This window comes from Anomaloglossus baeobatrachus, chromosome 2 (genome assembly GCF_048569485.1).
Source record: "Anomaloglossus baeobatrachus isolate aAnoBae1 chromosome 2, aAnoBae1.hap1, whole genome shotgun sequence".
Lineage (NCBI taxonomy): Eukaryota > Metazoa > Chordata > Amphibia > Anura > Aromobatidae > Anomaloglossus > Anomaloglossus baeobatrachus.
The window spans coordinates 762,760,913-762,833,001 of NC_134354.1; the positions used below are offsets into that span (position 1 = coordinate 762,760,913).

Sequence of the window (72,089 nt, forward strand, 5' to 3'; positions counted from 1 at the left end):
GACAATGCCGTTTTTGATGTTGCATTTTTTCATTGCGTTTTTAACACAGGTGCTTTTTATTGCGTTTTTGAAGCTGCAATTTTTTCATTGCGTACTTGATGCTGTTTTTTCCAGCTGCTTTTTTTATAGCATTTTTTTACGCTAAATTTTGTCATTGCGTTTTTGAGGCAGCGTTTTTTCATTGCATTCTTTATGCTGTTTATATTGCATTTTTAACATTGTTTTTCAAGAAGCACTTTTATTGGGTTTTTGACGCTGTATTTATTTGGCTCTGTCTGGTGTCTCATGCTTTATATAAAGCTCCTTTGCTTTTAAATGTCCAGATATTGACATTCTAAGGCGCAAATTACCTGAGCGTGTGATAAGTTTACGCAGCAGAAACGCACTAAAAACACGTGCATTTCTTTCTACCTGTGGCTTTTTTTAATCTAATCTAAGTCTATGGGGAAATTTTGTACAGAAGATTCAGCATCTCCACAAGAGAAATTGGCATGCTGCGGCTTGAAAAAACGCTCCGCAGGTCATTTTACGCAGCGTAAAAAAAGCACAGTGGCCAGGAAATTTCTATAAATCCCATCCACTTTGCTTGTACTGCATTTTTGAAGCAGTAATGTGACTATAATATAATGAGCAGGTAACGAGTGCGCACAAGGCACAAAAAAAACTAACAGCGCTGGTCCCTCACTATCATCTCATGTTCTTTACTAATATTGCTTTTTTGTGGTTTGTTTCTTTTCGGCTGAATGTGGTGAATCAGCCGCACGTCTGTATAAATTCTAACATGACATTTTCTGGGGCCGCTATATTTTCGCAGCAGGGCCCATCTTGCTGGATGTATTTACATACAGGGACACTAATTAATCCCCTTTTCACACGTTTCTCAGCTTCAGACCCAGTCCCTTTACAGCCATTATTTATTTCTTATATTTCCTTTCTAAGGTGTCTGTATTTAATGCTCCGAAACCAAAACGGGGCAAAATTAGTTCACGATTTGTGCAAAAACGTGGAAAAAAAAGAGGAATAAGCGTATTTAGCGGCAGATAAGATGGACTCCCGGCCGGTGAGCTCCGGGGCAGAGACTCTCTGCACATTATTCCTCTGTGCTCAGTCTCTCTACAGAAGTCATCTATTTACTGGCTTTTTTCATGTGTTTAACAAAAAAAAATTAAAAAAAAAAGCCTAAAATCACTTTCTGGTTCAGTGCAAGAGCCTGAGATAAAATGTTTCTACCCTGAGTTAAAAAAAATAGCTATCAAAAGGAAAATAGTGTGAACTGAGGTGACCAAGTCTGAGAGGAAAATGGCGGGAGATGAGACTGAATGCCTGATGGCAGCCTTTCCCTGACAAGCGCCGCAGAGCCGGAGTCTAGGGAATATTCAGTGATTATTAGTGGTGGGTCTGTACAGCGTTATGTTTTCGTGACTTTTCTCCCCTCTTCCTATTATTCCCGCACCCTCATCCCTCCCGTCCCACCCGCTCGCTGCCCGTGCCCTGAGAATGGCGTCTGTCTCTGCGCACGCAGGGCTATATATAGACTACAGACATCACGTGGTGCGGTGGAGGTCACGTGGTGCCGCGCGTCACTCCGTGCCGGTCACGTGCTGCCGCGCGTCACTCCCTACCGGTCACGTGGTGCTGAGCGTCACTCAGCGCCGGTCAGTTGGCCTCGCGTCATCAGCCCGCGCCCTCGATTGATCACAACAGGGAATAGACTGCGGCCGGGGCTCTGAAGAAGTGAAAACCCGAGATGGACTCCTCCCCCGGAAGGTGAGTGCCTGGACATCGGCCGATGTCATCGCAGACGATCCCTCCACCACTGTACCGGTTTGTGTTGATCTGTATTAGTCGCTCCCCGGATGCAGTTAACCCCTTCCTGACACAGGCGCTTCACTTTACTTCTCTTCCCGGTGGACTGTCTAGAATGTATGGGCTCCTCTCAGGTCCTGCCTGCAGCCCGTACATTCTATCTGGTTCATTACTGTGGACAGCAGACTGTATGGGCTCCTCTCAGGTCCTGACTGCAGCCTGTACATTCTATCTGGTTCACTACTGAGAACAGCAGAATGTATGGGCTCCTCTCAGGTCCTGCCTGCAGCCCGTACATTCTATCTGGTTCATTACTGTGGACAGCAGACTGTATGGGCTCCTGGTGATATATATTAGTGAGGACAGCAGAATGTATGGGCTCCTGGTGATATATATTAGTGAGGACAGGAGAATGTATGGGCTCCTGGTGGTATATATCAGTGAGGACAGCAGAATGTATGGGCTCCTGGTGGTATATATCAGTGAGGACAGCAGAATGTATGGGCTCCTGGTGGTATATATCAGTGAGGACAGCAGAATGTATGGGCTCCTGGTGGTATATATCAGTGTGGACAGCAGAATGTATGGGCTACTGGTGGTATATATCAGTGAGAACAGCAGAATGTATGGGCTCCTGGTGGTATATATCAGTGATGACCGTAGAATGTATGGGCTCCTGGTGGTATATATCAGTGATGACCGTAGAATGTATGGGCTCCTGGTGGTATATATTAGTGAGGACAGTAGAATGTATGAGCTCCTGGTGGTGTATATCAGTGAGAACAGCAGAATGTATGGGCTCCTGGTGGTATATATCAGTGAGGACAGCAGAATGTATGGGCTCCTGGTGGTATATATCAGTGTGGACAGCAGAATGTATGGGCTCCTGGTGGTATATATCAGTGAGGACAGCAGAATGTATGGGCTCCTGGTGGTATATATCAGTGTGGACAGCAGAATGTATGGGCTCCTGGTGGTATATATTAGTGAGGACAGCAGAATGTATGGGCTCATGGTGGTATATATCAGTGAGAACAGCAGAATGTATGGGCTACTGGTGGTATATATCAGTGAGAACAGCAGAATGTATGGGCTCCTGGTGGTATATATTAGTGAGGACAGCAGAATGTATGAGCTCCTGGTGGTATATATCAGTGAGGACAGCAGAATGTATGGGCTCCTGGTGGTATATATCAGTGAGGACAGCAGAATGTATGGGCTCCTGGTGGTATATATCAGTGATGACCGTAGAATGTATGGGCTCCTGGTGGTATATATCAGTGATGACCGTAGAATGTATGGGCTCCTGGTGGTATATATCAGTGTGGACAGCAGAATGTATGGGCTCCTGGTGGTATATATCAGTGAGGACAGCAGAATGTATGGGCTCCTGGTGGTATATATCAGTGAGAACAGCAGAATGTATGGGCTCCTGGTGGTATATATCAGTGATGACCGTAGAATGTATGGGCTCCTGGTGGTATATATTAGTGAGGACAGCAGAATGTATGGACTCCTGGTGGTATATATCAGTGTGGACAGCAGAATGTATGGGCTCCTGGTGGTATATATCAGTGAGAACAGCAGAATGTATGGGCTCCTGGTGGTATATATCAGTGATGACCGTAGAATGTATGGGCTCCTGGTGGTATATATTAGTGAGGACAGCAGAATGTATGGGCTCCTGGTGGTATATACACAGTGAGGACAGCAGAATGTATGGGCTCCTGGTGGTATATATCAGTGAGGACAGCAGAATGTATGGGCTCCTGGTGGTATATATCAGTGAGGGCAGCAGAATGTATGGGCTCCTGGTGGTATATATCAGTGTGGACAGCAGAATGTATGGGCTCCTGGTGGTATATATCAGTGAGGACAGCAGAATGTATGGGCTCCTGGTGGTATATATCAGTGATGACCGTAGAATGTATGGGCTCCTGGTGGTATATATCAGTGCGGACAGTAGAATGTATGAGCTCCTGGTGGTATATATCAGTGAGGACAGCAGAATGTATGGGCTCCTGGTGGTATATATCAGTGATGACCGTAGAATGTATGGGCTCCTGGTGGTATATATCAGTGCGGACAGTAGAATGTATGAGCTCCTGGTGGTATATATTAGTGAGGACAGCAGAATGTATGGGCTCCTGGTGGTATATATCAGTGCGGACAGTAGAATGTATGAGCTCCTGGTGGTATATATCAGTGAGGACAGTAGAATGTATGGGCTCCTGGTGGTATATATCAGTGATGACCGTAGAATGTATGGGCTCCTGGTGGTATATATTAGTGCGGACAGTAGAATGTATGAGCTCCTGGTGGTATATATCAGTGAGGACAGTAGAATGTATGGGCTCCTGGTGGTATATATCAGTGAGGACAGCAGAATGTATGGGCTCCTGGTGGTATATATCAGTGAGGGCAGCAGAATGTATGGGCTCCTGGTGGTATATATCAGTGAGGACAGCAGAATGTATGGGCTCCTGGTGGTATATATCAGTGAGGACAGCAGAATGTATGGGCTCCTGGTGGTATATATCAGTGAGGACAGCAGAATGTATGGGCTCCTGGTGGTATATATCAGTGAGGACAGCAGAATGTATGGGCTCCTGGTGGTATATATCAGTGAGGACAGTAGAATGTATGGGCTCCTGGTGGTATATATCAGTGTGGACAGCAGAATGTATGGGCTCCTGGTGGTATATATCAGTGAGGACAGCAGAATGTATGGGCTCCTGGTGGTATATATCAGTGAGGACAGCAGAATGTATGGGCTCCTGGTGGTATATATTGGTGAGGACAGCAGAATGTATGGACTCCTGGTGGTATATATCAGTGTGGACAGCAGATTTTATGGACTCCTGGTGGTATATATCAGTGAGGACAGCAGAATGTATGGGCTCCTGGTGGTATATATCAGTGATGACCGTAGAATGTATGGGCTCCTGGTGGTATATATTAGTGAGGACAGCAGAATGTATGGGCTCCTGGTGGTATATATCAGTGAGAACAGCAGAATGTATGGGCTCCTGGTGGTATATATCAGTGAAAACAGCAGAATGTATGGGCTCCTGGTGGTATATATCAGTGAGGACAGCAGAATGTATGGGCTCCTGGTGGTATATATCAGTGATGACTGTAGAATGTATGGGCTCCTGGTGGTATATATTAGTGAGGACAGCAGAATGTATGGGCTCCTGGTGGTATATATCAGTGTGGACAGCAGAATGTATGGGCTCCTGGTGGTATATATCAGTGAGGACAGTAGAATGTATGGGCTCCTGGTGGTATATATCAGTGAGGACAGCAGAATGTATGGGCTCCTGGTGGTATATATCAGTGATGACCGTAGAATGTATGGGCTCCTGGTGGTATATATCAGTGAGGTCAGCAGAATGTATGGGCTCCTGGTGGTATATATCAGTGAGAACAGCAGAATGTATGGGCTCCTGGTGGTATATATCAGTGATGACCGTAGAATGTATGGGCTCCTGGTGGTATAAATCAGTGAGGACAGCAGAATGTATTTTTTTCACGGTCACAGTGGCTATGTTGTATAGGTATGGCCATTCTTTTATATCGGTAGAAAAAGTAGAAAGTACCCAGCTCCATGCACTCAGTAAAATTTCCAAGGCTTTTTTACAAAAATCAGTAAAATCCAAAAAGGCAGGCTTACAAAGGTAATATAAAAAAACCTCAAGGCGGGCAAATAATCATAGAAACCAGCAACGCGTTTCAGATAGTTCTTTGTCCTTTATCGAAGCTGTATTCTTCTATATCTTCTGCGCCTCTGCCTGGATCTTCTCCTCTCTCCTGCTTCGGACAACAGAGGAGCAAGTTACCAGCGCACTCCTATTAGGTCTTACGCCCAAATTCACATTCTGTTTGATCCCCACCTCAGTGGCTCTATCACGCCGTATCGTCTGCTTTATTGGACATCATTTTTGGGGGTATTCCCCTATTTGAAATAGGCACGAAGACCTGATCAACAGCATTTTAGTGCCTGACTGGAATAAGTAGATATGGCCGAATATGACACCCAAAAAGAGCGCAGTGACTCGGTCTCCATCATTGCGCTCAGTGGCTCATCTGCACTTGTGCCCAAATTAAAGTTTTCCAGGGCTTCAGACGTTCCCCGACTGAGCCACTGACGTGGAGATCAAATACAGTGTGACCCCGGCCTTATACACAGGACTTTGGGGTCTTTCTTCAGTATTTGATGAACCAATTTTCCTAATTCTAGGTTTTGTCTGCGGAGACCGCGCTCCTAATTGTGACATACATACAGATTTACAAATACTTTCACTGCACATTGGGAACGCCCGGCACCAATTTATTGCTAAACGTGCAGATGTGAACAGCTCACCAGACTGCTGAATGAGGGTGCGGTGCCCAGAAGCCTGACCGGCAGTCAGGTGGTACTTGAGAAAAAAAGTGAAGGAAAATCCAGCATCTGCATATAAAATTAAAACATGGCTTTTTTGAAAAAATTAAAAAACTAGAAAAAAGCATGACAATATTCCAAGTAGACTAGATAATCTGTCTACGCGTTTCGAACAGTTAACCTGTTCTTAATCATGACAACTTTGTCTACTTGGAATATTGTCATGGGTTTTTCTAGTTTTTAATTTTTTCAAAAAAGCCATCTTTTAATTTTATATGCAGATGCTGGATTTTCCTTCACTTTTTTTCTCACCAATTCATTGCTTACTTTTTTGCACAAATTTAAAGGGGCTCTCCACTACTTTGACAACCCCCTTCTCATTCCCAATGTTTCTCTCCATTAAAATAATAAAGCCTATACGGTCCAGCAGTGTCGGCGCTCGATCTCCCTCCCCGGGCTCATGGGAGGTTGATATGTCACGTGATCCCTGTACCCAATTATCGACGGCCTTCCTGTCCCCGCCTTCAGACGCTCACCTCCTCCTGATTACTTCTGTCTGAAGGCGGGGACCGTTAATCTGGCGCTGATCGGATGCACGGCTGGCGGGACATAACCTCACGGGAGTTGCAGGAGCGCGAGAGACAGCACAGATGGAATCATAGCGGCAGCGGAGGTGACTGTAAGGTTTATAATAATGGGGGAAAACATGGGGAATGAAAAGGAGTTGTACCAAGTAGTGGAGAAACCCTTTAAAAAAAATGTGGTTTGACCACAAAGGTGTACAGCAGGTTGTTTCAAGACCCTAGTGGCTGGAGCGGGGGGTGGGGCACAATATTTTTTTGATCCAATGACCACATTGTCATTATGAAATTTCCCCCACAGACATCCCCTCAGCATGGTACACCCCGCCCCCCTCACCCAAATCCAAGCATCATACAGGACCCAAATGCCACCACTGGCATCAATCTCAGCATTTCACAGCCCCCTAAAACACCCAGCATCATACACCACTACAAATCCAACCACATGTTCTCCTCCAGGCATCATACAAACTCCCCCCCCCCCCCCCATCCTCCCAACATCGTACTCTGTCCAAATGCCAACACAGGCCTCGCCCTCAACATGGTACACCCCACCCCCCTAATCTCCCCAGCATCGTACACCACTACAAATCCCACCACAGGTTCCCCCCCCCCCTCATCACCATGCATCACCCCCCCCAATGTCACCACAGGTATACCCCAGCATCATGCACTCTCCTTTCCAAATCCCACCACAGGCATCCCTCCTCGGCATTGTACACCTCCCCAAATGCCACCACAGGCATCACCCCCAGCATCATACACCACTATAAATCCTACTAAAGGTGTCCCCCAGCATCATATACCCCCAAATGCCACCAAACCCCCCCCCCCCCCCCCCAAGTATCGTACAATGCACCACAGAGCTATACACACTCGGAGGCCACCGCCTGTCGCCCCTTTTCACCTGCAGAGTCTCAGTGAGGCAGAGGAACGAGCGTAAAAAATGAAGAACAATAAGTCACAAAAAATCATCTCAGACTCTCCGGGGTCTGTTGTAGCTCCAGAGTTATCACCTCATACTGGTCAGAATAGTACAAATTGGCCGGGTTAGGAATGTGAAAACAGGCTCAGGGATGAAGGGGTTAAACTGCTTGTTTTACAGTGGCGCAGGATAAAACGTTCGTTCATCTGGTTCTTTTCTGTATTTAAGGTCAATGTCTGGAGAAAGGAAAGCGAGAAAAAAAAGCAAAAAGAAAGAGAAGAGGCACAAATCATCCTCCGAGGATGAGAGCAGTAGGGCACGAAAACCTCACCGGAAATCAAGGTACAGGTCCAGGTCTCCTGTCTCCCCGTCCTCTCCAGCAAGATCACAGAGCCCCAGCGATTCCTCAGACTCCGGCCTGACCCTGCAAGAACAACGAAAACTAAGAGAGGAGAAGAAGGCAAAAAGAGAGATGATGAAAGCAATGGAGGCTCCAGAGGAGAAGAGAGCCAGACGGCTGGCCAAGAAGGAAGCCAAAGAGCGCAAGAAGCGAGAGAAGATGGGCTGGGGCGAGGAGTACATGGGGTACACCAATACTGACAACCCATTTGGAGATAATAACCTACTGGGCACTTTCATCTGGAGCAAGGTTAGATGACTCCATTATTAATGTGTGTCTGATATAACAACATGTTGTCTGGTCTCAGCCACGTTCTTGTATTTTCACAGGCGCTGGAGAAGAAGGGAATTGGACATCTGAATGAAAAAGATTTGAAAGATCGAAACAAACTAATCCAGGAAGATAATCGCCTAGAGCTGCAAAAGGTGAGGTTAAAGTGGTGGAAACTAACAATGATATAATCCGAAGTGTCTTGTCTATTAACCCTTTCACAACATGCGGCATACGCGTATTGTGCTGCGGGGAGTGCGTTTCCGCAAACTCATACAGACACAGTGTGGTGGTGATTGCGCTGTCTCATCAGTCGCCGGGACAGATCCGGGTGTCAACTAAGAAAGGTAGCTGACTCCCTGCAGTAATACCCACGATCGGTGTTGTCACTAATCGCAGTCTAATGCCCATGTCAATAACAGCAGCATCGATCTATTTACCAGATGGAGGGAGCGCTCTCTTTTCCGATCTTCACAGTGCGATTGTATCGTGCCTATGGTCTCAATCATACTGAAAAGGCCAAAAATGTACAAGGGAAAATATGGCACTGCATTACTGCAAAAGAGAGATATTTAGTTTATGTATTGGCCAATATATGTAGGCCCGGGAACCAACGGCAAGGTGATCTCTGTAATCCGGGAACCTAACTTAAATGCCACTATCTAGGTTAAAAACATCCATATCTGGGCAAAATGCCACTATTTGGACTGCAAACCTCCATGTATGGGCAGCTAGGCTCCTGCTATAATGGTTATGAACACAGCCAGGTCTTAGGGCAGAGTGCCCAGTCAGAAAGAGACTCACTACAAATATCAAAAAACTGACCCACACATCCAACAAATGTGAACAGGTGCTAACTGAAAAAACATAGTAACTATAAATGCAAACAGTTGCACACTGAAAAAAGACAAAAATGTACAAGGGAAAATATGGCACTGCATTACTGCAAAAGAGAGATATTTAGTTTATGTATTGGCCAATGCATGTAAGCCTGGAAACCAACGCCAAGGTAATCTCTGTAATCCGGGAACCTAACTAAAAAGGAGACTTTCTTTGTCGCTCCTAATTGGGAGACCCAGACAATTGGGTGTATAGCTATGCCTCCGGAGGCCACACAAAGTATTACACTAAAAGTGTAAAGCCCCTCCCCTTCAGCCTATACACCCCCCGTACTGCTACGGGCTCATCAGTTTTTATGCTTTGTGCGAAGGAGGTCAGACATCCACGCATAGCTCCACAGCTTAGTCAGCAGCAGCTGCTGACTATGTCGGATGGAAGAAAAGAGGGCCCATAACAGGGCCCCCAGCATGCTCCCTTCTCACCCCACTCTTGTCGGCGGTGTTGTTAAGGTTGAGGTATCCATTGCGGGTACGGAGGCTGGAGCCCACATGCTGCTTTCCTTCCCCATCCCTCAATTAGGGCTCTGGGTGAAGTGGGATCCCATCGGTCTCCAGGCACAGGAGACCGTGCTCCATCCACAGCTCCTGAGGACCCTGCTGGATAGGAGCCGAGTATCGTTCAGGGACATGGCCCTGCTACTTGGAGGTACTCTGTGTCCCCGTGGGGACCGCGCACAGCAACACTCCAGCATTGCTGGGTGTGCTAGTGCACCGGGGACAGCAGCGCTGGCTGCATTTGTGCCACTATACACTTCAGCGTCGCTGAGTGTGTTTGTGTCTTTCTTCCCGCCCCCAGCCCTGCCAGTCAGGGGAAGGGCGGGACGCTGTACAGGTCGGCAGCACTGAGGGCTGGAGCATGCTTTGCATACTCCACCCCCCTCACTCTGCACAGTGGGGCACGAGTTCCCGCACTTTTCTGGGTCACGCCCACGGCTCCCTCCTCTCCTCAGGACGCTGGCAGCCATTCCTCTCAGCTCTGCTAACGCTGGAGAGGAGAGACAAGCTCAAAGAGACCCAGGCAGGAATTCTGGTGCCCACACAAACGCTTTGCGCAGGCGGTAAGCAGCACCTGTGGTGCTGGCCCCCACTAGTGCAGAAGTGTATTTATAGTTTATATGATTATAGTCTATACTTTACACTGTAGGGTGCACTGTTGATTTGTGGCTATATACCCTCCTGTATTGCTCAGAGGAGACAACAGCATGTCGTCCACAAATAGCAAGGGTGCCAAGGCACTGACTTACTATGCTGCCTGTGCAGCATGTACGGCTATACTGCCGGCAGGTTCCACTGACCCTCATTGTGTGCAATGCTCGGCCCCTGTGGCACTTTCTCAGCCGGAGCCTCTGCTAGGGGTGGCCCAGGGAGAACCACCTGTTAACACTGTCCAGGTGACAGGGACGGAGTTTGCAGTTTTTACTGAAAGACTTCTGAGACTATGGCTAAGATATTAGAAGCCTTGCAGTCCAGGCCGGCATCTCAAGCCAGGGGCACTGTGTTATCATTGTCCCCTGGTCCCCCTCAGTTGGAACAGCAATGTCTTCCTGGGGTGTCTCATGGATCCCAGGGTGAGGTCTCTGACACGGACCGCAGCCCCAGACCGACTAAGCGAGCTCGCTATGAAATTCCCTCGACATCATCACAATGTTCAGGGTCTCAGCGAGAGGACTCTCTGTATGATGAAGCGGAGGTAGCTGATCAGGATTCTGATCCTGAAGCCGCTCTCAACCTTGATACTCCTGATGGGGACGCCATAGTGAATGATCTTATTGCGTCCATCAATGAAATGTTGAATATTTCTCCCTCAGCTCCTCCTGTGGAGGAGTCAGCTTCTCAGCAGGAGAAATTCCGTTTCAGGTTTCCCAAGCGTACAAAGAGTATGTTTCTGGACCACTCTGACTTCAGAGAGGCAGTCCAGAAACACCGAGCTTATCCAGATAAGCGTTTTTCCAAGCGCCTTAAGGATACACGTTACCCTTTTCCCCCTGACGTGGTCAAGGGCTGGACTCAGTGTCCCAAGGTGGATCCTCCAATCTCCAGACTGGCGGCTAGATCCATAGTTGCAGTGGAAGATGGAGCTTCACTCAAGGATGCCACTGACAGACAGATGGAGCTCTGGTTGAAATCCATCTATGAAGCTATCGGCGCGTCTTTTGCTCCAGCATTCGCAGCCGTATGGGCACTCCAAGCTATCTCAGCTGGTCAGGCGCAAATTGACGCACTCACACGTACGTCTGCGCCGCAGGTGGCGTCCATAACCTCTCAAACGTCGGCATTTGCGTCCTACGCTATTAATGCTGTCCTGGACTCTGCGACCCGTACGGCGGTTGCAGCCGTCAATTCGGTGGCAATACGCAGGGCCTTGTGGCTGCGGGAATGGAAGGCAGATTCGGCTTCCAAAAAAGTGCTTAACTGGATTGCCATTTTCTGGCGACCGTTTGTTTGGTGAGAGATTGGATGAAATCATCAAACAATCCAAGGGAAAGGAAACATCCTTACCCCAGGCCAAACCAAAAACACCCCAACAGAGGAGGGGACAGTCGAGGTTTCGGTCCTTTCGGGGGTACGGGCAGGTCCCAATTCTCCTCGTCCAAAAGGCCTCAGAAAGATCAGAGGAACTCCGACGCATGGCGGTCTAAATCACGCCCTAAAAAGACCGCCGGAGGTGCCGCTACCAAGGCGGCTTCCTCATGACTTACGGCCTCCTCACACCGCATCCTCGGTCGGTGGCAGGCTCTCCCGCTTTTGCGACACCTGGCTGCCACAAGTAAAAGACCGTTGGGTGAGAGACATTTTGTCTCACGGTTACAGGATAGAGTTCAGCTCTCGTCCTCCGACTCGATTCTTCAGAACATCTCCGCCTCCCGAGCGAGCCGAGGCTCTTCTGCAGGCGGTGGGCATTCTGAAGGCAGAAGGAGTGGTGGTCCCGGTTACTCTTCAGCAACAGGGTCACGGTTTCTACTCCAACCTGTATGTGGTTCCAAAGAAGGACGGGTCCTTCCGTCCTGTTTTGGACCCAAAACTGCTCAACAAACACGTAAGGACCAGGCGGTTCCGGATGGAATCCCTCCGCTCCGTCATCGCCTCAATGTCCCAAGGAGATTTCCTAGCATCGATCGATATCAAGGATGCTTATCTCCACGTACCAATTGCTCCAGAGCATCAGCGCTTCTTGCGCTTCGCCATAGGAGACGAACACCTTCAGTTCGCGGCACTGCCGTTCGGCCTGGCGACAGCCCCAAGGGTTTTCACCAAGGTCATGGCTACAGTAGTTGCGGTCCTCCACTCTCAGGGTCACTCAGTGATACCTTACTTAGACGATCTGCTGGTCAAGGCACCCTCTCAAGAGGCATGCCAACACAGCCTCAACGTTACTCTGGAGATTCTCCAGAGTTTCGGGTGGATCATCAATTTTCCAAAGTCAAATCTGACACCGGTCCAATCACTGACATATCTTGGCATGGAATTTCATACTCTTCCAGCGATAGTGAAGCTTCCGCTGGACAAACAGCGTTCACTACAGACAGGGGTACAATCTCTCCTTCAAGGTCGGTCACACCCCTTGAGGCGCCTCATGCACTTCCTGGAGAAGATGGTGGCAGCAATGGAAGCAGTCCCTTTCGCGCAGTTTCACCTGCGTCCTCTTCAATGGGACATCCTACGCAAGTGGGACAGGAGGCCGACGTCCCTAGACAGGAACGTCTCCCTCTCTCAAGCAACCAAAGCTTCCCTTCGGTGGTGGCTTCTTCCCACCTCATTATCGAAATGAAAATCCTTCCTACCCCCATCCTGGGCGGTGGTCACGACGGACGCGAGCCTGTCAGGGTGGGGAGCAGTTTTTCTCCACCACAGGGCTCAGGGTACGTGGACTCAGCAAGAGTCCTCACTTCAGATCAATGTTCTGAAGATCAGGGCAGTGTATCTTGCCCTAAAAGCGTTTCAGCAGTGGCTGGAAGGCAAGCAGATCCGAATTCAGTCAGACAACTCCACAGCGGTGGCTTACATCAACCACCAAGGTGGGACACGCAGTCGGCAAGCCTTCCAGGAAGTCCGGCGGATTCTGCTGTGGGTGGAAGCCACAGCATCCACCATATCCGCAGTTCACATCCCGGGCGTAGAAAACTGGGAAGCAGACTTTCTCAGTCGCCAGGGCATGGACGCAGGGGAATGGTCCCTTCACCCGGACGTGTTTCAGGAGATCTATTGCCGCTGAGGGATGCCGGACGTCGACCTAATGGCGTCACGGCACAACAACAAGGTCCCAACATTCATGGCTCGATCTCAAGATCACAGAGCTCTGGCGGCAGACGCCTTAGTTCAGGATTGGTCGCAGTTTCAGCTTCCTTATGTGTTTCCTCCTCTGGCTCTGTTGCCCAGAGTGTTACGCAAGATAAGGGCCGACTGCCGCCGCGCCATCCTCGTCGCTCCAGACTGGCCGAGGAGGTCGTGGTACCCGGATCTGTGGCATCTCACGGTCGGCCAACCGTGGGCACTGCCAGACCGACCAGATTTGCTATCTCAAGGGCCGTTTTTCCATCTGAATTCTGCGGCCCTCAACCTGACTGTGTGGCCATTGAGTCCTGGATCCTAGCGTCTTCAGGATTATCTCAAGAGGTCATTGCCACTATGAGACAGGCTAGGAAACCAACGTCCGCCAAGATTTCCTCCCTAAGGTGGTATCCCCTTTTCATCTCAATCAGGACATCTCCTTACCCTCGTTTTGTCCTCATCCAGTTCACCAATGTGAAAAGGATTTGCACTTGTTAGATCTGGTGAGAGCACTCAGACTCTACATTTCTCGTACGGCGCCCCTGCGCCGCTCCGATGCACTCTTTGTCCTTGTCGCTGGCCAGCGTAAAGGGACACAAGCTTCCAAATCAACCCTGGCTCGGTGGATCAAGGAACCAATTCTCGAAGCTTACCGTTCCTCGGGGCTTCCGGTTCCCTCAGGACTGAAGGCCCATTCTACCAGGGCCGTGGGAGTGTCCTGGGCCTTGCGACACCAGGCTACGGCTCAGCAGGTGTGTCAGGCAGCTACCTGGTCGAGCCTGCACACTTTCACGAAACACTATCAGGTGCATACCTATGCTTCGGCAGATGCCAGCCTAGGTAGGCGAGTCCTTCAGGCGGCAGTTGCCCACCTGTAGGACGGAGCCGTTACGGCTCTATTATGAGGTATTATTTACCCACCCAGGGACTGCTTTTGGACGTCCCAATTGTCTGGGTCTCCCAATTAGGAGCGACAAAGAAGAAGGGAATTTTGTTTACTTACCGTAAATTCCTTTTCTTCTAGCTCCAATTGGGAGACCCAGCACCCGCCCCTGTTTTTGTATACACATGTTGTTCATGTTAAATGGTTTCAGTTCTCCGATATTCCTTCGGATTGAATTTACTTTAAACCAGTTTATAATTTTTTCCTCCTTCTGGCTTTTGCACCAAAACTGATGAGCCCGTAGCAGTACGGGGGGTGTATAGGCTGAAGGGGAGGGGCTTTACACTTTTAGTGTAATACTTTGTGTGGCCTCCGGAGGCATAGCTATACACCCAATTGTCTGGGTCTCCCAATTGGAGCTAGAAGAAAAGGAATTTACGGTAAGTAAACAAAATTCCCTTCATCTAGGCTGTGTTCATAACCATTGTAGCAGGAGCCTAGCTGCCCATACATGGAGGTTTGTAGTCCAAACAGTGGCATTTTGCCCAGATACGGATGTTTTTAACCTAGATAGTGGCATTTAAGTTAGGTTCCCGGATTACAGACATATACCTTGCTGTTGGTTTCTGGGCTTACATGCATTGGCCAATACATAAACTAAATATCTCTCTTTTGCAGTAATGCAGTGCCATATTTTCCATTGTACATTTTTGGCTTTTTCACTGTGCGACTGTTTGCATTTATTTTATTTTTTTTTTAACTTCGTTTTATTAACAATTTCAACATGGTACAACTGACATTTGCCATATAAAGATAGCTCAGTATATAGAATGTAATATGTAAATATAACAATAAACAGTCATATAAAGTCCATAATATCTTTAGCACTTAAGATAGAACAATGTTATTATCCATACTTCTTATCGTTTGCATATATATCTAATTTTATATTGAGCATAAGAACAGCTGTAACTATCAGCATGACCATATTTTGAAAACAAGATAGAAAGAGGAATAGAAAAAGGAAGAAAGAAAGAACAACAACAGCCACATTGCATTATTATACCTCAATATACCATTGGACAGTGTTTCATATCCCAACATCTAACGGGAACCACCATTATCCGCATAATCTCCCTCAAACCTCCGCAAGTGTGTCTGGAGAAGAATTCCACAAACCCCAGATTTTGTTAATTTTCCCGGGCACCCCCTATTATAATATACCACCCACTCATAGACTTTGGTTGCATTGACTAGTTTAACCCAGGACCGCACAGTTGGATTCGAATCTCCCATCCACCTCAGAGCTATTAATTTCCTAGCCAGAAACAATGCCTCTCTGAGGAATATTGTCATGTAATGATCCAGGACTCTTCCTCCATTACCCAAACAGGCATATCAAAGGGTCACACAAAACAGGAATCGACACAATCGATGTCAGCAGAGATGTCACTCCCCGCCAGTACGAGGATATATTAGGACAGCTCCAAATCATATGTATGAAATTTGCCCCTGAGAGATGACACCTCGGGCACTCCGATGTACGAGAACGGCCCATACTAAATAATCGAGTTGGAATAAGGTATGCCTGGTGGATAATGTAGCATTGAATCAACTTATTATTAACCGAAGGGGATACCGCAGTCGGAGATTCCAATATCTCTTCCCATTCCTCTCCCTGTAGAGTGGGAATTAGAGATCTCCATCTATCCTGGGCTGGCAAGGGGTCAGACTCCACCCCCACCGACAACAGGTAAGTATATATAGCTGAGATGAGGCCTCGAGGTCCTTGTGATTTTAGAATACCTATCATAGGAAGTGATGATATCAATTTCCTCACTCCAATTTTCTGTATGTGGGATTGAATCGCTGTGCGAATCTGCAGGTATCTAAAAAACTGTGATCTTGGAACATTATATTCAATCTGGACTTGTTCAAAGGACTTGAAGGTTGTGGTTCCCGGGACAGAAAGATCACCTAATGCACTGACGCTGTGAGTGGCCCAGAATTGCGCCGAGGGGTGATCTCTCAGAGTATGGAAGTGGCTATTCCCCCATAATGGGAGTTCCGCCACCACCCCTTTGAAGTGTACTACCCTTTTGGCTTGTCGCCAGACTAATCTTGCCAACCTGAGGAGGGGTAATTGCCGTGATGTTCTCAGTCCATCTGATTCCAGAAAACCCACTAAACAATCAGTCCCAGCCGCGTGTGCCAAGTGACTCTCAGAGTTTGGCAGCTGACATCCAGGCATCCAAGTCTCTAGTGCCCTAAGCTGTCCCGCGAGGTAGTAGAGGAAGAACTCCGGTAAAGCCATCCCTCCCAGGCTTTTTGATCTCTGTAAAATGGATAACCGAAGTTTGGGTCTGGATTTCCCCCATATGAAAGAAGTAGTAAGCGAGTTCAACATTGAGAAGAAGGATTTGGTAACTGATACTGTTATAGTGTATAACTAAGCTTTGGAAGTAATATCATTTTGATTAAATTTATTCTGCCAACCACTGACAGGGGTAGCTTGCTCCACAAGTTATATTTAAGTTTAACGTGCTCCAGAAGTGGGGTTATACTCGTCTGCAGGTCTAGTGTATGGTCTTTCTGTATGTGTATTCCCAGGTATTTAAAGCTAGTTACCACTTGCAAAGGTGACCTACCCTCCATTGAAATTCCAGACCCATGCATTAATGGCATCAAAGCCGACTTATCCCAGTTGATGCGTAGTCCCGAAAACTCCCCAAATGTATCTATAGTATCTATAACCACCGGTAGAGTCTCTTGCACTCGATCTAAGAAGACAACCATGTCATCCGCATACAATCCTATTTGATCTGTGCGGTCGGCTATAGTGATTCCAGTGATCTGTGGATGAGAGCGGATTCTAATTGCCAAAGCTTCAATAACTAGTGCAAACAATGCTGGAGACAGAGGGCATCCCTGTCTTGTGCCCCGATTCAATGCGAAGGGTGTAGACATAGCACCATTGACTAGTATCCTGGCTGTCGGGGACCTATACAACATATGAATCCAGTTACTGAATTTAGGCCCAAAAGTGAATCTCTGGAGGCAGGCAAATAAAAATGGCCATTCTACCGAGTCAAATGCCTTGGCCGCGTCCAGCGAGGCCAAGGCCCACTCGTTCTCTTGGACCAGTGTGCTATATTGCACTATGGACTGGACCCGTCTTATATTTATAGAGGTGTTTTTCCCAGGCATAAATCCGGTTTGATCTGGGTGAACTATACTCAATATGACTGAATTAAGCCTGGACGCCAGTATTTTGGTAAAGATCTTGTAATCCACGTTAACTAGGGATATAGGACGGTATGAACCGCAGTCTAGTGGGTCTTTACCCTCCTTCCTCAGCACAACTATATGTGCTTCGTACAAGGAAGCAGGTAGAGAGTCGCCGGCTGAAAAATGTGAGAAAACCTCTAAAAGAATCGGGGCCAATACGTCACAATATTTACTATAGAATTCTATGGGAAGGCCATCTGGACCCGGAGATTTCCCCCTAGCCATATCCGAGATGGCAGTAATCACTTCATCCAGTGTGATGTCTGCCTCCAGAGACTCCCGTTGTGATTCACTCAAAGTGGGAAACTCCAAATCCGACAAATATGTCACGCAACTTTGAACTCCATGAGGATTTCTAGAAGTGTATAGGGTTTTATAGTATTCACAAAAGCACTCTAAAATATCCTCAGGGGATGTAGCTATTGAGCCATCCATCCTCCGTATACCCAATATTGTATTTGAAGTGTTGTGTTGCCTAACCATATATGCCAATAATTTACTGGATTGATTTCCAAGCTCAAAATATGATTGTCGGGTAAAGAACAATTTGCGTTTGGACTTGGTCTCAGAGTGCGGCATATATAACCTATATGATTGCATCCAGGCCGCCCTATTTCCATCGGTTGGGGCCGATATATATATTGCCTCTGAGTCCCTAAGTCTCCCCTCTACTATATCATCCTCAGTTTTAGTCACTCTTTTAAGATATGTTATGGTTGAAGACAAACACCCTCTAAGGTAGGCTTTAAGAGTGTCCCACACCAAGTTAATATTCCAGGGTTTAGGGTGGGCTTCCAGGAAATCCTCTATTTGGGTCAGAGTTCTATCACTTTGATCTATTAGTTTCAGCCAAAAGGGGTTTAACCTCCAAAAGGGTTTACCAACACCTTGGTTAGTCTTCATAGTAAGAATCACTGGGCTGTGATCTGATATGCCCCTGACCCCGTGTACCACGTCATCCACCCAGGTTGCGATATTGCTCGACCCAAAAATATAATCTAGTCGGGACAGCGTGCGTCTAGTTGAAGAATGACATGTATATTCTCGGGTGTTAGTATGCCGGAGTCGCCAAAGGTCAATCCACCCACCTCCCTCCGCGCATTGCTGCAAATCAGTCAAGTGTGTGGCCGAATGTTGTCCCCCTCCATCCATCCGAAACCTGTCCTGCTCCTCATTCATCACAAGATTAAAATCCCCCATACATAACACATACGCATCTGGATAATTGAGGGTAAAGCTCATTGCTTGTTTAAGAATGGAGATGCGAGCTGGCGGGGGGTTGTAAATACATAACAGCACATAATCTCTAGAGTTTATAGACGCATATATAAACACAAATCGCCCCTCCGGGTCACGCCTCACCACCTTCACTTCCCAACGGCTATGTCTATGGACCAATAGAGAGACACCCCTGGAGTAGCTGGTGTGGAACGCATGTGCCGACCATTGTACCCACGGTTTGTTTACTAGTCTGGCTGTGTCCCGTGTGAGGTGAGTCTCTACCAGTACCACCAGTTGGGCCTTGACTTGCTTAATTTGGGAGAATACCTTAATACGTTTTTTGGGCGATTTAAGGCCTCTGACATTCCAGGTCATAAATATTAGCTCTGACCCCATATCACATAGATCTTTTTATAGAACCAGGATCCCAGGTATAAGACGCTTTCTGCCCTGCAATTAAGTGTGGTTAACCCTCCAACAGTAATAAGCCTGTCCCTGCAAAGAAATAAAGTTAATGCAATTGCAGCTGTAAACATATAGAACCAATATCGAACTTCAGGACCTTTCCGATAAGTCCTGTAAAACATTTCAAACATCAATGGGGATACCACCACTGAATACAGTGTCCTGGTATAGGTGGTATAAGGGTGCACAAGATAGGGCTCCCATTTCACAAGAACCAATTCCTGGCCAATTCCTCCATCACTCGAGGCACGGGGAAGTCCCATCTGTCTCCAAAGGGGGCTTCAAGCAACCATGGAAGAAGAGGGTCGACAGGGGGCACAGAAAATGTCACTTAGGAAAGTAATCTCATGGCTTCTGCCCCTTAGGTTTCGGGTGTACCTGTAGCCAGTCCTCAGCCTCAGCAGGTGTAGTAAAAAACAGAGGCGACCCTTCATGCACTATGCGGAGCCGGGCAGGGTACAGCATAGAGTAGATGATGTTCCGCTCCCTTAATTTCTTCTTCACCTCCATGAAGTGGGCCCTCTGTTTCTGGAGGTCCACCGAAAAGTCCGGAAAGACCGAGAGCGCAGCATTATTGAACTTGAGTGGGCTCTTCTGTCGGGCCAGACGGAGTGCTGTGTCTCTATCTCTGTAGTTGAGCATCTTTGCTAAAAAGGGACGTGGTGGCGCGCCTGGAATAGGAGGCCTCGTTGGAACTCTGTGCGCCCTCTCCACCGCAAATGTCGAGGAGAACTCCTCTCCGAGATTAGATTTCAGCCACTCCTCCAGGAATTGTTCCGGATGCTGACCTTCCGAGCGCTCTGGCAGTCCTATGATTCGTATATTGTTTCGACGCATGCGGTTCTCCAGGTCGTCTGCTTTCTGGCGCCATGCATTTGCCGATCCGGCCATTGTGGTCATTTTTGTTTTGAGTGTTACAGTTTGATCCTCAAGTTCAGACACTCGCGTCTCGACTTCCGCTGTTCGGGCCCTCAAGGATTGCATGTCCTGACGCAGGAGGCCCACCTCTGAATGTACCTGCTCAATTTTCCCTGTGAGGTAGCTGTTGCTTGTAGAAATTGCTTGTAGAAGCTGTTCATACACCTGCCTCAGGGTTAAATCATCTTTATCCTCTGACCCGTCATCCAATAGTGCCTGACCTTTTGGGGTGGCATATCTCTTGGCTTTAGGGGCATCTGCCTGACCACCACTTGCAAACTCCTTAAGTTTGTCAATAGCTCCACTTTGTTTAGGGGGACTCATATTGATACACTGGGGATTTGCTGATTCTGCACCACTCTCTTATCGTGCCCCCGTGCGTCTGAATCTGTGCCTTTATAATGTATATTTAGTAATATGTCTGTCTCCACTTCCTCACCACGTCCAGAGAGCCGGAAAACAGCCACTTATATGGTGGATAATAAGAATGAAGGGAGTCCCAGGGCAGCACAGCACTCAGGGTGTATTTATCAGGATGATGCAGGCCTGCGCAGCGTGGGGACTTCAATATGTGTCACTTATTTGTTTTCATGTGTCAGGAAAAATCTGCAGGGCCCGTTTTTCAAGGCACACACTCCAGACCCTCCAGCACTCTATGGGTTAAAGTCTTCCACACTGCAGCCGGCCCCCTAATGTGCTGCACACTGACTGCCAGTTACACAGCTAAGGGAGAATTAACTTCCCTGTGCTCACCACTCCTGGGTCTTCACCTCTGGCCATAAATCTGTCACTCCTCACTGCTCTCCGGAGTCATGCTCTGCTGCTCACTGTGGAAATGCAGGCTGTAGGGAAGATGGCTGCTGCTCCACACTCTCCAGCTTCAGGAGATCCAGCAGTGCCGTGCAAGAGTCAGGGAATAGCTCCAGTGGGAATCTGCAGCCTCCAGATGGTGTCTCCTGTCACAGCAGCAGGTCAGTGAGTAAATGGATCAGGTAACCGGGTGTAAATGGCCAGGATAAGATCAGGATTATAGGAGCTCTCTTCCCATGCGTCCTCTCTGGTCGGCTACATCGCCCCGCCCCCCGACTGTTTGCATTTATAGTTACTGTTTTTTTCAGTTTGCACCTGTTCATATTTGTTGGATGTGCGGGTCAGTTTTTTGATAGTCCTATGGTCTCTATCTTGACTCTGGGTGAAATAATGGCCCATTGTCATAATGGAGACCATCGGCACTCCTTCCGGTGTGTGTGATTCAATTATATAATACCCTGCAGTGCAAAAGCATTGTAGAGTATTGGATCAGAAATCCTACTATGGAAAGCTGATGTCTCATCCTGGGACTAAGTAAAGTAAATTTAAAAAATCACTAAATAAATAAGGAAAAAAAGAAATTATACCAATAAATACATATATTACACACACAATTTGGTATTGTCACACCGAGAATAACCCGATCTATGAAATGGTCACCAAAGTTAACCACTTCAGTAAATACCTTTTAAAAAAAAAATAAGTGGCAAAAAAAACTATAATTTTTCATCACACCACCGAAAAAGAAAGTGAAATAAAGCGCGATCAAAAAGTAGAGTATGAATAAAAATGGTATCGCTGGAACGTTTTCTTATTCCGTAAAAAACTCAGCTCTGTGAGTGGAAAAATAAAAAAAATCTACAGCTTTCAGTATAGATTGTTAGTGGAAATATAGGGGGTTTCCTAGAACTGGAAACACAAAGTCTTTGGAAAAGAGAAATGACTCTTTCCCCACCCTACCTCCCAAAAGTAATCCAGCGGATTCTGCACTCTCAATTATAAATGCCCTCCTCTATCTGAGCCCCACAGTGTTCCTAATCTATATTTAGCGTTCACATTTAGCATTACTCTAGTGAGGTCAGCCCGCTTAATTTACAGGGTTCATGTCTCCAGGAGCACAAGCTGGGCATAATTTAGGGGCATCACAATGTACTGGGCACTACAATGGCAGACTTGCAATTTTCACTCAATCCATTGCTGCTTGTTTCTGGAAAATGCTCATGGGGTCAAAATCGTCACTGCACCTGAAGATCAATTCCCAGAGGGGTGTAATTTCCAAAATGCTGATTATTTTGAGGGGATATGGAATCCGCAAACTATTTCCGCCAAATCTGCCTTGTTTCTAAGCAGTACTGTGCAGGCACAAATTGTGTGATTTTAAAGGGAACCTGTCACCAGGTTTGGGGCCTATAAGCTGCGGCCACCACCAGTGGGCTCTTATATACTGCATTCTAACATGCTGTATATAAGAGCCCAGGCCGCTGTGTAGAACGTAAAAATCACTTTCTAATACTTCACTAACGGTCGCTGCGATGGAGTTGAGTCAGATGGGCATCTATGTTCTCCGGTGCCGGAGACTCCACTTTCGCCGATCTTTGTCCTCCTTCTGAAGCCTGTGTGCATGACGCATCCTACATCATACACACTCACCGTTCCCACGCAGGCGCACTACAATACTTTGATCTGCCCTGTTCAGGGAAGATCAAAGTGCAGCTGCTCAGGACCTCAGAGTCGTCAAGTGTGGATGATGTAGGATGGGTCATGCACCCCGGCTACAGAAGAAGAAGCACAAAGATGGCCGAAAGAGCCGGTACCGGAGAACGGCGCCACCCATTTGACCAGTCTACAGCGGAGCAAACTCCTAGGTGAGTATTATAAAGTGATTTTTATGTTCTACACTGCGGCCTGGGCTCTTATATACAGCATGTTAGAATGCAATATATAAGAGCCAACTGGTGGTGGCCGCAGCTTATAGGCCCCAAAACTGGTGACAGGTTCCCTTTAATGTTGGTGCCAATTTCCCCATGTGAAAATGTAAAATATGTTGTTAAAGGGAACCTCTCATGTAATTTTTCGATATTTAACTACCCCAATGTGTTTTAATGATACAATAATCATCACTAACATGTTTTTAAAAACAAAATATTTCATGTATATATCTTAAAAAAAAATATTTTATATGTTTAGGTGATTAAAATACATACATTAGTATCAGGCATGGGGGTGGCGCTCTTGCTGAGTTCAGTCACAGTCAAGTTCAGGCACAATTATTTTTTGAACTTAATCATGCCCCGCTCCCACTTATTCTTTGCTGAGCTCCGCCCATTATGGTCACATGTTCATGACATCAAAGCAGGTCCTTGACCACCACTTTTCTGCTGAGGCTGTGGTCACTGACCCTGATATGAAGGGTCATCAGTGACGACCGTTTCAGTAGTCGCAGCTCTGCTGAGCCTGTGTTGGTTGTCAATGCTGACGAATGCTCAGTATGAGCTCTCTCTTCACTGTGTGATATTCTTTTCTATGCACAGTGATAGTGCACTCCTTCGCTGGGTATGACGAGAATTGAGGAGGTGGCAAGAGAGCGTACTGTCATTGCACATAGTAAGGAGAGAATACAGCCAGCAGAAAAAAGCGCAGAGACCAGCCTCTCCCCCAAAAGAGAGATAAGGTATGCACACCAGTGACTATGGAAGGGGAATACATGTAATAGCAGAAACTGCTGTGTGAATACTGACATGAAAAATTCAATAGCTATATGTAAGAATGAAATGTGAAAAATGGAACCTGCATTACTGCCATGAATATATGAATAAAGAGAAATTTAGCTACTGAATTGATCAATGCAATAGAGCCCCAACACTACGCCAAAGTATTTCTCTACGTTGGGGTCCCTAGCTTGTGTGTGTCCTCTCATGCAGTTAAAAAACTTACCGTGTATGGGAAGCTGAGACCCAGGCTATATATACGATGTCAGTATTCACACAGCAGTTTCTGCTATTACATGTATTCCCCTTCCATAGTCACTGGTGTGCATACCTTATCTCCCCATAGTGATGTTTTTTAGGTTTTTTGCACCCAGTTCAGACATAGAATGGAGTTCCAAACGTTATTCCTTAATCTCCCCCAAAAGAGACATCTGTTTCAGCATTAGAATATATATGCAAATGAGGCTGTAGACCTGACGCCTCCGTCACTCCAGCTCTGTGCTCCCCCCAGCCCCGCCACCTCATGCTTTGCCTGAAACCACACAGCATAGAGGCTGTCAGTCTGGTAGGAGATGACTGCACTGGGCTGGGAATAGAGCTGGAGTGACAGAAGCTTCCGATCTACCAATAGCTCTTCAGCCTTACAGACAAATTTAAGCGCTGATTCCTCAGTGACTGAGGAACTGACCTAACGTAAAGGTGTTTGTGGACTTTTCTATGAAGGAGCTATAAGTAGTTTGGGGTGAAATCCTGCTGACTGATTCCGTTTTGATTTTCACTTTTTTACCCTGAGTTAGGGACGCCTCTGTGTCTGATTCTTGGACTGTTTAGCACTAAAAAAAATATTCCTTTTATGCAGGTTAAGCAGCTGAGGTTAGAAAGGGAGCGAGAAAAAGCCATGCGAGAGCAGGAACTGGAGATGCTGCAGCGAGAAAAGGAGGCCGAACACTTCAAGACCTGGGAGGAACAAGAAGACAACTTCCATCTTCATCAGGCAAAACTGCGGTGGGTACCGGCCGGGATAACGAGACAGTCGCATTTCTCAGCTTTATTATGTTTATCCTTATTAACCTGATCTGAGGCATTTGTCAGTAAATAGCCGGAGTTACTGGATTTCATTTTTTTCTGTCCAATATAGATCCAAAATCCGCATTAGGGACGGGCGCGCAAAACCCATAGATCTGCTGGCCAAGTACATCAGTGCTGAAGACGATGATCTGGCTGTGGAGATGCACGAGCCGTATACGTTCCTGACCGGACTCACAGTCTCTGATCTCGAGGACTTGCTGGAAGACATTCAGGTGAGTTGTCTTTCCCCTCGATACAGGGACGGCTCGGAGAATTTATATTTAGGCAGGAAAACCTATTAATTACTTGTTACGTTTACTTCTTAGATCTACATGGAGTTGGAGCAAGGGAAGAATGTGGACTTCTGGAGGGACATGACCACCATCACCGAGGATGAAATATCTAAACTGCGCAAACTAGAGTCATCCGGAAAGGGACCAGGTAAGGAAGATGTGTTGTCCGCTTATTGGAGTCGGAAAATGTGTATAGGGCCGGTTTCAGACGTTCGTGTTTAATCAAGTACCAGTCACACACATGGTTATGGTCATACGTGTGACAATTATGTGACATCCATGTTTGCATACGTGTGACAGGTACCGGAGAAAACACAAGTCTGTGAAATATAAAGATTTTCTATATCTACCTGCTGTCTTCGGCTCTGCTGCCTCCCGCTCCTGACCCCCGCTCATTACATTCATCAATTATTCACCGCACTCAGGACGTGGAAGCCGGAGCAGCGCGGGGACAGCGCTGGGTACAGCACCGCCGAGGATAGCACCGCGGGGACAGGTGAGTATTCTGCAAGCGCAGTAACATCCAGGAGGTCATCGGAGTTTCCAATGAACTCTGATGACATCCTGATGACCCCCCGCGACACTCGCGCTACAGCTTCACGGGTTCATCAGAGTTCACTGGGAACAGTGATGAGTCCTCGATGCTGTCCCTGCGATAATCCGGACACACACGCAGATTCACACACACGCAGATTCACACACACGCAGATTCACACACACGCAGATTCACACACACGCAGATTCACACACACGCAGATTCACACACGCACAGATTCACACACGCGCAGATTCACACACACGCAGATTCACACACACACACAGATTCACACACACACACAGATTCACACACACACACAGATTCACACACACACACAGATTCACACACAGATTCACACACACACATTCACACACACACACATTCACACACACACACATTCACACACACACATTCACACACACACATTCACACACACACATTCACACACACACATTCACACACACACATTCACACACACACATTCACACACACACATTCACACACACACATTCACACACACACATTCACACACATTCACACACACTCGCACACATTCACACACACACACACACATTCACACACACATTCACACACACACTCACACACACTTATTCACACACTTATTCACACACACATTCACACACACATTCACACACACATTCACACACACATTCACACACACACACACATTCACAATCACACACACATTCACACACACAGACACATTCACACACACAGACACATTCACACACACAGACACATTCACACACACAGACACATTCACACACACAGACACATTCACACACACAGACACATTCACACACACAGACACATTCACACACACAGACACATTCACACACACACATTCACACACACACATTCACACACACACATTCACACACACACATTCACACACACACACTCACATACACACTTTCACACACACACACACACACATTCACACACACATTCACACTCACATTCACACACAGACACATTCACACACACAGACACATTCACACACACAGACACATTCACACACACAGACACATTCACACACACAGACACATTCACACACACAGACACATTCACACACACAGACACATTCACACACACAGACACATTCACACACACACAGACACATTCACACACACACAGACACATTCACACACACAGACACATTCACACACACAGACACATTCACACACACAGACACATTCACACACACAGACACATTCACACACACAGACACACACACAGACACATTCACACACACAGACACATTCACACACACACACAGACACATTCACACACACGCACACAGACACATTCACACACACGCACACAGACACACACACACACTGTACACATATACACACATAGCAGACACACATGGATACACCGAGCGCATACACACACATAGTACACATGAATGTATACACTGAACACACACACACACACTCTGCTGTATATTCACCCAGCGATGCGGTCCCCAGCACTGATGTCTCCAGCGATGCTCCGGCTTCCAGCTCCTAGTGCAGTCAATATTCAGTGAGTATAATGAGCGGCGGTCAGGAGCGGGAGGCAGCAGCGCTGGATACAGGTGAATATAGAAAATATTTTTATTAAAAAGACCCGTGTTTTCTCCGGTATGTGTCACACTGATGTCACATGGATCACATCAGTGTGCGATCCGTGTGACACCCGTGCTGCCGGAGAAAAAAACGGACATGCCTGCGTGTGTGCATGTAGAGCCACAAGGGGTCACACGGTCCGTGTGAGTAACAGCAAATAATAACATGGGTACGTATGGCATCCGTGTTAAAAATGGATGTCACACGTACCTGAAACACGGACGTCTGAAACCGGCCTAATAATGATCTGGTCACAATCCTCACTGCCTTATACTTGTGCACACAGTGTATGGAATAGAAACAAAAAAAGAGTAAAGCCGGGTTGAATCTATAATAATGGTTTAATGAAGAAAAAAAATTCAAACTTCATTATTTTTTTTATTTTTATAAAATAAGGAGAGAGACGAGAAGGAGTAAACTCCTCGGTCAGCACTGATGTGCAGGCTGTGTTTAAAGGAAAGACCTACAGCCAACTCCAGGTGATATCGCAAGGGATCGAGAGCAAGATAAAAGCCGGTGGGCCCAATCTGGACATCGGATACTGGGAGAGCCTCCTCCAGCAGCTCCGAGCTTACATGGCGAGGGCAAGGTAAGGAAAGATTGTCTGCATATTGTCATAGAATCCTGCACATCTATATAGAAACAGCAGCTCGCCCTTTACCATCGGCCGTCCGCGTGCCCGGAGCAAGGCAGGAACTGTGCGACTCCATGTAGAATAACAGGAAAAGATGAAGAAAAAACTTCCACCTCTTGTTACAAATATATTCTTGTATTTTATTCCAATATGTAGAAAAGGGAAAAGTTTGCAAACAAAATATTAAAAAGGGACGCGTATCGGCTACAGAACAAAGCTTTTGAAAGTCTGGCTGTGTGCAGCTGAAACGCGTCACTTTTTAATCAGTTTTGTTTGTGAACTTTTCACTTTTCTACATGTTCGAATAAAATAGAAGAATATATTTAGAACGAGAGCTGGAAGTTTTTTTTTCTTCAACTTTTCGTGTAGAATCCTGAAACCTATTATGAGCAAAACTGAGCATCTCAACTTTAGTCCATCACAATCTACATAACCCCTTCCTGTAAATTAGGGGTGCACAACATTTTTTGGCCACATTGTCATACTTAACCAATCCGAAGGGCCGCAAAAATTTATTAAAGGAATACTTAAGCAGAACTACTAGCAGTACATTAATAAATCATCGGAAACAAGTTTTGCTTATTTGATAAGGATTTAGAGAGTTTCTTCTTAAAAAAAAAAAAAAAAGCGTGACACACGTTACCTTACACTGTGTTTTTAGAGCAGAACCTCAACCAAATCCTCATGATCTCAAAACTAATTTTTGAGGATTTTATCAGTTTTGACCTGAAGCACATTATAGATTGCTATATATTCAGAACCGCCGGCAGTACATGAATGCAGTGCCAGAACCAGTGTCAGTACAGGAATACATCACCAGAGCCACAGTCAGTACAGTTATACATCACCAGAACCACAGTCAGTACAGGACCACATAACCAGAACCACAGTTAGCACAAGAACACATCACCAGAACCACAGTCAATACAGGTATACATCACAAGCACCACAGTCAATACAGGAACACATCACCAGAACCACAGTTAGTAGAGATATATATCACCAGAACCACAGTCAGTACAATTATACATGACTAGAACCACAATCAGTACAGGTATACATCACTAGAACCACAATCAGTACAGGTATACATCACCAGAACCACAGTTAGTACAGGTATACATCACCAGAACCACAGTTAGTACAGGTATACATCACCAGAACCACAGTTAGTACAGGTATACATCACCAGAACCACAGTTAGTACAGGAACACATCACCAAGCATAGTACAGTGATCTATTGCAGTTACAGGTCGGCCCTATAGGCACTTATCTCATGAAACCTGCAGCTCTCAGTATGTTCTTAACAATGGTTAGGAGATACTGGTAGTTTTTGTTACCAGCCATCACCAGACAATACAGGAACCACTGTACCGATGAGATGCAGGCACTATGACACATAAACATTAATATTCAGGTACCTTATAGGTGGTTTCTATCTCTTATGTTTCTTTTGCCTATTACAGACACCATGATGAGATTTCACGCCCACAGCCCATCTCTCCAGACTTCCCTCTTCTCTGCGTTCAGCAGCACTGCCCGACAAGGAGTCCTTAAAAATTAAAGTATCATCCCACACTGTCCCTCTCTGTAATGTTCCCCCTCTACACGCTTTAATATCCCCCCCAGAAGTCATCTCTGTAGTATTCCCCCACACATACACACACTGTCCCTTTCCGAAATGTCACCCACACTGCCCCACTCCGTAACATCTCCCCCACACAACTCATTATTATAATAATCCCCGACTCATACCCTGCCCCTCTGCATAATGTCACCCAGACACACTGCCCTTCGGCATATACATCCCTATAAGCTGCCCGCATAAGTACACTAAGCCCCACTCCTCCTTCAATAGGATGTTTAATCTTCGGCTCCTCCATGGAGCGCTTACTGTTTCTGGCTGTGTCCTTGCTGCCTCTGTTCTGCGTTGCCGCTTGCAGCAGCAGTGTGATGAGGTCACAAATTGATGACCTCATCACGCTGCTGCACGTCGGGTCGGGGACTGATGACTGCTCCTGTCCTCTGCCCCAGACCCGACACAGACGTGTTCAATCGCACAACATTCTTCGACCGGCTGTATGTTGTGCACGCATGCTGTAAATGGACGTAACTCAATGTCCAGATTCCAGGTGATTTCTTGCTATCGGGCATACACTTGTGTCCATGCCATCTGGGTCAGGAGCCAGCTGTTCTACACATTTAGGTTCCTGCTGCGTGTGTGGAGACCAGCCAAAGCCCTGATTCCACCACTTACAACCCTCAGATGCTTAAAAATGTAATATTCCCGTGATGGTATCAATTCATAGAATAAAGATGGTCAATTATACCAAACAGTAAATTGTAATTTAAAAAAAATAAAAAAAAGTATATATAGAATTGTTTTTATATTCTTTATCCCTCACAAAGAGTTAATAAAATGTGATCAAATAGTAATATTATAAAATGCAACAGATTATAAAATGCACCAGAAACTTAGAGGAAGTAAATAGGGAAAAAAATTATTTTTTTAAAAAAGGGGGTCCATTTTATAATCCTAGAGTCTGTTTTATAATCTGGATATAGCTCACCAGGGGGAGGTAAGGTGGAGCAGGGTCACAAGAGGCAGGGTTGCAGCTAAAGGACTACAGCAGCCGCTGAAGGGGCCCGGGTCTGGGAGGAGTGGATGTCGTGGCTACGCGATGCATGCGCCATTGATCTCTGGATAGTGGATGCAGTGGGCTTAAGGAAAAAAGCGTAATCTGTTTCCTCCCTTCACCCCCCTGGCGAGCTAATATCCGGATTATAAGACGCACCCCCCCCATTCCTCCCCCTTCAATTTTTAGGGAAAAAGTATGTCTTTTAGAATCCGAAAAATACGGTACCAAAGTTCCACAATCCATGTTCCGGCATGACCTCCACCTGGACAGTGCGGCTCCTCCTGGCTCTGACCTTCATCTCTGGCTTGTATGGTTTCCATCCCTCTCCAGCGCTTCTCGTGCGCTCTCTCCATTTCTCTATGTTCCAGTCTTTTTTGTGATTACCATAGTGTGATACGTTTCATTTTTCCCGCAGGCTTCGGGAGCGTCACCAGGATGTTTTACGTCAAAAGCTGTTCAAGCTTAAGCAAGAGCAAGGGGTGGAGAGCGAGCCGCTGTTTCCTATTGTAAAACAGGAGCCGGATTCCCCTGAGGAAAGGTAAAGACAAAGTTTTCTTCCTATTTAGATAAAGGGGCTGTTCAGGTTGTAAAAGAATAAAAAAAATTGCCACAAACTGTGATATAAAGACTGATATTTAGAGTTGAGCGAGTACCTAACTATTCTTACGTGCTATACTCATAACGAGTACTGTCTAATTCTCGTGTATGCATTCCGAATAGCGTGTGCAATGCAAGTCAATGGGGAATACTCGCGATGTAACGGGTAACCCGAATGCCGTACTATGCTACTCGCATGAATAATAACAGAATTTGGGTTACTCGTTACATTATGAGTTTTTCCCCATTGACTTGCATTGCACACACTATTCGGAATGAATACTCGAGTATTAGGCAGTAATTGTTACGAATATAGAGAGTACAAATAGTTAGGTACTCGCTCAACTCTAGTGATATTAACTTGATAAATCCTTCATTGTCCTGCACTAATGACCTGGTGACTACACTCAGACGAGAGGTCCAGCACGTCACCACTGAAGCCAATAATTGGATGTGACGGTCACGTTCTTCTCATTAGGCTGGGGCCACTCTGGGATCTACTGCGATTCTCACATGACACTCGGCTCACGCTGGCAGCACAGCAGAGCCGAGTGTCATGCGAGTGTCCCTGCAACTGAGATCCGATCATGCGATTGGACTTCAGTTGCGGGGGGCGGGCCGATGCTGAGGGGCGGGATTTATATCCCTCTCTCCTCCGTTGCCGGCTATTGCCATTCTCTCCCTGCACTCGTGGTACACCAGTGTACTGCGAGTGCAATGCGATTTTTTTCTCGCCCCATAGACTTGAATGGGTGCGAGAGATACAATGATCACATTACACCCGCAGCATGCTGCGATTGTTTTCTCGGTCCAATTAGGGCTGAGAAAATAATCGCTCATGGGTGCTGACACACAGGCTAATATTGGTCCGAGTGGAATGCGATAAAACATCACATTCCGCTCGCTCCGATTTTCATGCCGTGTGTCTTAGGCCTTAGTACGACCTCCCTGTGGGATGAGCAGAACATCATAGAAATACCAGGAAGATAACAGTTTTTTGGGGGGGTTTTATCGCATATTCTGTCTTGTGGTCTTTTTTTTAGTTTTGGACAGTCCTTTTTATATTTTTTATAAAATATTTGATAATCTAGTGCTAAAAGCAGGTCCCTATCTAATAAGATTTTACTTGGGAACTTGTGTAGGATGACTTTTGGATTTTCTTGGGGCTATAACACTAGAAGTATGAAGGCTCCCGCATATGTGATGTTTTATTAGATGATATAAATGTGAATAAATTGTTTTTATTGGTTTTATCTATTATTTAATTCATCTTACATTACAATGTTATCGTTCAGCTTCACAATTTTTATTCCATTTATTCAATGAAATGTTTAGGCAAATTAGGGAGGACTTTGTGCAAGAACAACCGGGTCCATCCACTGCAGCTGCAGCATCCGAGGAACCTAAAGAGGCCACAGAGGAAGAAGGAAAAGAAGAAGCTGGAGAGTCTGTCCTGATGGAAGAAGACCTCATACAGCAGAGCCTGAACGACTATGACGCCGGCAGATACAGCCCCAAGCTGCTCACCAACCAGGAGCTGCCATTTGATGCCCATGTAGTTGACTTTGAGGAAGACCAACAGAGACTGGTGTTGTGCAGACAGCAAATGCAGGTGACAGGTAAGGCCGAAGTGGACATGAAAGACATCAGGAAGCTTTATGTAGTCTTAAATATTAAGGGACTTACTGGATATGCATCAGGTACCATCCTGATAACGCTCATCTCACAAATGTGGCCTACATGTCTGATGGGAATACTCCCTTCAGTTACTGTGGGTTGTAGAATGTCGTCCTTCTTTCTATATGAAGCACTAATACTTTCGGTGTGTACGTCGTATGTGTAGGATGGATGGATGTGTATTGCATGTCAATTAAATATGGAATATGTTTACTATTTCCAGGAGATGCCAGTGAGAGTCCGGAGGACATCTTTATTCGAAAGGCCAAAGAAGGCATGGATGGGGATGAAGCTCAGTTTAGCGTGGAAATCCCAGTCACAAGCAAAGCTTATCTGTGGGCAGACAAATACCGGCCACGAAAACCACGCTTTTTTAACCGTGTGCACACCGGCTTTGAATGGAACAAGTATAACCAGACTCACTATGATTTTGACAATCCTCCCCCAAAAATTGTGCAGGGCTATAAGTTTAATATTTTCTACCCTGACCTGATTGACAAACGATCTACGCCTGAATACTTCCTTGAGGCTTGCCAAGACAACAAAGACTTTGCAATTCTTCGGTTTCATGCAGGACCCCCATATGAGGATATTGCCTTCAAGATTGTGAACAGGGAGTGGGAATATTCTCACCGACATGGTTTTCGTTGCCAATTTTCCAATGGTATCTTCCAGTTGTGGTTCCACTTTAAGAGATATCGCTACCGAAGATGAAAGACGGCAAAATGGATCTTCCTGTTTGTACATATTGATTGTATAATAGATTTTATATAAAAATCAGCGCATCTGCTCTTGTTCCGGCAGCCAACTTTGCTTTTGTCTTATTTAGTCTTGCAAATAAAGAAACATCCAGAAATGTATTTGATCATGTTGGTCACTAGATGATCCTTGTGACGACTTAGTGTCTGGCCACTTGTTCTGGGGAAGGGCGGTGAATTATTCTTAATTAGGCCAGACGTATGGGTCCTATTCTTTGTTACACTAATAGGTTAAACATTTTTTTCCCAGACTGGTCGGAGCCCTATTGTCTGTAGATGTGTAGTTCCCTCATCCATTCTGACTATGTAGTTCAGAGAAAAATTATGCAGTCAGATTAAACTTGTGACCAATTAAAGAGAAGTCATCTCCAACCAATCTTGTAAGACACAATACCCTGAATTGAGAACTGAGAGCTATAAAAGATCCCTGCTTCTGTCACCAGAGAGAAGGATTCTACATCATCTCAGCCGAGGAGCTTCGGTTCCTACTGAGGAAACACCAAACTGCTTCACTGCCCAACTTTGAGCCCACAAATTCGCTTGGAGAACCCAGGTTGGGTCTACTCGGTTGCCAGTCTACAAATATTGCTGTGCTCTGTCATCTCCCTAAGCTTGCTGGTATCTGCTGTCAGTGGGTGCCTGCCAAACCCGGGATGTTGCTGGACTGGGATAGTTGGCCCTGGAAGTCACGAAGACTAAATCCAGGGTGAGAATCTCTTGCTTGTACCATTTTGTCTTTCTCTCTCTTTATTTTTTTATATAGCGCTAACATATTCCGCAGCGCTTTACATACATCAGGAACGCTGTCCCCATTGGGGCTCACAATCTAAATTCCCTATCTGTATGTTTTTTGGAGTGTGGAAGGAAACCGGAGTACCCGGAGGAAACCCACGCAAACACGGGAAGAACATACAAACTCCTTGCAGATGGTGTCCTTGGTGGGATTCAAACCTAGGACCCAAGCGCTGCAAGGCTGCAGTGCTAACCACTGAGCTACCGTGCCGCCGCCCTTGTGTTTTTGTTGAGAATTTACTATATGTTTATGCCTGTTGGTGAACCAATAAAGTCTTACAATGTGTGGGCCCATCACCCTGTGTTGTCTGAGTAGTGTTTTCGGAATATAGCAATTACCTTAATGAAATCCCCCTAAATGGAGAGCAGTAGATAGCAACTGGGGGCAACAAGCCAGAGAACAAAAACTCCTAAAACATAACTTTTAATAAGTATACACTAAAAGTGGACTGCCACTATAAAAGAATAAAAAAGTGTTCTTATGGGCTGCACGTAGGATGATAACAGCCTCAAAGATGAACACTAGGCACAAAATGCAGGAAGTATGAAACCAAGTCACACAGAATAACTGCATTAAGAAACACAGCAAAAACAATGGTTGCCACGTCGGACCTGCTACAACAGTAAATCCCATAGACCGACTGCAACCATGAATAAGAAAAAGGAAAACGGTCTTACCGTGCTTCCAAGGGCATGTCAAGATAGAGCTCAAACAGAGGTGACCCTACACAGGTCCTACATAAATACCATTTGTTGGCTCAAGTGGAAAAGCGGTGGTGTGTACCTCCCGACGCGTTTCATATAGTAATCATCAGGGGAGTCTTCATAGGGTACTTAACATCCTATCAGTAATCAAATCAGGACTGATAGATAACAGACTTGCCCCAAGGATGGACTGTAAAACAATAATCATAAATTACAGCCCATACACGTGAAAATGAATAAACAGCATCCAAAGACCAGTCTGCTTACCCGATAAACGTCCAGCATGGATGAACGCCAAGCTGTGTGTGCCGCGCCGGCTAATTGAAAACCACGCTTCTTTATAGAGACCGCACGTGCGCAGTGAGTCCACCACACGTCATGACGTAATCTCCCAGCATACACCATGCCGGAAACTACATCGTCACGACGGTAAACACCGGCCGCATCAACAAGGATGTGCCGCTGACGTCATCAACAGAAGCCTGGAACGCAAGCTAGTATACAAACATACAAACCGGAAGTACCCGGTAAATGAACAGCTTTAACCAGGCTATGACCGCGTCTGATGGCAGCCTCAAGGTACAGAACCCTTGATGCCATTATAGGTAAAATAGGCCTACACCATCGCAGGAACATCCCAGATAGTTAGATACTAATCCAAACAGTCCAGCCAGGCGTCATCTTGAACCGGACTCCAACCCAAAAAGTAGAAAAAACACCCAAAAACAGTAATACAGCATGAGCGAAAGGACAAACAGCACCAGAGGGTAGGAACATTGGGAGAAAAATACCCAAATAAGCCTCAGACTACAGAGAGAGTCCCACAAAAAAAGGGACAATGGAGGCAAAGCCTCCCTATAGAGTAACAGTCATACAAAAAGACAGAAAGAAAGAAGACTAAGTGCACACTAGAAACAACCCTAGTCTAGCAGGCTGACCCTGCCTAGCCTGTGGAGGTCGGCACCCTAAACAGCCCACGGCAATGGCGCCCCCACTCAACGTAGTCTATCCCTCCTATGATGCACCCTACTCTAAGGTGCATCTAAAAAAGGAAGGAAGGACAGCTGTTCATTAAGCCCATTCGGCACTGCAGTATTCAAAATATAAATCCAAAAACACTCTTTCTGCAGCAGTAATTTATCCCAGTTTCCACCTCTGACTGGGGGCCTGATATGGTCGATGCCCATAACCCTGATGGCATCCTCCCTACCGTCATGATAGCTGTTAACATGTCTAGCTATGGGTGTGTCGTTTTTTCTCCTTATATCATTTTTGTGTTCACCCACCCTTCTGCGCAACTCACGGATTGTTTTGCCAACATATTGCTTACCACAACAGCACAGGATCCTGTAGATTACCCCCTTGGTTCTGCAGGTTATAAGGGACCTAATTTCAAAGGTCCTTTTGTTCCCCACACTGCTAAAAGCCTTTCCTTCCTCAATAACCTTACAATTAACACAGTTCTGACATTTAAAGCAGCCCTTGATGTTGCTGTTCAGCCAAGCAGATTGATTATCACAAAAATGACTGTGCACCAGTCTGTCTTTAAGTGATCTCGCTTTTCGGAAAGTAACAGATGGATAGTCAGAAAGCTGTTTATCAAGCACAGGATCCATTTTCAAAATAGGCCAAAACTTAGTCAAGGTCTGCCTCAGCTCGGTTGCACCGTTAGAAAAAGTCGTAATAAACCTCAGGGTGCCTTTTTTGTCCTCCCGCTCATGCCTGGGGTTCAGCACAGCAGCACGATCAATCCTCACCACAGAATCATACGCGTTCTTAATCACCTTCTTAGGGTAGCCTCTCTCATTGAGTCTTTCCATGAGGTCAAGGGACTGTGTCCTAAAGCCAGATTCCTCCGAACAATTGCGTCGCATTCTAACAAACTGGCTCTTGGGAATACCCTTTTTTTGAGATTTGGGATGGGCACTTTCCCACCTCAAAAGAGAATGTCAGGCAGTTTGCGTTCTAAAAGTGCTTGTCATAAGACGACCATCATCCCCCTTCTCGACCAAGATATCCAAAAAGGCCAATCTCTCACTACTAGTCTCATAGGTGAAATGAAGGCCAATCTCATTGTGGTTGAGGACATCGATGAATTCCAGGAAGCCAGCCTCAGGTCCCTTCCAGATGACGAAAATATCATCGATGTACCTCAACCACAACACAATATCCTCAGTATCCAGATTACCTCCAAAGACGACGGTTTCCTCCCACCAGCCCAGGAGCAGATTGGCGTACGATGGGGCACAACAACTCCCCATCGCAGTGCCCCTGCACTGGTGGAAGTACTTACCGTCGAAAACAAAAACGTAATGCCCTGAGTACAAAATCGCTATGTCCAGAAAGGTGGCTGCCCCTAGAGTTAAGATAATATTTGGTAGCCTCTAGGCCAGCAGCATGTGGGATTGACGAATAGAGGGCCTCGACATCCACACTGCACAAAAGCATACCCTCCTCCAAAAAAATGTCGTCAATTTTTTTCAGAAAATCTGTTGTGTCACCCAGATATGAATTCAAAGAGATGACAAATGGACGTAAGATCTTATCAACATAAATACTCAATTTCTCGGTAAGGCTACCCACCCCTGACATAATGGGGCGACCCTTCAACGGGGACAGCCCCTTGTGTATTTTGGGCAAAGTATAAAACGTCGCCATTACAGGATAGGAGGGAAAAAGGTAGTCATACTCGTTTTTATCAATAGTACCATTGCTCAGGGCTTCCACCAAGAGAATCTTCAGTTCGTCCTTAAAAGCTGGAATAGGGTTAAACATAAGGCGGGAATAGCACTCCTCATCCTTCAGAATATCCATACATAAACTCTTGTATGTCTGGGAGTCCAGTATCACCACATTACCCCCTTTATCAGAGGGCTTGATGGTGATACTGGAGTCCCGTTCCAACGCCCGAAGACTATCCATTTCTGCCTTAGTAAGATTAAACTTTGCGCCCCACGATTTACAGCCTCTTTGTATATCTTCTGTTACCAGGTTGACGAAAACGTCAACAACATCCACTAAAGAGGTATTGGGCGGCATTCTATTGCTTTTGTTTTTAAGGCTGGTGAAGGGGCCTTCACCCCAATCATTGGGATTTCTATCATCAAGATGGTATAGATGATGTACATCCTGTAACAAATCTTCAGAAATACCCAACTCACTAGCAGATTTCTCCGCTTCCCTTCCATGAAAAATCTTCCATTTAAGGAGTCTGGCAAAGAGGTGCAGGTCTTTGATAGCTCTGAATTCCTCAAAATTGGTAGTAGGTACAAAAGAGAGTCCTTTATTTAAGACCCGTAACTCAGTCTCATTCAAAATCTTAGAGGACAAATTAATTATCTGAGGGGCTTTCATGCTGGTGGATATTGATGATTCTTGCTTCTCAGAAAATACTGTCTAAAAAACCGCCCCTTCCTGTGGCCTGTGCTGCTCCTCTCCCCCCGGATCTACCTCTGCCACCGGATTTCTTAAACCGCTGCTGTGGACGAAAGTTATTACCACCCTCGTTATCAGATAGTTCAGCATCCGTGGATGAGATATCGTTATCATTAGTTCTCACCCCACGGTTGTTCGTGAAAACATAGACTCTATTATCCTTGAAATCCTGTAAATCTCTGATAAAGAATCTATGTTTTCTTTCTTTAAGTTTGTACTGGAACTTTTCAATAACCCCTTGAAAGGCTAGTTCCTTGGTCTGAAACTCTGCCTCCCCAGAAAATTTTTTGGTAATCTCAATATTTTCTTTCAGGGATTCCTCAAGACTAACCAAATTTTTCCTCTCCTCATCAAGCAATAGTTTCATAAGTTTGAGAGAGCTCTCGGTAACCTCTTTCTCCCATTTAGCAAGAAAGTCAGCGTTTTTAAATCTATACCCCGGCTGCAGGGTAATCCTCAAATGACGTGACACTATCTTCTCCTTTAAATAGTTCTCTAAAGTCTGGACCTCCCACCACGATATGATCCTTTCCTTATAGACTTTAGTGAGGTCCTTGAAGGCCCCATTCAATGTGGGTGTATACCTTTTAAGGGTTAGATTCCTGTCCGAAAAGACTTCCCTGGCCTCGTTAGCCCACTGTCTAGTATCGAGGTCAGAGGAAAGGAATCCTGCCATTTATCGGCACTAATAGGAATATAGCAATTACCTTAATGAAATCCCCCTAAATGGAGAGCAGTAGATAGCAACTGGGGGCAACAAGCCAGAGAACAAAAACTCCTAAAACATAACTTTTAATAAGTATACATTAAAAGTAGACTGCCACTATAAAAGAATAAAAAGTGTTCTTATGGGCTGCACGTAGGATGATAACAGCCTCAAAGATGAACACTAGGCACAAAATGCAGGAAGTATGAAACCAAGTCACACAGAATAACTGCATTAAGAAACACAGCAAAAACAATGGTTGCCACGTCGGACCTGCTACAACAGTAAATCCCATAGACCGACTGCAACCATGAATAAGAAAAAGGAAAACGGTCTTACCGTGCTTCCAAGGGCATGTCAAGATAGAGCTCAAACAGAGGTGACCCTACACAGGTCCTACATAAATACCATTTGTTGGCTCAAGTGGAAAAGCGGTGGTGTGTACCTCCCGACGCGTTTCATATAGTAATCATCAGGGGAGTCTTCATAGGGTACTTAACATCTTATCAGTAATCAAATCAGGACTGATAGATAACAGAATTGCCCCAAGGACGGACTGTAAAACAATAACCATAAATTACAGCCCATACACGGGAAAATGAATAAACAGCATTCAAAGACCAGTCTGCTTACCCGATAAACGTCCAGCATGGATGAACGCCAAGCTGTGTGTGCCGCGCCGGCTAATTCAAAACCGCGCTTCTTTATAGAGACCGCGCGTGCGCAGTGAGTCCACCACACGTCATGACGTAATCTCCCAGCATACACCATGCCGGAAACTACATCGTCACGACGGTAAACACCGGCCGCATCAACAAGGATGCGCCCCTGACGTCATCAACAGAAGCCTGGAATGCAAGCTAGTATACAAACATACAAACCGGAAGTACCCGGTAAATGAACAGCTTTAACCAGGCTATGACCGCGTCTGATGGCAGCCTCAAGGTACAGAACCCTTGATGCCATTATAGGTAAAATAGGCCTACACCATCGCAGGAACATCCCAGATAGTTAGATACTAATCCAAACAGTCCAGCCAGGCGTCATCTTGAACCGGACTCCAACCCAAAAAGTAGAAAAAACACCCAAAAACAGTAATACAGCATGAGCGAAAGGACAAACAGCACCAGAGGGTACAGAGAGAGTCCCACAAAAAAGGGACAATAGAGGCAAAGCCTCCCTATAGAGTAACAGTCATACAAAAAGACAGAAACAAAGAAGACTAAGTGCACACTACAAACAACCCTCACTGCGCACGCGTGGTCTCTATAAAGAAGCGCGGTTTTCAATTAGCCGGCGCGGCACACACAGCTTGGCGTTCATCCATGCTGGACGTTTATCGGGTAAGCAGACTGGTCTTTGGATGCTGTTTATTCATTTTCACGTGTATGGGCTGTAATTTATGATTATTGTTTTACAGTCCATCCTTGGGGCAATTCTGTTATCTATCAGTCCTGATTTGATTACTGATAGGATGTTAAGTACCCTATGAAGACTCCCCTGATGATTACTATATGAGTAGTGTTTTCCCCACAAGGAACGAGCTCGAGCGTTCAGTGGGCAGAGTCCTGGTCCGTGCGGTCTTTCTGAAGACAGCCAGGCCAGGAGACGAGCACCCACTGACCCTCATGTCTCCACACTGCTGAAATCGATGCTTGTGTGCACATGCACTGTAAGCTCCTGATGTATTTTTATTGCATATTATCTCTGGTGTCACTAAATTTATATCCGACTATGTTGTGTGCTGAGGACATCATCCAGATCTTTTTTTTAAAAGCTGTTATAGTATCTGCCATTACTACCTCTTGTGGTCGGCATTCCACAGTCTGACTGCTCTAACTGTAAAGAACCCTTTCCTATTTAGCTGCCAGAATCGCTTTTCTTCCACTCGCAGTGAGTGTCCCCTGGTCCTTAGTATTGTCTTTGGAAGGAATAAGGCATGTTCCAGTCCTTTGTATTGACCACACATGTATTTATACATATAAATGAGATCACCTCTGAGACGTCTTTTTTCTAAGCTAAACATATCTAACATTTTCAACCTGTCATCATACGGGAGGCCTCCTTGTAGTAGTCTAGTTGCCGCCTTTGAACTGACTCTAACTTCTTAATATTCTTTTTAAAATGTGGAGCCCAAAACTGGATCCTATATTCTAGATGTGGCCTAACAAGTGATTTATAGAGGGGTAACAATACGTTGGGATCACGGGATCTAGTCTCTCTTTTTATACACCCTAAAATCTTGTTTGCTTTAGCAGCTGCTGCCTGATATTGAGTGCTGCTGCTCAGCTTACCTGTAACTAGAATTCCCAAGTCTTTCTCCTGTTCTATCGTTCCACGGGGTGTTTTCCTATACTGTAGATCACGGGCTCCCAGCCCATGGCTCCCGATCCACGTGTCTCACATGCCCTTGCTGTGTGTCTCTCAGCAATCTGCTATCTCAGTGCATTAGCGCAGGTGACGGTCATCACTAGGCACTTTAATTCACCCCAAATCTCTGGAGCTGTGTTTTTGGCAACTTTAGTTAATTTTATTTTGTACAAGCTCAGTGCACGCACATAGGCTGCTTTTTATGGGGGCACCCATACCTATCCTCTGTCCCCATTGGGCTTCTACTAACCTGTACAGAACGGCGTATGGACAAACAATGATGGATCTAAGGAAGAAGCATTGGGACCTCCCCATCAATTATATCTGTGCTACGAGGATCTTACTAATAGAGTTGAGCAAACCTCAGGCTCAAGGCTCGAGGTTAGGGCTCAAAAAATGATGTAAAAATCCCTATGGTGAGTATCGCGTTGTGCTTGTATCTAAGTGATTACCTGCATTGTGCGCGCTGCTGGAAGTGTTTGTCGGAAATAAGGCTGTCTATTCAGTGTACTGAGCTGGTGGTGATTTGTGACATATGCGCAAACAAGTGTGACTGCTGAGACCCCACCACCGTATCGAGTGTCCCATGCCCGAACAAAACACACCAATGTAGTAAACCAAAAATGAACTTTATTGGAGAGATAACCAAATATGTACAAACTCTCATCTTTTGTTGGGTTGGGGTCGGTCACAGCTTTTGAAATAACAGGTATAATTAACCAACCAAATATACCATGTCAACGAGGCGTAATGCCAGGCCGGACTCCCGGCGCAATCAGCCTTCGCTTAACATCCACCATTTTCGACCACTGAACGCTGTGACTTAAACAATATAACATACCACAAAAGGGGAGGGGGGGTGGGCCAGCAGCGCAAGTGTGTCCGGGTATCCAGCAGCACAGCAGCGTCCGGGTCTCAGGCTGAGGAGAGACCGAAGCCAGGAAGTAGGGGGATTATATAGGGAGAAACAGTAGGAGGGGGAAAACAGTGGGATTGGACAAACGCAAGGGGGACGGATTCGGGCATGGGAGATGGATTTAACCCTTTATATACGGGGCTCAGCAGTCAGGGTGCATTCAGTGTAGCTCCACTGACATGCCCCACAGACTGCTGAGACCCCACCACCGTATCGAGTGTCCCATGCCCGAACAAAACACACCAATGTAGTAAACCAAAAATGAACTTTATTGGAGAGATAACCAAATATGTACAAACTCTCATCTTTTGTTGGGTTGGGGTCGGTCACAGCTTTTGAAATAACAGGTATAATTAACCAACCAAATATACCATGTCAACGAGGCGTAATGCCAGGCCGGACTCCCGGCGCAATCAGCCTTCGCTTAACATCCACCATTTTCGACCACTGACCGCCACGGAGGAGCAAAAGTCGCTAGACTGCGCTCCGACCCCCACCCATGATAGATAGCACAACCCCGTCCTGAGGGCCCAATAAAATTGCATACTGGAGGCCTCGTCCGTTGCACCGCTCCCTGACCAACTCAAAATATAAGAATGGCCCAACCGCCGCACTACCAAACGGGCAAACTATCAGCAATAGAATTACAAACCGAGAACATGACGGGTGCGAAAACAGATGCGAAAACAGATGTTAGGGTCAAGCATCTAAGCGCTAATGCTTTAAATGACTGAATTACCAGGGGTGAATACATAAATGTTATGGCAATAACTACGCACATGTGGGCAAGGGTGTACATGAGGCGGCAAAACTGGGCGGACAAGAGAAAATCATCCAAAAAAGGGGTTGAAAACAACTAAGAAATTGATGGCAGACAGGTGAACTTGTAAAATACGAAAAAGCGACTTGGTGTCAGGAAAAGAAAACAGGATCCCGCCAATTGCAATTCAACGTACAGCATTTGAAGGAATACGGTGAAAAATCCGAATCCGCTTATGGATTGGAGGAAACGAAGGTTCCCTAGGAAGGATAAAGGATGAAAATTAAAACAAAAGTGAAGCCAAATTACCGCTGAGCAGCTGCTCCTTTATTGGGTATCGGTCAAGCCATGTCGCCATCATAAGGCTCACTGGCATCGTTATTTGGCCTGTGAAGTGGCGTTGCTGGCAGTTTTGTAAAGGATGATCAGATGGACGCCGCTCCTTATCAATTGTATGCTGATTGGTCGAAACTAAAGACCATATATCAACATAATCGCTCGCCCAAATTTTCCGGACGGTCTCGTCAGTCAAGTGGGATCCCAAAGGAGGAACGCCACAAAAGAAAGCGTCCCTATGAATATCGGAGCGAGGCGGAGGGTTAGATTGTATAAGAGGTTGACCAGGAGATGAAGGGCCAACTAAAATATTCCCCCCCGCCGCAGGCTGCAAATTATCTAAAAATGTTTTAATAGCCGCTGCCATACCCGCACTATCCCCCCCGGCCCCCGAGTATCGATACTCACCAGCATCCGGGAGGGGAGCTCCAGAAGGCTCCTGTACAAGATCAACAAATGCCACAGGCTGCCGACGTGCTGAGGGAATAACAATCTCCCCCTGAGAAGGTTGGTAACGACGGCGGTGATGCCCATGGGGCACGACTGAGGAATCCGGTGTAGTGGAAGTAGAACGCCACCCCGATGAACGAGAATGGCGGCTCCTCCTCCAAGCGGATTGGGAACGACGGGCGGAATGGCAGCTACGTCTGCCACGTGATCCAACAGAGCGTCCGTGCCGGCGAGGGGTGCGAGGGGGTGACGGCGAGGAAAGCGAGGAGGAGCGGATACCACGCCCACGGTGGCTACGACCGAGGGCCGGTGTTCCAGCAACCACCTGCGTTGGACCAGCAAGATATGGTGGTTGACAGACTGGGGCAAGTGCACCTGGGGCAGATGGGGCTTGTGGGGTGGGGGCAGGCACTGCAGGGTGCACACCTGCAGCCTCCTGCTGTAATGGCGGCAAGGCCAGCAGTGGGGGTTGTGAAAGGGGGGTAGAAGGGCTTATTAACGCCCTAGCAGCCAGGGGTGCATCATGTTGAGGAGACTGGGGTGGGGCGTGGGGGTGCACCATGTGTGCAGACCCCTCTATAGACGAAGGGCCGCAGACGTGGCGACCCGGCATTATAAGTGGTGATGGAGGATGTAGGAATGGTGGTTCGGGTAGGCAGGGGTTAACTACTACCGGCCGAGGCTCTACACTGACAGGGAAACAGTGCCTACGTGCATCAGCCACGGCCGGAAGCTGAGAGGAGGTGAGGAGCTGGGAGGGGATGAGGGGGGAGGAATCCACATGCATTGGTGTTACAGGGGGGTTAACAGCTCCCGACTGCAGATCCACGCAGGCAGGATGGTAGTCCCGCCGGTGCACAGCCGCTTCAGTCGGGAGCTGGGTGGAAGTGGGCTGTACTGGTCGCGAGGCGCGCGCACGAGAAGCGCGCACGCCCCGCGATGCCATAGCTCCCGACCGCGGATACACGCAGCCAGGGGGGGAGTCCCGGCTCACAGCCGCCACGGCCGGGAGCCGGGCTGAAGTGTCAGGCACTAGGCGCGAGGCGCGCGCACGAGAAGTGCCCACGCCTCGCGATGCCATAACTCCCGACCGCGGATACACGCGGCCAGGGGGGGTCCCAGCTCACAGCCGCCGCGGCCGGGAGCCGGGCTGAAGTGTCAGGTAGTAGGCGCGAGGCACGCGCACAAGAAGTGCGCACGCCCCGTGATGCCATAGCTCCCGACTGCGGATACACGCGGCCAGGGGGGGAATCCCGGCTCACAGCCGCCGCGGCCGGGAGCCGGGCTGAAGTGTCAGGAACTAGGCGCGAGGCGCGCGCACGAGAAGTGCGCACGCCCAACAACTTCCCAGCTACCGACCGCAGGTCCACGCTACCAGAGGGACAGTACTGGCGTGTAGCCCCTGCGGTCGGGAACCGAGGTGGGTTTTGGGGGGCTAGTCGCCTGGCGCGCGCACGAGAAGTGCGCACGCCCCGCGACATTTTCGGTGTAGGACTCAGGCGCTCCGGCGGACGGGTACGCCGAGCGGACCGCCTACCGCCGGGAATCGCCGCCTGAGCATCAGGAGGGACGGGACCTGGCACATCTAAGAAAGTGGTAAGCCAGGCGTCACCATCCCTCCTGATTCTGTCCCTTATGGCAGCAGCCAAATTGTCGTCCATCTCTCACCAGCAGCGCAAGTGTGTACGGGTATCCAGCAGCACAGCAGCGTCCGGGTCTCAGGCTGAGGAGAGACCGAAGCCAGGAAGTAGGGGGATTATATAGGGAGAAACAGTAGGAGGGGGAAAACAGTGGGATTGGACAAACGCAAGGGGGACGGATTCGGGCATGGGAGATGGATTTAACCCTTTATATACGGGGCTCAGCAGTCAGGGTGCATTCAGTGTAGCCCCACTGACATGCCCCACAAAATGGTTTGGCACCTCTGAGGAATGAACTGTGTGTGATGTTGAGGTGCAGGAAGAGGAGGAGAGGCCACTTGATGCAGCGCTTGCCATCCACTCCAGCGCCTGCTGTTTATCAACCTCATTTCAAAGTTGAAGCGATGTGCGGCTGCCAAAGAAATCTAATGAAGTAGGCTGTTCATTCTGTATTTCTTTTTAATTTAATCTTAGCTTCATTGAAAACAAACGTGCTTTTCTTTTAAAAATAAAGATATATCTAAGTGACCCTAAACGTTTGAAATGTAATGTACAAATGGGGTTCACTGCATAATTTGGAGTAGACAAGCAAAAGTGCCAAGAACACCTTTATTAACTTGTTCAAAAGCAAATTTTCAGCAGCTATCATTAACAATACCTATAGATTTATTTCACTGCAGAATTTTGAGCAATTAGGCCATGTGCGCACGTTGTGTTCTGTACCTTGCAGAAATGAACGCATCCCGCATCCTCTGGCAGAGTTTGTCATTGTCAAATTTGGTTTTGACTACATAAACGCAGGAAATACGCATGCGTTTTTGCCGCGTTTGACCGCGTTTTACATGCATTTTCAGTGCTTAAAATGGGATGCGTTTTTAATACAAAGACACTACTAAATAAAGTTTGAACATTCAAACACTAGGAAAAAAGTAGAAAAAGAAAATAATGCTTTAAATCATACACTATAATGATAATTTTCCAAAAATTATTATTGAGATATAATAATTTTAAAAATAAATTTAACTTATTGTTTTTTTGGGGGGGTTTTTTCATTGTCGGGCTGGATGTGAGGGCAAAATGAACCCTCTTGACCTCACAATAATGCCAAAAACGCATGCTTTAATTTCGACAAAAAAGCATGTGTTTAGCATCAAAAATGCATGTAAAACGCTAGGATTTTGATTTTGGATGCGTTTTCAATACTGTCATTGACTTCAATGGTAGCTAAACACTGCCAAAACGCAAAAAAAGAATTGACATGCTGCTGTTGCCACTCAAAACGCTGCATTTAAAAAAGCATTGTGCGGACGCATTTTGCTAAAAACCCATAAACTTTGCTTAGAAATCAAAACGTATGCATTTTGGCATTGTAACGCTGCAGTTCAAAAAGCTGTGAAACGCATGAAAAAACGCAACGTGCGCACATGCCCTTAAAGTTGGCAAGACCCACTTTTTACATACTCCTCTGGCAACCTTTTTTGGCCAGGCACTAAGTAATAATACCTATAAGGCTGTGTGTGCACGTGTGCATTTTTCCTGCCCTTTTGGCTGTGCTTCAAACTGAAGCGTCTCATTGTCAAAATGTATGTGTTCTGAGAAGTCAGCAAATTCCATGCGCACGTTGCTTTTTGAAACGCAGTGTTTTGGATACCAAATATTTGACAAAATCGATGCATTTCAAAAAGCAATATGTAACTTCTTTTGTGCGTTTTGTTTCCATTTTCCACCCACTCTCTCTCTCTGCTTGTGGGAGCACAGTGTCAAAAATGCACCCAGAATGCATCCAAAATGCAGCGTTTTGGATGCATTTGTTTAGGCACACGCAGTGTTTACTGCTGTTAAAACGCTGCATTTTATTTGTCAACCAGAACGCACACGTGCGGACATAACCTAACTGTGTTTGAGGAATTTTGAGCAGGCAATTAAAATTGTCAAGAAACACTTTTTACATATTTCCATAGCAACTTTTTTAGCTCAGGCACTAGTAAGTAATAATACCTATAACTGTTTGAAGAATTTTGAGCAGGCAATTAAAAGTACCAAGAAACACCTTTCAGATTCTTCACTAGCAACATTTTTAGGCCAGGCACTAATAAGTAACAATACTTATAAATGTTTTGGATTGCGTAATTTGGAACAGACAGCAATATGTAGCAATACCTATTTAGATGCTTCACTAGTCAATCTTTAGCAGGCACTACAAGTATCAATCCTTATTTCTATCATGAAATGTTCCGAATTGTGGCATACACACATACTGTTAGGGATGCGATTATGAGTATATAAGTATATAAGAATTATATGGAGATATCCATAAAGAACAAGACTTAAGATGCTGTTTCAGACTGTGTACCCCACCTAGTTCTGTATTTGGACATCAAACTCAGACAGTCTGGGCTATTCTTGTGACCAGTGAATCACGCTGACATTGCTTAATATAAATGAGGAACCAAGCACATTACAGTAAATTGTATATCACAGAATAAGCTGTTCTACTTTATCCAATAGGAGACGTGTTACGTATTCTTGGCATCTAGCCAATAAGATTATATATATCCGTACAACTTCCGTATTAAAATCAGTCTTACTTTCTATTCATATCTGAGCACGTCTCTGGTGTGTGTGAAAGATTGTGGTTATGCATGCTACCACGAGTGACTCATAATTTGGACTGCAGACAGTTTAAGAGGGATGCATGATTAGATTGCATCAACCTAAATTACGGCCTTATCATTTGGCGCCCAACGAACCTTAGGACGGAGCTCTGGATGGCGGACGGCCGTGCTGACACCTTCAGTCGAAAGGCAACTACGCGAGAGGTGGAGGTGCACACTCCAAACGCAGGTGAGAAAATTTGTATAATCTCACCTTGCAAACCTCATGCGTGCACTTGCATTTCGAAGGGGGGGTTGGGCTGTCCCAGTCTAGACACCTAATGACCGCCATCTCGCATGAGATAAGCCGTCCTAAGAGATCTCACACCAAGGTGGTCAGGTTCACCTTAAGCTGTCTGTAATTTATGTAATGTAATTGTAAATCACATGAAATGTAATGTGGTTTGAGGTTTTTTGTCTGCTCTAGGAGAAAAGCAGAAGTTCTGTGTTTTATTTTTCTCTGGCTTAGCTGCAAGGGAAAATGAGGAAGTTGTTATATACGCTGCATATATGAATATATATGGTTATATCTGCAGGTGAGATCAGCCACCTGGATGGTGTATATAGTGTCCTTATTGTTATGTCATTGTGTTGACCTGTGTCTACCTGTTGAGATGTCTGTCTATTTGCAGCAGGTGGAGTACTTGCTGGTATGTATCGCTCTAATCACTGTGTTTGCAGCAAGGCTGGCTGAAAAAGAGGAAGTTGTGTCACGGGAACGTACTTTGATATATTGAACCTGTCTCTTCTATGAGTGAAGGAGAAATTTGGAAAACTTAACTGTTTACGTATATGGTGTATACACTGGTGTGTGTGACGTGTCCGGTCGATAGTTGATGTTTGATAAGGCCTTGGACGGACCTGATCTTCGGGGATAGAAGATTTGGAAGGGTTTTCTATGTACAGGTGCAGTGTTGTAGAAGTTACAAAAGTGGGGGACTGACCCTGACTGTTACCTGGTACGGTGTTCCTGCTAAGCAGTGAGTTGAAGTTGTACTCATTGGTCTTGTTTTAGTGGATGTCAGTGTATTCTTACCTAGGAATTGAATATACTGGGGAAACCCTTGATTTTAGGCTTAATCATTGAGTATTGATGTTCTGGGCGGATTTGTTCAAATAAGGTGTATATAGTGTGAACAGAGGTTACTAGTACATGAAGTAAGAGATAGTGAGGGTGAATTTAGTATCTATCACCCACGTGACACTTCCTGGTAGGACAGCCCGTTTGTGTTTGTGGTTTGTGGACTGAGGTAGAAATTCTGTGTATTCTGTGGATGTGTATAGTCTATGGTCCAGAAGAGGAAGTGGATTACGGCAGACCAGACATCCAGATTGACGTGTTAGTTTTGGGTCGTATACCCTTGAAGCATGGGGTCTAATCAGTCCACACCTGTCAAGTTAACGGCAGAAGAATTAGTAAGCGAACGAGAAGGAATGGAAAGATGTTTTGTTAAACAAGCGAGGGATCTTGAAAGATAAAGATCTCCTTATGGATGCTGAGGCATGGTATAGAACGTCAAAAGATGTTAAAAGATATTTCTATATTGCATATTGCACCAGATCAGAAAATGGCACCTCAGGAAGTGGCCAAGCCCATTAGGAAACAACGCCCTCCTCCTTATAAGTCGTCCCCAGAGGGTTGGACTTGTGTAGTTGTCCCCCTGCCCACCAAACGCCCTCCCTAGCCTGCCCAGACGTCATTTCAGGTTGGGCCGCACCTAGTTCCCTTTTCCAGCCATCTTCAGTCCCAAGGCCACTGGCCTATTTGTTGCTGGAGCAGCAGAAGACACCGAGGGGTGTCAGGAAGATGACAATGATTTAACAATGATTCACCCCACCACCAGAACTGATTTGTATAGGCTCACCCAGATTAAAGCTGGGGATTCTTTCTGGCCAGTAATGAAGCCAGGTTTGCAGGTTTACAGTGAGGGTGCATGTACCTTATCACCCAAGTGACACTGGAAGATGTTTTATGTATAATGTACGCAGTTTTTGGTGTATAACACCGTAGGAAAAAAAAAAAGGAACTAAGAGAAATGTTAGTTTCTATTTCAGTCCTGTGAATGAAGTTCTGTGAAGTTTAATTGTAAATGACACACGTATGTTGAAATGGAGAATTCTCCCAAAGGGCGGAGATTAGATAGATTAGATGAGAATTGATGAGTAATTCTGAATCTAGCAACTGCACTATGTGTATTTTACCTGTCTGTGAAGCACTGTGTCCACGTAAGCCCACCCCAATATTTTCTGTTCTGAATGTAGATTTCTTTCTGTCACTCTGCCCTGGGTGGGGTATGGTATGGGGATAGTTATCAGGGTCTGACAGGAGATAGGGATACGCTGGAGGCTCGGCCCTGACCACCATCAGGTCTACCGTCGAGATGAGGGCGAGTACAGGGTCCCTAGTTACAGGGTCAGCCCAGGGGTCCCTATATAATCCATATTCCCGGTGACAGATTGAATACCTCCTGAATGTAGATGTCACAATACATGTCACTCCCTCCCAGGACTCTTCAGACGCCATTTTTGGCCAACACCTACTTCCTCTTTTAGCGGCTGTTTCTTATCGGTAATTATCTTTAGTGGACGTTTTAACTCAGACACTACATAGTTCATCTTTAGACGCCATTTTAGTCCAGCCGACACCCAGTTCCCCATTTTTGTTTTAGCAGCCAAAGTCACTGCTCTGTTTATTGCTGACATAGCAGGGACTGCAGAGGGGGGAGACAGGGACCTGGAACACACACACTGCGTTTTTGGTCATATATGCAGTTTTTCCCACTAATGAACCTTAGCAGAGGTTATTGCTGATAGTCCTGTGGAAACCTTTTCCCTTCACTTTTGCATGTTTGTTTTTGCTGTATCTAGTATACAGGTTAGTAGACCATATAGACTGCTCACTATTAGTCCTGGTGGACAGTGAATATTTTTCTGCCTATGGCAGTTGCTGCTTAGCCTAGTTTTGAGATATTTTCACTTGTATGTTATCCTGCCGGTAGCTTGCACAAGAGTTCCCTGATAGAGAGGGTGGAGGTTCATGTGGTCCCAAGGGGACATTGATTTTCAGGAGTTGGTATATATTAGGGTTTTCGTTGGCAGCACCCAGTAATCCTTTGTGTCTTAGTTTGCAGGGTCTGACAGGAGAGAGGGATACGCTGGAGGCTCGACCCTGACCACCATCAGGTCTACCGTCGGGATGAGGGAGAGTGCAGGGCCCCCAGTTACAGGGTCAGCACAGGAGAGGTAGAGTAGATACGCTCCACTGCTTTTTCCTACTTGTGTAGATGTAGTCAGGGGGTGCTGCTTGGTAGTTTCCAAACACTCATGTGCTCTTTTCTTTCTCCGGGGTTTTAGGGGATCTTAGTTTTTTAGAATTTCAGTGTTCTCCTGACCCCAAAGTTACATCCATTGCTCTTTCTTACAAACCTGGGTATAGTCCTTTGTATCAGGTCTCCGAGAGCCCACATGTAAACTACAGCTGGTAAAGACCAGGACACCCTCCTTCAAATGGCAAGACGTATGGAGATGAATCTAGCAGCTTACAAGATCACCCCACATACAGATGTGCAGTAGTCACAGTCACCTTAGTTACAGTCACAGTCACCAGAAGAGTATCATCACATCATCTCCAGCCCAGAAGTCATTCTACATGTTTGCCATGGAAGAAGATAGCAGTCCTTTGAACACTACTCAGCCAGATTGAACACCTACCTAAAGCACCAGTTGAAGATCAGTGCCCGTATGACATCACTGCTCCCTGACAAAGTCACCATCTCCCGGTGTGCGGTCCTTAATCCTGCTGAACTTCTCCCTCTTCCAAGGGGGGAGTGTCCCACCTCTGACACCTTGGTGGAAGAGGTAGTCGACTCTGGCATAGCTGAAACTCTGGATTCGATACCCTGACTTAACACCTTTGGACCCTGACTTAACACCTTTGCGGATGGATCAAGATGTGCATCAAGAAGACGGTTCCACATGGGTATGGTGCTGGTGGCAGAAGACGCTGTGCTGATAGAGCAGTCGCTACCCGCATGCCTGTCTGTGAAGAAGCAGATGTATGTGCTCTCGCTGAAGCCTGCAAGATGGCAGCCAGCATCTACTCTGTGGAGGACAAGAGACTTGATCACTGCCAATGGAACTGTACGCCGCCATGAGGCCATAGAAGAACGGATGGAAGCTTTGCTATTGCCAGACAGAGTCGCGGTGAGCAGGGTTGAGGCCTACATTGGAGGAACCAAGGGAAGCAGTATGAAGTGCCCTCACTGACAGAACAGCCAAAGAAGCCCCAAGACCACTTACCAGAGAAACAGTCAGTCAATCTGAGCTTTTTGAATGACCCGATGTGAAGAAGAAAGGAAAGATGGAAAGTCTTGAGAAAACATTGTCCTGACCCTACAAGAGCAAGTCCCAGAAGAAGAAGAGGACTGAGATAGGGTGCAGCTGTGGGCTCCCGGAGACCATAGAAAGTGGCTAGTGACCTGCTTTCACTGCCAGCCAAAGAGATATGGCAGGCCTTAGACACAGAACTGACTCTACACACCCCATTCCAGCCACAGAATAGAGGGAAGGTGGGGAGGATGGGGCAGTGTAGAAGGCAAGGGCATGAGAGTCTTCCCCTTGAATTGTTCAGTGTCAGACACACCCCAGCAGGGACCACTAGGTTGAGACCCTATGAAATCCTGTTTAGAAGTACCCCCAGATACTTCAACTAAGCTTGTTGTTTGTTTAAACATTTGCCTAATACACGTTTTTGAGTTTTCTCCTCCAGATCCAACCAGATCTAGATTTCTCTCTCTTTTCTTTTTTCTCTCTCTCTTTTTCTCTCTCTTCCTCTCTTTCCTCAAATCTTTCTCTCTCTTCCTCTCTTCTCAATCTTTCTCTCTCTCTCTTCCTCTCTCGTCTCTCACTCTTTTTCTTTCGGACGAAGATCCATGCATTCCACTACAAAGAGATGTCGGACCTGCCTGAGACCAGGAGATGGCTGTCTTCCCTCTTCTACCCGATACTTTGTGCCAGGACGATGATATCTAGGCCTGTGGACCAGAAGACGACTGTGCATCCCACCTTTGATGATGTCCCACCATTACCGCCTGAGGACTGAGGAGCATGAGACTCTGAGTGAACCCAACCCTGATAAATATTAGCCCATTAAAGGACTATTGCCACGTTCCCCCTTCCTGAATAACGTGTGCCAGCGGAACATAGCCATGAGGACAGTCTAGAGAATACGGTCAGGATCTGGCTTCCTATGCATAGTCAGCTGGGTGGGAAGATTCATCCACAAGTGATGGGTTATCTCGTATAACCATCGGCATTAGGACAGATCAATAGACCTGGAAAAGCAAGGAAAGACTTTTTGGCTATCTCCAAAGGGGGGACTGTTAGGGATGCGATTATGAGTATATAAGTATATAAGAATTATATGGAGATATCCATAAAGAACAAGACTTAAGATGCTGTTTCAGACTGTGTACCCCACCTAGTTCTGTATTTGGACATCAAACTCAGACAGTCTGGGCTATTCTTGTGACCAGTGAATCACGCTGACATTGCTTAATATAAATGAGGAACCAAGCACATTACAGTAAATTGTATATCACAGAATAAGCTGTTCTACTTTATCCAATAGGAGACGTGTTACGTATTCTTGGCATCTAGCCAATAAGATTATATATATCCGTACAACTTCCGTATTAAAATCAGTCTTACTTTCTATTCATATCTGAGCACGTCTCTGGTGTGTGTGAAAGATTGTGGTTATGCATGCTACCACGAGTGACTCATAATTTGAACTGTAGACAGTTTAAGAGGGATGCATGATTAGATTGCATCAACCTAAATTACGGCCTTATCAATACCTTTCCCTACACTGCATGTCCCTATGCTAACTATTAGGCTATGTGTCCATGGGACTATGTACCGTAGAAAATCTGCAAATTTATCTGGATTTTCTAGATAAATCCGCAGGTTTTAGCAAGTACAGACACTCCCCATGTCCCATAGGATGTTATCCTATGGGACATGGGGAGTGCTGTGTCCATGCTGCGGTATGTGCGGCTGCGGAATATGCTGCGGATGTCCCACGGCCGCACATAACTGCATGTCAATTATTCCTGCTGAAATACCTGCAGATGTCCCGCCTCTCCACTATGGAGATAGAGGCCGGGACTACCGCAGGTAAGTCGCATGAATGCCCGCAGGTTTTCTGCAGATATTTCGCTGGAATTTCCGGGGAGCTGCTGTGGGAAACCTGTGGACGTACCTGCGGATATATCCGCGGGTAAATAGTTCCATGGGCTCATAGCCTTACTCTCCTATCTACATAGCATTAAACCCCATAGCTAAACTAACTGTCTAGTGTACCGCCCCCGTGTCAGCGACCGAGCCGCTCGGATCCGGAACCGCCGTGGCTCGAGGGGTCTCCGGACCCGGGTGGGGGGGGTCGCATGGACACTCAAATTGAAAAGGGGGGAGATATGTACAGGGGGATTGGAAGTTCGTGACGCCACCCACAGTGTGTGGTAAGATGGAGTACCACCGCTGCTGTTAGGAGCGCCCGGTAGCGAAGGTATGGCAGCAAGGTGTTTAACCCCTCCGTGGGTAGGGGTTTTGCCCCGGGGCCCGGTGATGATAGGGAAGGGGTGCCGTTGGGGAGGAAAAGGTTTATCTGCGTACTCACTCAGTCCAAAATACTGACACCGACAACTTGTAAACCAGAATTCTGAGCACCGCTGCAGCAGGGAGGGAGCACGCGTGGATCCCTTCCCCATGGTGTTGTTTGTTAGCCTGTGACCTTTTCCGTGGCTCTTTCTTCACTATTTGTACCCTATAGTGTGGAACTAGTCGGGTCCCGCTCACTCGTATGGCTAATGGAGTGAGCTTGCTCTCAGGGTTCACGCTTTGGATTTTCTGGACTAGATACTGGGAAAGTCCTATCCCATCGTTGCGCTAGTACCCCAATCTTGGAGCGGGTGGAGGATGAATCTTGAAGACTTCACCCTTGTCGGGTAAATTACCGGGCTGCGTGAAGCTACTTCCCGGCCTAGGGTTCACGTACCCTGGCCCCTGCCCGGAGATGGCTCAAGGTCGCCGGCTGCCCTCCTTGGCAGATCCGTGCCCCTTGACAAGGATCCCCTGCAACCGAGGTTCCAGCTCCTACCAGGCCCAGACCAACGTCTGCCACCTAGTATTCTACAAGGAGCCCAGCTCCTGACCTCCTCTCTCTTCTCCTCTCCTCACAATTCTCCACTTCTGACACTTCTCACTTCCCCTTAGCAACCCCCCAAGTGGGTGGCCTTATTACATTCAGGCTACCCAATGGTGTGTCTGGTGGGTACGGTGCAAAGTGTCCCTAGGGTTTTGACTGGCTCTGCTCTTAGCACCACTGAAGTACAGGGATCCGTAACCAAGGAGGAGGTGGATATTGTGCTGAAGGGTAGATTGCACAATACCCTGTGACGATCTGATAGGCCAGGGCGTCACACTAGCAGCACTGGTGGCAGCACCTTCCCTAACATTTCACATTCAGAAAAATGGTGCAGATGCAACATGTCCGCAATTTATATGTAGATGGACATGTGACTTAGGCAGCCAATCACAGAAGCTCTTGTGTCTGAACCTTGTGGATGTTTGCTGCGCCGTGATTGGCTGCAGGAACAACCGCAAATAAAGTTAAGAAAAAAAAATGGCACCGCACGCCAAAAGGTTTCTTTCGGTACCCATCTCCTCCACTGATTTTACACATCCCCACATCAGACAGCACTACAATCCTATACAAAAGCAAATAATGCTATTACAGAAGCATTTTTGGAAATGTAACCAGTGTTAGAGGGGCATCAACCGAACAAAACAGAAGCTTGATGACTTTTGGGGAAAGTACTCAGTAGGATACCGAGCCCGAATGAATATGCTAAGGCTCGTACCGAATTTGAACCTTTACTCAACTGTAACATGTAGGATGAGTAAGAGATCGGAGCCGGTTTCTGTGTTTTTCGGGGCTGTGGTCCTCATTTCCTCCCCCTGTGGGGTCCCTCCTGACTCATTTTGTAGATTTCTTCCCCCAGTATGTCTGGTAATCAGTGCTTAGTTACTGGAAGCGTGACCTCAGGACCAGTCCCCTGTGACTTCCCGACCGGTCACCAGTGATTTCCTTCATGTATATGAATCAACTTCTGAACTTCATTAAGATTTTCATCTCTTTCTGCCAAATAATTTTTTTTTATTAAGCTCGTGTAGTTTTACTAGATTCTCATGGCAAAAAGTAAAACAGCTCATACATTTTGAAAAAAAAACAACAAAATAAACAGACAAACATTACTTTGTAAGGGACACATTGCTTCTGTTTTGCACTGTTTTCTGGCTACATCCTGCAGTATAAAGTATTAAAGGGGTATTCCGATCTGCCAGATCCTCTCTCAATAAATATTAGCAATTACCGCCAAAGAGAAATGTAGTCTAGTTCTCCTGATATAGCTATGTCTCTTACCTCATGTGCAGGGCATTGCAGGACCTTAGGTATCCATGGTTATCACCACTATCAAAAAACTAAGTAAGGCCCTGTGCGCATGCTGCTGTTTTTTTTTCCGTGTTTTTGTCACATTTTTGGGTGCAGTTTGTTGCCCTAAACTGATTGCATTACCTTCCCCATTAAAGTCTATGAGAATTCTGTAGTAATGTGCGCACGCGGCTTCCTTTTTCTTTGTAGTTTTGGGTACAGAAAAAAAGAAGCAGCATGTCAATTCTTTGGGCGGTTTTGACCTGTGTTTTGCCATTGAAAACAGTTAAAAAAAAAACCCACATGGGCAAAAACACACCGAAAATGTGGCAAACACGTATTGGCTTTTTTAATGCGTTTTTTCTGCGAGAGGGTGCATTCATCGCTGAAGACACAAAACTGCAGTGTATGCGCATAGTCTAACTGTAATTATATGCGTGGTCGTAACCATGGATACCTAAGGTCCTGCAATGCCCTACACATGAGGTAAGAGACATAGTGAATCAGGAGAACTATACTACATTTCTAATTGGAGGCATTTGCTAATATTATTATTGTTATTACTAGCTGTAGAACCCGGCGTTGCCCGGAATAGTAACTGTCTCTCTGTCTGTCTGTCTGTCTATGTCTATGTCTCTGTGTATGTCTCTTTCTGTCTGTCTGTCTCTGTCTGTGTCTGTCTCTGTTTGTCTCTGTCTGTTTGTATGTCTGTTTCTCTCTGTCTGTCTCTGTCTGTCTCTCTCTGTGTTCCTGTCTCTGTTTCTGTCTCTGTGTTCCTTTCTCTGTCTGTCTCTGTGTGTCTGTCTCTATCCATGTGTGTCTATGTCTCTATCCATGTCTCTCTGTCTGTCGCTGTATCAGTCTCTCTGTCTCTCTTTATCTCGGTGTCAGTCTTTCTGTCTCTCTCTATCTCTGTGTCTGTCAGTCTCTTTCCCTGGCTGTCTCTGTCTGTCTCTCTTTCCCTGTCTGTCTGTCTTTGTGTTTCTGTCTCTTACGCTGTCTGTGCCTATGTCTGTCTGTCTCTTTCTATCTCTCTCTATCCATCTCCCCACCGACATGTTATTACCACACACATAAGCTTCTTATACTATGGATGTCCTTTGTTCCTATAGCAACTAATCACAGCTCCTATTAATAACCTTTAGCTCACAGCTCCATAGACTTTAACATAGGCAGGTGTTTTGGAGAGTAACTATAAAGCGTGGGGTTAAATTTTCCCATCCAAACATAGTCTATGATGTTCCCTGAGTCACATGGAGTGTCTATGCAAAAATTCGTAAATGTAAATGCGACGGTGCGGATTCCTTTAGCGGACATACATACATACACACATACATACATACACTCAGCTTATATATTAGACTAGCTGAAGTACCTGGGCGTTGCTCGGGATAGTAACTGTCTCTCTTCGAGTTTCTGTCTGTCTCTGTGTGTCTGTCTCTGTCTGTATCAGTTTCTCTGTATCAGTCTCTCTGTCTGTCTCTCTCTTTCCCCGTCTGTCTCTTTCCCCGTCTGTCTCTTTGCCCGGCTGTCTCCTTGCCCGGCTGTCTCCTTGCCCGGCTGTCTCCTTGCCCGGCTGTCTCCTTCCATCGCTGTCTCTTTCCATCACTGTCTTTTTGCCCGTCTGTCTCTTTGCCCGTTTGTCTCTTTGGACGGCTGTCTCTTTCCCGGTCTGTCTCTTTCACGGTATGTTTCTTTCCCCGGTCTGTCTCTTTCCCCGGTCTGTCTCTTTCCCTGGCTGTCTCTTTGCCCGGCTGTCTATTTGCCTGGCTGTCTCTTTCCAGGGCTGTCTCTTTCCAGGGCTGTCACTTTCCCGGTCTGTCTCTTTCCCAGTCTGTCTCTTTCCCAGTCTGTCTCTTTCCTCAGCTGTCTCTTTCCTCAGCTGTCTCTTTGCCCGGCTGTCTCTTTGCCCATCTGTCTCTTTGCCCAGCTGTCTATTTGCCCGGACTGTCTCTTTCCAGGGCTGTCTCTTTGCCAATCTGTCTCTTTCTAGCGCTGTCTCTTTCCAGGTCTGTCTCTTTCTAGCGCTGTCTCTTTCTAGGGCTGTCTCTTTCCAGGTCTGTCTTTTTCCAGGCCTGTCTCTCTCCAGGGCTGTCTCTTTGCTCGCCTGTCTCTTTGCCCGGCTGTCTCTTTCCCCGTCTGTCTCTTTCCAGGTCTGTCTCTTTCCCTGTCGGTCTCTTTCGAGGGCTGTCTCTTTCCAGGTCTGTCTCTTTCCCCAGCTGTCTCTTTCCCCATCTATCTGTGTCTCTGTCTGTCTGTCTCTTTCTGTCTCTCTCTATCCATCTCACCATCGACATCTTATTACTTCACACATAAGCTTCTTATACTAACAGATTATTTTGTTCCTATAGCAACCACTGACAGTTGCTATTAATAGCCTGTAGTTCACACCTCCATTCAGTATAATGGAAGCAGGATTTTGAAGATTAACTGTAAAGCGCGGGGTTAAATTTTCCCATCGAAACATAGCTTATGACGTTCCCTGGGTCACATGGGGCGTCTGTGCAAAATTTCGTGATTGTAAATGCGGCGGTGCAAATTCCTTTAGCGGATATACACACACACACACACACATACACACATATACATACACACACACACATACACACAGATACATACACACACACACATACATACACTCAGCTTTATATATTAGATTACACCTACTACATATTGGGTTAGGATGCTAGAGATGGGAAAACCACTTTACGTATGGATGACTGTGATATAGCAGACTGACATACCTGCCATAACGAGAATTTTATTGTAATTCCTTGGAGAAAGCACAAAGGTGAAAGGACAAGGCTGGTGTAGCCTTTATCAAGTGACAAAGGCCACACCAGCTAGCCGAAACGCGTCGTCGTCAATATTTTTTCTCCCCTTAAGGAGTTTTTTGTCTGACCTGTCATGTAATTTTATCCTTTGCTAAATGCCATTAACATTAGGAAGGATAGTTTATTCCGGAACGCTGGATAAATTGCTTTTCTTTCTTCAATGCATAGGATTAGGTACAAATATTTACACAACAATGTATCAACAAAAACAAAACAATACACAGGGATTACTGTATGCAAAGTGCAAAACCCAAGATTCTAATGAATTGGGAAAGGATAAAAGTGTAAAGGTGTGAATAAGTCCGGTGGCTGGATATCACGGAGGTGATCAGGTCCATCACTAAATCAATACTAGTTATTGGCCCCCAGCAATTCCTTTTCTGCATCTAAACTTTTTCTATGGAGATAACACCGATGTTCTGTCTATGTATCTGGAGAGGATTGTATCAAAATCTAGAAATATCAATGGTAAATCACACAGACTTTTAGAAAAACTTTTCTGGGAAAAATGCTCAGGATTTACTGTGAGTCTGGGAAAACAGATGTGACCCTTCCTGATCTTGTCTCTAGTGACTTCATATACTCGTATGTGATGTACAGGATACATTCATCAATCTACCATACAGTGTCAGCTCTGCTGTATCCATAGTCACTGGTCACTAATGAAGGTGACTCTAATCATTACCAGGTTCTTCAATAAATAATAAAATACTATTTCTATGTACAACAATATAACTACTATAATACAGCTCCTATGTACAACAATATAACTACTATAATACTGCCCCTATGTACAAGAATATCACTACTATAATACTGCCCCTATGTACAAGAATATAACTACTATAATACTGCCCCTATGTACAAGAATATAACTACTATAATACAGCTCCTATGTACAACAATATAACTACTATAATACTGCCCCTATGTACAAGAATATTACTACTATAATACTGCCCCTATGTACAAGAATATAACTACTATAATACTGCCCCCTATGTACAAGAATATACCTGCTATAATTCTGCTCCTATGTACAAGAATATAACTACTATAATACTGCTCCTATGTACAAGAATATTACTACTATAATACTGCCCCTATGTACAAGAATATAACTACTATAATACTGCCCCCTATGTACAAGAATATACCTGCTATAATTCTGCTCCTATGTACAAGAATATAACTACTATAATACTGCTCCTATGTACAAGAATATAACTACTATAATACTGCTCCTATGTACAAGAATATAACTACTATAATTCTGCCCCTATGTACAAGAATATAATTACTATAATACTGCTCCTATGTACAACAATATACCTACTATAACACTGCTCCTATGTACAAGAATATTACTACTATAATACTGCTCCTATGTACAACAATATAACTACTATAATACTGCTCCTATGTACAAGAATATTACTACTATAATACTGCCCCTATGTACAAGAATATAACTACTATAATACTGCCCCCTATGTACAAGAATATACCTGCTATAATTCTGTTCCTATGTACAAGAATATAACTACTATAATACTGCTCCTATGTACAAGAATATTACTACTATAATACTGCCCCTATGTACAAGAATATTACTACTATAATACTGCCCCTATGTACAAGAATATAACTACTATAATACTGCCCCCTATGTACAAGAATATACCTGCTATAATTCTGCTCCTATGTACAAGAATATAACTACTATAATACTGCTCCTATGTACAAGAATATTACTACTATAATACTGCTCCTATGTACAAGAATATTACTACTATAATACTGCCCCTATGTACAAGAATATAACTACTATAATACTGCCCCCTATGTACAAGAATATACCTGCTATAATTCTGCTCCTATGTACAAGAATATAACTACTATAATACTGCTCCTATGTACAAGAATATTACTACTATAATACTGCCCCTATGTACAAGAATATAACTACTATAATACTGCCCCCTATGTACAAGAATATACCTGCTATAATTCTGCTCCTATGTACAAGAATATAACTACTATAATACTGCTCCTATGTACAAGAATATAACTACTATAATACTGCTCCTATGTACAAGAATATAACTACTATAATACTGCTCCTATGTACAAGAATATAACTACTATAATACTGTCCCCTATGTACAAGAATATAACTACTATAATACTGCCCCTATGTACAAGAATATAACTACTATAATACTGCTCCTATGTACAGGAATATAACTACTATAATACTGCCCCTATGTACAAGAATATAACTACTATAAAACTGCCCCTATGTACAAGAATATAACTACTATAATTCTGCCCCTATGTACAAGAATATAATTACTATAATACTGCTCCTATGTACAACAATATACCTACTATAACACTGCTCCTATGTACAAGAATATTACTACTATAATACTGCTCCTATGTACAACAATATAACTACTATAATACTGCTCCTATGTACAAGAATATTACTACTATAATACTGCCTCCTATGTACAAGAATATAACTACTATAATACTGCCCCTATGTACAAGAATATAACTACTATAATACTGCCCCTATATACAAGATTATAACTACTATAATACTACTCCTATGTACAAGAATATAACTACTATAATACTGCTCCTATGTACAAGAATATAACTATTATAATACTGCTCCTATGTACAAGAATATAACTACTATAATACTGCCCCCTATGTACAAGAATATAACTACTATAATACTGCCCCTATGTATAAGAATATAACTACTATAATGCTGCCCCCCATGTACAAGAATATAACTACTATAATACTGCTCCTATGTACATGTATATAACTACTATAATACTGCCCCCTTATGTACAAGAATATAACTGCTATAATACTTTTCCTATGTACAAGAATATAACTACTATAATACTGCCCCTCTATATACAAGAATATAACTACTATAATACTGCTCCTATGTACAAGAATATAACTACTATAATACTGCCCCCTATGTACAAGAATATAACTACTATAATACTGCCCCTATGTATAAGAATATAACTACTATAATGCTGCCCCCCATGTACAAGAATATAACTACTATAATACTGCTCCTATGTACATGTATATAACTACTATAATACTGCCCCCTTATGTACAAGAATATAACTGCTATAATACTTTTCCTATGTACAAGAATATAACTACTATAATACTGCCCCTCTATATACAAGAATATAACTACTATAATACTGCCTCTATGTACAAGAATATAACTACTATAATACTGCTCCTATGTACAAGAATATAACTACTATAATACTGCCCCTATGTACAAGAATATAACTACTATAATACTGCCCTCTATGTACATGTATATAACTACTATAATAGTGCTCCTATGTACAAGAATATAACTACTATAATACTGCTCCTATGTACAAGAATATAACAACTATAATACTGCCCCTATTTACAAGAATATAACAACTATAATACTGCTCCTACATATAAGAATATATTTACCATAATGTCATTCTCTCGTCAGGTTTTCTCGTTTGCATGCTCTTCATGTTTTTCCCCTGTCCTTGATTCTTCAATCACAGAATCATGTCTGATATTGATCAAAATGCTGGAACAAAATCCGCAATTCCAGTCTTTTGCCATGAAAATGTCATGTCACTTGGATGTCATCTCTGTGTTATGTGATATTAAGGAACTGATAGATATTAAAAGACAGAGAACTTTTTTATTTGTTATTTAAGAAACCCTGATGAAACTCGGACCAAATTTCTTATACGAGAATAACCCTAAATGAGCTCCTATTACTTCCTCTGCAAATTTATTCCCTCCAGGCGGCACTAGATGGCGCTCTATATCCACCATTCCGCACGTCAGTGATTTGGTTTTGCCTTTATACTGTATTTGCTGAGAGCGAGGATATATACAATATTTATATTTTGACTATCCTCATACTAATCAGTAAGCATTCCTTTAGTCTTAATGATATACTCATGAGATCAGGTGGTCAAAACTTGCATTGAGTGGGTCGGACGCTCGGACGGACTCCATTCGTGTACCAAATGTCAAGGAAGACAATGGGGAACTTAAGAATTTTTCTTGCAGACCCTACCAACAGGGCTGGGGGGGGGGGGGCAGGAAAATCACTGAGATGGATGGAAATAGCATGGGGAAGACGCCTGGATGCACGTCAGACTCCCAGGTCGCTGCTGGGAACAATATTGTCAGAATATTAAGCCTCTTTTATGAGCTCACAATAAAACATTCAAAACCAAAATAAAATTGATTTCACAGAAAAAAAAGTTAGGAAACATTCTTTCCTATATAATGACATGTATATAATGAAAATTAAAAGAGAGGGTATAAAAAATGCCTCCTCCAACCCTTAGGCTATGTTCTCACAGCATTCTTTAAAAAATGCAGCACTTTTTCAATTCAGTAGGAAAAAAAAAATCAATTTTATGCATTAAATTTATGAAATCTCCTAGCTTTGGCTGGTTCTGTAAAAATCAGCTTTTAATTTGCATAAAACTATTTAAAAACGCTTGAAAAAGGCAGCAAAAATGCAATGTGTGAACATAGTTTTAATAGTTGGGCTAACAGATGACAGGAGTCAGGTCTGGTGTCAGCACCCTGTGTACCCGGGCAAGTGCCAGGGCCCTGGACGCCAGGGGGCCCACTGGCAGTTGGCAGTGACGTACCGCCAATGGTGGCAGGCCACGCAACAGCTATGGGACTTGTGAGTTAGCGCTGGCACTGGGCCCCCCCCACCGAGGATCGCACTTTCAATTGTATCAGCATCGCAGATTGCTTCAGCCACTTTATGCTGGGTGAATGCACACCACCACATGGCTAATTTGCATGTGAGGTGCATCACATGCAAATTAGCCATGGGGTGGCGCCAGGGGGAGTGGGGCAGAGCAGTGTGTGTTATCCTCGCCTGACGTGCAGCAGCGTGATTAGGCTATCACACGGCAACCTCATCACACGGAATAGCTAAATATTATATGTTTTACCATTTACTCTGAAATTTACTCTGGAGAGGAGGGGATGGAAAGGAAGGGAAACTGTTACTGCAAGGGAACATTATAGGGCAATATGGGAAATTGTGAAATGGGGCTCAGTATTGCTAGAAGCAGTGTGTGGAGTTACATTATACAGAGGGGCAGTGTGTGTATTTTATATAGAGGGGCAGTGTATGTGGAGCTATTCAGAGGGACAGTATGTGGGGATATTATATAGAGGGGCAGTGTGGGATACATTATGGAGAGGGGTGGTGTAGGTGGTGTATTATTTTTATTAATTTTCTGGGGGAAATACTTCATTTTCTGGAACATTTTCAAGGGTGCTAACACTTTCAGCAACAACTATGTGTTTTTATATACATATATACTGTATATATATATACACACACATACAGCCAGCAGATGGTATTTGATTGGAACTGTTCATGTGTGATTGGTGAGGATGTGGTGCAGAAGTGGAGTTTTTCCAAGAGTGGCGGTGGGGCTGTGGAGAGTTTGAGGGGTGGAGTTTCAAGGGGGCCCCTAAAATTGTGCCAGTATGGGACCCTAAAGTTCCTGGTCGCAGCCCTCGTCACCATCCATTTTACCATATAATGCACTGAACAATAGGAAAAAAATCCAAGTGTGATGAAGTAATTTAAAAAAATGAGTTTATTGGTTGGTAAAAATGACCCAGTGACTTGATTCTCCAGGCAAATAGGATAATGGTGATATCTTCTTATCTAGTGCTGCGCCACCTGGTGGTTACAGTGCATAGCAGGTAATCAGAGCTTTGAAGTTACACATGCTCAGTTATTTCCCTAAAGCCAGATCACTGCAAGATATCAAATGGAAATAGCTTTCCCCGCAGCTTGCTGTTTCTATTGTCTGTAGAGGACTGATTGAGCAGATGTGACCAGCAACAATCAGCTCATTAGATGGACCTGCACGTGCAATATACTTTCACCACCAGGTGGCGTCATACCATATAAAAAATTTAAACTGTCACTGGATTCTTTTTTTTTTTCAACAAACATGTATATGGCAAATATTCTTCATTTCTTTATACAATGGATATACAGTGCCTACAAGTAGTATTCAACCCCCTGCAGATTTAGCAGGTTTACACATTCGGAATTAACTTGGCATTGTGACATTTGGACTGTAGATCAGCCTGGAAGTGTGAAATGCAGCAAAAAAGAATGTTATTTCTTTTTTTTATTATTTTTTTAAATTGTGAAAAGTTTATTCAGAGGGTCATTTATTATTCAACCCCTCAAACCACAAGAATTCTGTTTGGTTCCCCTAAAGTATTAAGAACTATTTCAGGCACAAAGAACAATGAGCTTCACATGTTTGGATTAATTATCTCTTTTTCCAGCCTTTTCTGACTAATTCAGACCCTCCCCAAACTTGTGAACAGCACTCATACTTGGTCAACATGGGAAAGACAAAGGAGCATTCCAAGGCCATCAGAGACAAGATCGTGGAGGGTCACAAGGCTGGCAAGGGGTACAAAACCCTTTCCAAGGAGTTGGGCCTACTTGTCTCCACTGTTGGGAGCATCATCCGGAAGTGGAAGTGTCACAAACCACCGGGGGGGTCACTCAGAAATCCCCCGCGCTGGCTACCAGTACGTCACAATCGGGGGGTAACAAGTGGGGGTCACCCCTACTTTATACCTCCCGACCGACAGACAGAGCACGTGACGCGCTCTCTAGCGCCCCTCTTATAGTCAGGCCAATTATGGAATTGCCCGACAATAAGCAAGGAGGCCGCTATACTACTTATGCCGATTATTGAAGGGTCCCCGGTGAGAGTAAGGTATATATTCCCCCGACCTCCGCGGGCGGAATATATAAAACCTCCCTGAATCTCACTGGCCTCCCCACAATAATCCTTGGCACAACTCGCTGCCACCAACCGCTTCACGGTAACTATTAGCCGAACACACAGACGTGGGATTCAAGATCGAGATAACAGAAGAGCCCAAGATTAATTATATAATTTAATCGCCTAAAGCACACTAGAAACTACAATATATACAATAGGGAATCTACAGAATATACATATGTCAGAGTACAGTTACAGATAAAGCATGGTTTACAAACAGATATGCAATTCAATCAGTTACCTTGTGTGTCTGGCCACAGGGGGGCGCTGTAGACCAGGTTTCTAGGATTCTTCCTCACAGGTCTTTCCCAACCAGGCCCCCGAGCAGAAGAACGCTGGAAAATGGCCGAAGTAGGGTTATCAACCTGGGCAGATCCAGGTCCCCTCCTACCTTAGTGACCTCACAGGGAAGCACTGCCACTCCCCCTGCATGGATCAGAATTATCCAGCAAAGGGGATTTTGGCTATAACTTTGCCTGGGAGCGTCGTAGGCAGACGCCAATGCTCTCATTGTGACAGTTATGAATTTAGCTACAGAACGAGGGGACTCATGACCTGTCTGCCAGTTCCCCATTGGCTGATATCACGCCTGGGGCATTTCCCAATGTCCTGTTCCCATAAAAAGGGGGTGCCGGCATCGTCCACATGCGGAGACACCATTTTTATGGTTGCCATATTTATCGGAAATATGGCTTGCGAGATATGAACCATTTTTTACTGGAGTCGTTCTGTCTGGCTATTTCCAGAGCCTTGCTAATTAGATAGCAGCTCCTACTACAGGGTGACGGCAGGGAGCCATCCTGTGTCCATTGTCCCAAAGCCACCTAATTTCCATATCACAGGACATGGCCATGGAGTTTGTTGCTAAACCAGTTGTGTGGGGGAAAGGGGGGTTGACACCAGGAGAGGGCTTCCTGACATACTTGAATATCATGATTTATCGTCACCTCTCCGGATTTACCTCACACCTCCCCCCTTTTGAGGGCGCTAGGGGGCAGCACACTCCGGTGTTCCCCCGTGCGCCCGTCCGCGACCTCTCCTTGTCGGGACAGCCCGTCTGCGTTACCGTGGTCACGGCCCCTTTTGTGGCGAATGGTGAAGTTGTATTGCTGGAGCGCAAGGCTCCATCGCAACAATCGCCCATTCGTCCCAGAGACGGTGTGCAACCAGCTGAGGGGATTGTGGTCCGTCTCCACGATGAAGTGGCGCCCGTATAGATAGGGTTGCAGACGCTGCAGGGCCCACACTATGGCCAGGCACTCCTTCTCCATCGTGGAATAGGCAACTTCCCTTGGTAACAGCTTCCTGCTCAGGTACAAGACCGGGTGCTCTTGGCTCGCAGAGTCCACCTGGCTGAGCACCGCACCGAGGCCGAAGTCACTGGCGTCGGTCTGTACTACAAACGGCCGCGTGAAGTCGGCTGCCTGTAGCACGGGCGGGCTGGACAGGGCGTCCTTTAGGGCCCGGAAGGCTGTCTCGCAGTCCATTGTCCAATCGACTGCAGAGGGCAGCTTCTTCTTGGTGAGGTCCGTCAAGGGCTTTGCCAGGCTACTATAGCATGGAACAAACCTCCTATAGTACCCAGCGGTCCCCAAGAAGGACATCACCTGCTTCTTGGTCCTGGGGGTGGGCCAGGATGCGATGGCTTCCACCTTCTCAGGCTCGGGCTTCAGGGTTCTCCCACCTACCCGGTGACCGAGGTACTGGACCTCGCTCATGGCCAGCTGACACTTTCCCGGCTTGATGGTCAAACCTGCCCGGTGGATCCGCCTGAGCACCTGTGCTAGATGCTCTAGGTGATCTTCCCAGGTGGGACTGAAGACGGCAATGTCATCCAGGTACGCGGCCGCGTACCCTTCAAGTCCCTTGAGCAGGGTGTTGACCATCCGCTGGAAAGTGGCAGGGGCATTCCTCATCCCGAATGGCATCACCGTGGACTCGTACAGTCCAAATGGGGTAATAAAGGCAGAGCGTTCCCTGGCCTTGCGAGTCAGGGGGATCTGCCAATATCCCCGGCTCAGGTCCATGATGGTCAGGTACTGAGCCCCGGCCAACTGATCGAGCAGGTCATCGATGCGTGGCATTGGGTACGCATCGGCGACCGTGACAGCATTGAGCCCCCTGTAGTCCACGCAGAACCGAGTGGTTCGGTCCTTCTTAGGGACGAGGACTACAGGCGAGGCCCAGGCGCTGTTGGATGCCTGGATCACCCCCAGCTCCAGCATCTCGTCAATCTCCTGGCGCATGTGTTGCTGCACCTCCAGGGAGACCCGATATGCTGAACGCCGGATCGGGGGATGATCCCCAGTGTCCACGTGATGGACAGCCAAGTCAGTCCTTCCGGGCTGGTTGGTAAACAACCCCCGGAAGGGGTGTAGGGTGGCCCACAGCTGGGACCGTTGGTCCTCCAAGAGCTGGTGGCCAACCTCCACATCCTCAATGGATCCGCCTGCCCTAACCTGGGCTAGCATATCCAAGAGGGTTTCCGCTTCTCCCTCCTCGGGCAGGTTGCACACGGGGAGCGCACATGCCTCCCGCTCATGATGTGCCTTCATCATGTTCACATGGAAGGGCTTCCGCCTTCCACGGGCAGGGTCCAGGGTGACCAGGTACGTTACAGGGTTGAGCTGCTGGTACACGAGGTATGGGCCTTCCCAGGCTGCCTGAAGCTTGTCCTGTGGTACGGGGACCAGTACCCACACCTCTTGACCCACTTGGTAGGTCCTCTCACAAGCGTTCTGGTCGTACCAACGCTTCTGATCAGCCTGGGCTTGAGCCATATTGTCGTGTACCAGTTGCGTCAAGGCCTGCATTTTGTCCCGGAAGCGCATGACATACTCGATAACCGACACTCCAGGGGTGGCCAAATCCCCTTCCCAAGCCTCTTTCACCAGAGCCAGGGGGCCCCGCACACGTCGCCCGTACAGGAGCTCAAACGGTGAGAATCCTGTTGAGGCCTGTGGAACCTCCCGGTAAGCAAATAACAGGTGTGGGAGATACCGCTCCCAGTCACGCCCATGGGAGTCGACCAACATCTTAAGCATCTGCTTTAAGGTGCCATTGAACCGCTCGCACAGGCCATTAGTCTGTGGATGGTACGGGCTGGCCACCAGATGTCGCACCTGGACTTGCTTACAGAGGGTCTCCATCAGCTGGGACATGAATTGGGTCCCCCGGTCAGTGAGCATTTCCTGGGGAAAACCCACTCGGGAGAAAATCTCCAGCAATGCGGTGGCCACCTTGTCAGCCCGAATGGACGACAAGGCCACTGCTTCTGGGTACCGGGTGGCATAGTCCACTACCGTCAGTATGAAGCGTTTCCCGGAGCTGCTGGGGATGGCCAGCGGGCCGACCAGATCCACAGCCACCCTCCTGAAAGGCTCATCGATGATTGGCAGAGATACTAGTGGGGCTTTGGGGTGTGGCCCCGCCTTCCCCACTCTCTGACAGGTTTCACACGAACGGCAGTAGGCAGCCACATCGGCCCCCATTTTTGGCCAGTAGAAATGCTGGTTTAACCTGGCCTTGGTCTTAGCGATCCCTAGGTGTCCGGCCATCGGAATCTCATGTGCGATCCGCAACAACTCCGTCCGGAACGGATAGGGTACCACCAACTGTCGGTCCCTGGGCCACGCCTCCGGTGAACCCTGCTGGACCGTGGCCCGGTACAGCCGTCCTTGGTCCCAGACCACTCGCTCCGGGTCCGAGTCCGAGGGAGGCTGTGCCGCCTGCTCCTTTAGAGCTTTCAGGCTGTCGTCAGCTTCTAACGCTGCCTGAAACCCCTGACCAGATGTGGCCAGAATCGACGAGACTGTCACATCTTCGGTCAGTACCCCGGGACCTGTGTCCTGGCCTCCACCTGACTCGGCTGCCACTTGGTCAGAAGGGGAAGAGCTATCGGACCTCCGGGAGGCCCCTTGGCTTCCAGCACTCCCACTGCGGGTGACAGCGGCCACAGCCGCTGCGACCGTGGGTCGTGCCTGCTCCTCCTCCGTTCCTGACCAAGTCGCCGGTTCAGGCAGACCTACCTGGCTTCCTGACACCCCGGTTGTGGGGGAACCCTGCACCGAGATCTTACCTGGGAGCACTTCCGCTCCTGGACCGGCCCCAATCTCACCTGCCTGTTCCCCTCCTGCAGCAACAGAACCCCGGTGTGAAATCTCTGGGGACCCCACATTTGCTGTGGTAGCCCCCACCCCACACACTGGTCCTCCCCCTGCAGCACCCTGCTCTCTGCTTATCCCTGCAGAGGGCAACAGATCCCAGCTCACAGGCTGGTTACTTGTAGAGGCATTGTCACACCTGTCTCTGACCCCCTCCCCTCCTGTCACAGCTGCAGCTGCGTGTGTGTCTATGGTGTCTGTGCAAGCAGAAATATCGGAGTTCACTCCCTCCTCCCTTACATCATTCATAGATAACACATTAACATTGTCAGGAGTCATGTCAGTACTGGCTGAAGGTTCAGCCTTTGGGGCGGGGCCAAACTGGGAGGTTATTTGCCCCAAATCTGTCCCAAGTAGCACGTTTGCAGGGATCCGATCAGTTACCCCCACCTCCCTCACCCCTCGCCCTGCGCCCCAGTCCACATAAATGTCAGCAACAGGCAGCGCCGGGTCAATGCCTCCAATCCCGGAGACAGCGAGGGTTTTTCCAGGGATCAAGTCTTGGGGGGACACCATCTCAGGCCGCACCAGAGTCACCTCCGAGGCGCTGTCTCGCAGTCCTATGGTCACAGACTGGCCGACGGTGACAGGTTGGAAGCTGTCCAGGGACCTACCACCACCCCCACCCACACAATACACCTTGGGCGGCCCTTGGGACGGGGACGGAGCCGGGGCCTTGGGGCGCTGAGGGCACATGGCCTTGAAGTGTCCAGGTAGGTTGCACTGGTGGCACCGTCTTGGTTCTGCCACGGGCCTGGAGAGGGGAGTTGAGGGGGGCACCCCCTGCAGTCTAGGGGCCGGTGGGGCAGTCGCAGAATTCATCTTACCCCCTCTCCAGGTGCTGCTGGTGGCCGCTCTCCTGGCCTCAGGGGCCCGGTTGTTGGTGTAGTCATCGGCAAGGGCAGCTGTAGCCGTGGACCCCTTTGGCTTCTGGTCTCGGATGAACTGGCGGAGATCCTCAGGGCAGTTCCACAAGAGTTGCTCCGTGATGAACAAGTCCAGGATCTCCGGTCCGGTGGAAAGCTGCAGGCCTTGGGTCCAGTGGTCGGCAGCTCGGGCAAGTGCCCGCCGGTGGTCAGCCCAGGAGTCCTTTGGTCCCTTCTGTAGGCTCCGGAACTTCTTGCGGTAGGACTCCGGGGTGAGGTTGTACTGTTGGATCAGGGCCCGCTTGATGGTGTCGTAGCCCTGATCTGCCTCAGCAGGCAAGTCCCCAAGGATATCCAGGGCCTTACCCCTTAAACGGGGGGTCAG

The 72,089-nt window shown here is 46.3% G+C and overlaps 1 protein-coding gene across 1 annotated transcript; it reads left to right on the top strand.

Moving 5' to 3' along the window:
• The first annotated feature begins 1,664 nt into the window (after positions 1-1,664).
• CACTIN (cactin, spliceosome C complex subunit) lies at positions 1,665-34,755 on the top strand. Its single transcript, XM_075337499.1, has 10 exons — positions 1,665-1,767; positions 7,925-8,345; positions 8,426-8,521; positions 24,687-24,832; positions 24,966-25,128; positions 25,222-25,336; positions 27,757-27,949; positions 31,050-31,172; positions 32,567-32,850; positions 33,132-34,755. The coding sequence occupies exons 1-10, from the start codon at positions 1,748-1,750 to the stop codon at positions 33,620-33,622; spliced, it is 2,052 nt and encodes a 683-aa protein (XP_075193614.1). The 5' UTR covers positions 1,665-1,747; the 3' UTR covers positions 33,623-34,755.
• Positions 34,756-72,089: the final 37,334 nt, after the last annotated feature.

Excerpts from the sequence above, each read along its gene's own strand:
- CACTIN (XM_075337499.1), top strand. The coding sequence starts at position 1,748 with ATGGACTCCTCCCCCGGAAG. Across the intron at positions 31,173-32,566 it reads CCGGATTCCCCTGAGGAAAG|GCAAATTAGGGAGGACTTTG; the intron begins GTAAAGACAAAG and ends TGAAATGTTTAG. Across the intron at positions 32,851-33,131 it reads ACAGCAAATGCAGGTGACAG|GAGATGCCAGTGAGAGTCCG; the intron begins GTAAGGCCGAAG and ends TACTATTTCCAG.